Source organism: Helianthus annuus, chromosome 10 (genome assembly GCF_002127325.2).
Source record: "Helianthus annuus cultivar XRQ/B chromosome 10, HanXRQr2.0-SUNRISE, whole genome shotgun sequence".
Classification (NCBI taxonomy): Eukaryota; Viridiplantae; Streptophyta; class Magnoliopsida; order Asterales; family Asteraceae; genus Helianthus; species Helianthus annuus.
The window spans coordinates 70,522-142,610 of NC_035442.2; the positions used below are offsets into that span (position 1 = coordinate 70,522).

General features: G+C 38.3%; 3 protein-coding genes and 1 long non-coding RNA gene across 6 annotated transcripts; 1 reads left to right on the forward strand and 3 right to left on the reverse strand.

Annotated features, from left to right (window-relative positions):
- Nucleotides 1-7,397: 7,397 nt before the first annotated feature.
- LOC118479313 lies at nt 7,398-19,051 on the reverse strand. The gene is made up of 2 exons (XR_004870575.1): nt 18,886-19,051; nt 7,398-7,722 (listed from the first exon to the last, which is right to left on the reverse strand). It is a non-coding gene; the product is annotated as an uncharacterized LOC118479313 (long non-coding RNA).
- Nucleotides 19,052-19,531: 480 nt separating this feature from the next.
- Nucleotides 19,532-21,518, reverse strand: LOC110883760. The gene is made up of 4 exons (XM_035979111.1): nt 21,323-21,518; nt 20,733-20,939; nt 20,172-20,352; nt 19,532-19,840 (listed from the first exon to the last, which is right to left on the reverse strand). Exons 1-4 carry the CDS (start codon nt 21,488-21,490, stop codon nt 19,554-19,556), a joined length of 843 nt encoding a protein of 280 aa, XP_035835004.1. The 5' UTR covers nt 21,491-21,518; the 3' UTR covers nt 19,532-19,553.
- A 799-nt stretch (nt 21,519-22,317) lies between these two features.
- Nucleotides 22,318-34,496, forward strand: LOC110883759 (protein STRUBBELIG-RECEPTOR FAMILY 3). Of its 3 annotated transcripts, XM_022131400.2 has the most exons (17): nt 22,318-22,392; nt 23,933-23,989; nt 25,073-25,185; nt 25,345-25,480; nt 25,565-25,636; nt 25,726-25,791; nt 25,887-25,958; nt 26,643-26,714; nt 26,793-26,864; nt 27,183-27,248; nt 28,182-28,669; nt 30,076-30,542; nt 32,035-32,306; nt 33,439-33,577; nt 33,654-33,790; nt 33,860-34,016; nt 34,108-34,496. In XM_022131400.2, the coding sequence occupies exons 3-17, from the start codon at nt 25,089-25,091 to the stop codon at nt 34,201-34,203; spliced, it is 2,409 nt and encodes an 802-aa protein (XP_021987092.1). In that variant the 5' UTR covers nt 22,318-22,392; nt 23,933-23,989; nt 25,073-25,088; the 3' UTR covers nt 34,204-34,496. The 3 variants fall into 3 exon arrangements, with proteins under 3 accessions (XP_021987092.1, XP_021987091.1, XP_021987093.1); XM_022131399.2 differs by lacking the exons at nt 22,318-22,392; nt 23,933-23,989 and adding an exon at nt 24,671-24,959; XM_022131401.2 differs by lacking the exons at nt 22,318-22,392; nt 23,933-23,989 and adding an exon at nt 24,672-24,959 and having other exon boundaries at nt 25,898-25,958.
- An 11,375-nt stretch (nt 34,497-45,871) lies between these two features.
- Nucleotides 45,872-51,217, reverse strand: LOC110883758 (amino acid permease 6). Its single transcript, XM_022131398.2, has 4 exons — nt 50,898-51,217; nt 50,481-50,808; nt 49,995-50,358; nt 45,872-46,902 (listed from the first exon to the last, which is right to left on the reverse strand). Exons 1-4 carry the CDS (start codon nt 50,956-50,958, stop codon nt 46,252-46,254), a joined length of 1,404 nt encoding a protein of 467 aa, XP_021987090.1. The 5' UTR covers nt 50,959-51,217; the 3' UTR covers nt 45,872-46,251.
- Between the last annotated feature and the right edge of the window lie 20,872 nt (nt 51,218-72,089).

Below are 72,089 nucleotides of genomic sequence, written 5' to 3' on the forward strand. Positions count from 1 at the left end.
CCTTTAACGTCCCAAAGACTTTGTAACGGTATTATACCCTCACTAAAATAATATATATGAATTTCGCGAAGTTTCGATATGAGACGAGAAAGTTACGATCGAATTCGTAGAAGAAGGGTTAAAAGCGTCAACAGTGAAAGTTAAGGCTTTCCAAAATAATTAATAAATAAACCGGGGACTTAATAGCGCGGGTAATTAACACGAGGCCCCTATCGGTAAATAACCGAGGGCCAAACCGCAAAGTTACCCCTTCAAAACCGAAAGGTCAGGTGAATCATTACGAAAGATTTCGTTATTAATGGCCAGATTCAGTAATCATTACAAAAAGATTTAAAAATCCTGAAATCTTAACCTTAGGCGACCCGCGTGAAGTTTAAGCATTAGTTGAGGCGGGCCGCGAGCCTCTTAAATAACGCGTCTGTTATATGAACTTTAGGCGACCCGCGTAAAAGAAGCATGGAATGTCCATGCGGGCCGCGTAAAGTGCCCAGATGCAGAATTGTAGTAACTACTTGGCTTTTGGACCATTTGAACGATCAAACCTTAATCAAAGAGGCATGGGCACCCTACAATTGACCCATATCACTCAGGGGACATCTACCCATCATCATGATCAGTAGTAGCATGTTGTGTAATGATTTTAGGCCTTGTTCTTGGCTATAAATAGCACCATTGTGCTCATAACATTCACAACACCAAAACTCACTTATCTGATCATTCTAAGTGCTCCCAAGCATTCTCTTCTGCTCTATAATCAAGAACACACTTCTGTAAGTCGTTCACAATCAATTTGGTCTTGCATTTCCATAGTTATAGCTCATAGACGCAACCGTCGTAACTAACGGTTGTCATTGCAATATCTTGCAAATGGTTCAGTCTTATGACGAATCAAAAGTGGTTATGAGTTGGTATTTATGTGGGTATTAAACCTCTAAAATGGTTCCCCCTGATCACCACTCTAACTATGTCAAATGTCGAGTCAAACTTGCGGTTAAAAAGTCAACAGAAAGCTATTTTGGCGATTTATGCATAATCTGTAATATATATGATATGGAACCCGTTTTGATAATCATAAAACATGATAATAAGTATATAAACATGTTTGCGCTCGTTTGAATCGATCATTTACTATATAGAACCGGTTCGGAGCCGAATGTCGCAAAAGTTTGACTTTTGCTTTGACTTCAGTTCTGACCCGTTTTAGTGAGGTATAAATATACCCTAGGACTCTCTTAGGACCAGGTCACATGTTGGTATAAGCCTCTGTGGTCGGTTCATGAGTTATCCGAGTCTTTAGCGCATTTCCGTCATTCGCCTAAAAGTTGACCGTAACGGCCTTTTTAAAATTAAAACGAGTATTTCGGACACGTGAACGGACCAAAACCTTGCTGGTTAAATTATAAGCATGTCCTTAAAGTTTCACGTCAATCCGAGGCCTAGAATGAGAGTTATGCTAAAAGGCGCACTTTTAAGAAAGTTTGTGCCTTGTGCATTCAAATCAATTTTAATAAACATTTTCAAATGTGTCAGTTGAATGTATTTACCAGTGCAAACTGACGTATTTTCCCCAAAAAGATTAAGTGCAGGTACCTAAACGTAATTGGCTGGTATTAGCTCCCTAGCGTCGGGATAAGCCTCGCAAGCTTGATTGCAGTATCTAATGGAACAATACTTTATCTGTATTTACGATCCACTGTGGATATTCAACTTCTGTAATACATTTTGATATTACAATCAGAGGTTGAAATTATATATTTAAATTATGCTTCCGCTGTGCATTATATAATTGTGTGGTTTGACTATATTGTTGCCAACATCGTCACGGTAATCCCCCACCGGGCCCACCGGTGAGACACGTGGAAATCGGGGTGTGACATTAACCCACTAATCAAAACAATAAAAACTAAACATCTACGACGGAGGGGTGTACGTACGATGGAAAATGGCACACCCCTCAAACATGAAATAGTAATAAAAGTACGAGATGGGGAGCGGGACTAAAACCTCTCACCGGGTCCCGAAGGACCGGCGTCGTCCCTGTGATCAAATCTGGATCTACGCGCAAAATACGGCGGCGGCTGTGTGTATGGATGGTTGAGTGAGTTCGCGATGTGCTGCTGCGAACCAAACAACCAATCCATGCTACGTCGGGTCTGCTCGTACATTTCCTCCATAAAGTTGCCCTACCGATGTTGCTCTGCGCGTATGAGACCCACATCTCGCCTCACTTCTTCTTGGTCTATTGCCAGCCCATCCATGCGCCTTCAGAGATCCATCGGTGACGGCTCGTGAGGACCGTAGGCGCCATAACCCCCATGCTCATAACCTCCACCACCAAAGCCACCATACACGTTATCCCAATTCGGGCTATCAAACCCGTGAATCACCTGTCCAACCTGCATGTGGGGGTTCGCTCCTCCAGCGCCCCCATCCTGCCCCTGAACCGGGATATCGTGCATGTGCACATCGTGATCGCCACCATCACCATCATCACATCCTTCCTCAACTACAGGTAGCGGGTCCCAAATTCTTCCCATTCGGTCAACAAGCTTCGGAATCCCGTTCACTTTCCTGGTCAGATACATCGAGTTCAACTGTTGCAAATCGAGAAGGCCGTAGTCGCAGGCTTCGGTTAGGTGGTCTAACCGAACCCGATAAAATTTGGCAAGTCTAGTTGCAAAGGCTCCTCCACAAATCCGTGACATGGGTGTCGAACCAACGCCTCGAAATATCGATTCTGCAATGCTGACCGCTAGGTTGCAGTTTGAACCAGAAATGATGCAGTATAGGGGAAAGAGGTCATGGGTGGTGATGTTCCCTGTGCTATCACCCCGACCTCCGATCACGTGGAAAATGGCGCGCTCGATGACTCTATGGAGCGGGTCAAGTATCCATGTAGCCTTGGCTCTACGAGGGTCCCAAATCCGACTCGGCATAGTGATCTCCTCCCAAAAGGTTGCCTTGCTTGTGTCTGGCTCCCAATCTTGCAGGTTCCCATGAAACAGTTCCGAGTCTATTTCATCGTCTTCATACAACCCCAACACCGTCCCGAATTAACTCATTGATTGGTGATGCCATTTCCTCCCCCAACCGGTATTTAATACCAACATTTTTGTCATAGACATCCGAACATGGGAAGGTGAATCGGAAGGATGCGAAAAACTCGATAACCAGCTCCACGTATTGGGGTTCCGCGATCTCAAACAAACGGGACCACGGGGGAGTCATCAGATCATTGAACCTCTCGGACTGTCCGAGCAGGTCCAAATCCACCATCTACAGCCTCCTCATGGGCTCAATAAGGTGCCGACGGGCCCATAACCTCTCCACTTTCGGGATACAATACCCTTCCCTGGCATTGTTTGAGAACCTCAAGTAGGGGTGATCCATCTGCAAAACTGAGACAAGATTAATCAGCAGCCAAAACAAACAGACAAAAATTACGGGACTGGACAATATGGCACGGTCGTGCCACCATATGGCACTACCGTGCGAGACCTGCAAATCAGTGAGTTTATGAAGATTTCGGGGAAAATTATGAAGTCTGGGTTTTTATTCCCCAGGAGCACGACCGTGCCATCCCACGGCACTATCGTGCTCGGCCGTAAATGGCTCTGATTTGAACCACGATTTTTGTGAAGCATGATCGTGCCACCATATGGCACCCTCATGCCGGACCGATTTCCGGTGACTGATCTCAGCGATTTTCCGAGAAGCACAACCGTGCCACTATATGGCACCCTCGTGCCACTTGAAGTTCTTGGCAGAATTATGAAGATCCGACGAACAGTTTGAAGATCACGACCGTGCCACTATATGGCACCCTCGTGCTTGACGGAACCCAGGCCGGAAAAATCTCTCAAAACAGCCCCAAAACCCCGATTTTTTCAACTGTGTGCTTAGGGGTTTTGTAAATCGGACCATTGTGGTTCAAATCGACACAAAAAACACTAAAAACGGGCTTGAATCGGGTGATTTAGACCAAGCCCTAAAAACTTAAAGAACTACTATGAAGAACACTAAGAACATGACCTCAAAACACATAAAACTAGCTAGAAAAAGGAAGGATTCGTACCTGGAATGATGTTGGAATGAAAGAAAATTCTTGGAGGAAGCTAGGAGATGAGGGGAATCGTGAGTGCTTTTAATGGGCTCAATGAAAAAGATGAAGTTATGAAGAATATGGTTTTGAATGTTTATTAAAGTGGTTCTATTATTGATTCTGCAAAGGGACTGACACCAATTGTTGGGGAGTGCCAGAATTTTGACGATAGTGCTAATTTTCAGATTTTTTTTTCGGATGTAGAAAATATAATTTTATGTAGACAAACTCCTTGAACCCGGGGCACTCACGAAGCATCTCCTACCAAGAAAAAGAACCAAACTAAGATACCTGAGAGCCGGCAGCAAGCTCTAACATCCCTCGCGACCAGAACGAACCACAACCTGAAAATAAATAGACAACCACACACAAAAAATAATAACAAAAACAAATATAACAAAAACATGCTAAGTTTATTTACGAGTCTTCAGCTAGACTCACCACCCCGAATTCATTTGTTCTTGGGGTGGAGGGTAACAACCTCCTCACTCGGGTCAACGGGCCCTCCAACATAAGCCTTTAGCCTATGCCCGTTGACTTTGAACAACCGGCCATCCTCATGGCCTATCTCCACGGTCCCATAAGGAAACACTGACCGTACAGTGTAGGGACCCGACCACCGAGATTTTAGCTTGCCAGGAAACAACTTGAGACGTGAATTGTACAACAACACACGATCACCCACTCGGAATTCTTTCTTGTCCTTCAAGCGGGCATCATGGAGCGTCTTAGTACGTTCCTTGTACAGCTTGGAGCTTTCATACGCATCGTGTCTAAACTCCTCAATCTCGTGAATCTGCACAAACCTGTTCTCACCCGCAGCAGCCATGTCAAGATTAACTGTCTTCAAAGCCTAGTATGCTTTGTGCTCGAGTTCAACAGGCAAATGACAAGACTTCCCATAGACCAATTTAAACGGTGTGGTTCCTATAGGAGTCTTGTAGGCTGTCCGAAAAGCACACAGTGCATCATCCAATTTCTCGGACCAATCCTTACGGCTAGAATTAACCGTCTTCTCCAGAATCCGCTTGATACCCCGATTAGTAACCTCGACCTGCCCCCTCGTCTGCGGATGATACGGTGTAGAGAATCGATGTTGTACACCATATCGGGGACTGGTGGACCCCAAAAAAAGAAGAAAGATATTTTAAATACGGAGATAATACTTGTAGAAAAATTTGAAGGCAAGATTAAAAAAATTGAAATTTAACACCTAACAAGAATTTGGTAGGTATATATTAACCACATTCACATCACGTTCATCAAACTCACCCCTATCCTTAAAATTCATAAAGTTCTACTAAGAACTCACTACATCACATCCACCATTTCATTACCCCACCTCTATATTTTGAAAAATTGCTACACTAGCTTTATATTTGAAAAGCTATTATTCATGTTCCATCAAATTATTTCAAGTGTATAAAAATGAGATAATATAATAAAATAAGTGTTTGTGAGTAAGATAAAAATAAAAATGATGGATGAGATGTGAGGTTATTTAAAATTAGAGAGATATTATGACTTTTAGTTAAATTATAAGGTAGAAAATGATGAAGGGATGTGCATTCTCTAACAAGAACCAAACTCATATTAAACACTAAAGACCTCACAAGATTTGAACATTAAGCCTGATCCACGACATTTAAATGTTTTACAATGATTACTCAAACCTAGGGGTGGCAACAAAAACCCAACCATGATATTTTGGGTTATTTTGGGCCTCTTTAAAAAAGGAAATAAGTCATAGGCAGGGGATTTAGTCAAGATGGGTTAGGATGGGTTTTAAAATACCCATCTAAATTTTAACATGGGTCAGGATGGGTTTTTAACTATCTAACCCTAAATCATCTTTGCGTGATTCACAAGTCTTCTTTCTTTCCGGTTAGGGTTTAATCTTCTCACTCTTCCAATCCAGCCTTCTTTTCTTCTATTTCTCCGATCATTCATGACGCACACATACTATTTTTGTAAGTTATATTATTCATTTTAACATTTTAATCATGATTATTACCGTTTCTATTGTTCTGTATCACTGTATGTGTATGTTTTCTCTTAATTTCTGATGAATTCAGCCTGGTAAAATGTAAATGATGATAAACTGTCGCTGAATATGTGGTTTTAGTATTGGAAACCCTAGGTTTTTGTTACTGAAATTGCATTTGTTTTGATTCACTTATTGGTAAATCAAAGACATGAAGTGCTGCTTACTTAATCCTCGGGTTTGTGAATTAATTTTATGATGATGTTGTTAGGTTACCTTGCAATTATCTAAATTCGTATAGTAATTACTGTGAAATTGTGCAGCTAATCCGCTTCTGTTGTAAGTGATGATTAATATATCTTTGTAGTCTCCCTCTAAATCGAAAGTTTGTTTCATTTTGTTCTTGAATCGAATAAATTTAGCTTCTTTTTCAATAGTTGTTGGTTTGAATAAGTTTTGTTTTTTAGTTCCGCAAGCGATAAATACATCTGTTTTATTATAAATTTAGCTTCGTTTTCTTGTTGATTCGAATAAACCATACTCTGAATCGAAAGTTTGTTTCATTTTGTTCTTGATATGTATCTAAGAAAGTAAAATAAAGCATGGTGGATTTTTTTTTTAATTTTTTTTTTGAACTTTTTTATTTTTTTTTTATTTTTTTTAATTTTTTGATTTTTTTTTGTAAACTCTTTTTTATTTTTAAAATTTTTTTGATTTTTTTTATTTATTTATATTTTTAGCTTATCATGCCAAAATCCATCTTGTCAAAAACTCATCCTAACCCATTTCTTAATAAACTCATCCTAACCTATTACCCAAACCTGCCCAACCCACCCATATTGCCACCCCTACTCAAACCCCAATATAAAAAAAGAGTCTCAAATAAACAAGTAAATCCGGTATATTTGAATTTGAATCTACTACAGAATGATGACTTCACTTGAATCGATGATTCCAGTTTCTTTAAATAAAAATCAAACGTTTACTCTGCAAGCCTAAACACAAGCTTTCCACATTTTCATTTCAACTACATAATATAATTCGGTAAAACCAAGCACCGTGTAAGAAAACATATAGAGGAGAAATGGAAACTTTAGTTATAAATTGAGAGAGAATACTCCTCTTTCAGATTAGCCAGCAACCCTAAACTTTCAACACCAATAAAATTCAGTCAGGAGCTGCTCCAAATCATGCGAGACAAACAACAGACTGAGTGAAATATAACACCTAATCAAAACCCAACTCACCAAGACCTTGCTTGCATGCATTAGGCAGGCGTGACCCATCAATGACATTACAACCATTACTTGAAACCAAGAAAAGAATCTCTCTCAATCAACAGCAAACATCCCTATCATGTATTTGCTATTTTGAATGACAAGAAAAATTCTTCACATCAAGACATGCCCTAAATACACATACATACATTTTCAATAATATAAGTCAGTCTGCAGGTGCTCCATTACCGGGAAAAACAAGCACCGTGTAAAAAAAACATGTACAGAAAAGAAAACGTTGGTTATAAATTGATGTAATCTGGAGAGAAGATACTGTTTAGCAGCTCTTTCAGATTAGCCAGCACGTGCCGTGGCCCTAAACTTTCAACACCAATAAAATTCAAGAGCTGCTCCAAATCCTAAGCCCATGTCATAAACACAAACGAACAACAGACCGAAAACTGTTTATCATACGTGCTGGAAAAGAATTTATGAGGAGACAATTTTACTTGATAAGGGCTCCATCAAACAAACACTATATTCAAAGATTACCGTAACAGCATTAGTTAGGATTAATAAAAGAATACATATTTTCAACCCAACCCCATTTGGACAAGTTACCTAACCCGCCCTACTAGCCCATCTTGCCACCACTAGTGAGTAAATGTATTAGACCAGATCACACACGGAAATCTCTGGATAGGGCGGCTATAACTTTCTCAACAATTGTAATTGCCTTTTCATTACCACAAAACAAAAAATAACAATAAGTAAGGACTTCGAAACAAAACAAACCTTTACCTGCAAGAACTAGGAATTTTGAACAAATATGCCCGGTACAATGGCTTTTCCCCATCCATACATCTACATGTACAAGAGTTTTTCTACAGTCACTTTTAACCTAAAGTGTCCTTTTTTATTTTCATTTTTGCCACAGATTGTTAGTTTGCAAGGAAAACCCCAATTAGGATGTTCAAAAAAGTAGGTAGTTTAGCTGGCTTATGATAATTACAAACCTTGCTAACAAAACAAAAAACACACACACAAAAAAAAGTATTTTCTTTTGCAATTTCGTAACACGTGGTATTTTGCGACAAGAAGCCAAATACTAAGATTTTTAAAGTCGGCAGTTGGCTTTAGACAGCTGACTTATGATCGTCATATATTATTATACTAAAGAGAAACCACAATATGAAAAGTTGTGGACTTAAAAGCTTTGATCTCCTCATGCATCCTATAGAATCATGGGTGTAAACAAAAGGAAGCTTGGAGCTCAAAAGGAGTCCAGAGCTGTTTTTTCTTTTACCTTTCGTTTTAAAATAATGTAAATGTAAAATAACTATAATTGGTAAATAGTCAAGAAAGGGATAAGAAAAATCCATTCTATTTTGGAACTCATTTTGTGACAACTTGAATTTCCAAGATTCTTATTTCGCATTTATTACACGTTTATGTGTTGTTTGGTTGTTTAATTCAATATAACGTTTTGGTTCAATGAAGTGTATTGTGTGATCATGCTTGGTTATGTGTAAATTGTGAAATACTTGTCAAATGTATAACTTGGTGGTGAAACTGTGAAGTTAATTGAGATAGTGCACTCTTGTAAAATAGAATAATGGAGGGTGTAAAGAGTTATTAGTAAAACCTAAATCATACTTAACCCTAACCCCATTTCACTAATCATTTGGCACAAAAACCAAAGCACGTACATTCACTTCTCTAGCAATCATCATCACCATCATCATTGGCACAAGATAATCATCAATTTTGATTCATCTTTCTCTAGAACCATCCAAGGTAATTGTGTTATCATTTGTTTATTGATCATTTGATTGCTAGCAATGCTTAATTCTTGTAACTCATGTAAACCCTAGTTTCCACATGGTGCTTCTGTGTTTTGATTGATGTTGATTGTTGTGTTAAGAAGATGATTAGTCATAGAATCAAGTGTTTGATGATTTTGATGCGTGAGATGTAGGCATTGTGATTATTGTTTTGATCAGTGTAATGCAAACGTATTGAAGTTAGGGTTTCCTGTTCGTATGATAGAAAACGTAACTGATATAATCGTGATTTGATTTAGTCTGAGCTTTGTGAATGTGTTAGTCCGAGATTTAAATTCCACTCTTATGGTCCGAGTTTATTGAATGGATTGTGGTCTAAGTTTATTGAATGGATGGTGGTCCGAGTTTATTGAATTGAATGGTGGTCCGAGTTTGGTCATGAGAAGCCTAGTCCGAGTTTCATACATCATGTTTTAGGTCCGAACATCTTTACTATATGTCTATATGTCCGAGTTTCCTCATGCAAAATTGATGACCGAGTTTTGAGAGGGAACTCCTGTCCGATCTTTGTAACATATGTGGCCCGAGTTTGTTGTAATAAATGTTGGCCGACTTTTAGCAGATTTGTGTAATGTCCGAGTGTTAGACAAGATCCCCTTTTGGTCCGAGTTTGACAGGGGCAGCCCCCCCCCACTCTCTTGTCCGACCTTTAATGGTCCGAGCTTCATGACCACCTTATCTGGACCGAGTTTTGCTTGTGATGTGCTTGTCTGAATGTAGGGGGATGCTAGTCCGACTTTAGGTGGAAACATATATATCCAACTTTTAAATGCTAGGGAGGTCCTTGTCTGAGTTTGATACGTGATGTTTTGGGTGCTTACATATATTCCTGAGTTTAAGGTGATACATGATCTAAGCCTCCTGTTAATACTAAATCAAAACTCTGGATGAAGAACATGTTGACTGATACTTGTTACTTGGTCCTGCATGTTAAGATACTGCTTGTACTGTATGATACAATATCGTATATGATTGTTTGATCACCGAAGAGTTGCCAACCCTAATTGAGTTTATATACTTACGTCAAATATGTGCAATGTGTCCTAGGTCGTGTGTAACGGACTTAGACAATTGTTAAACCCTAGAGCATAGCATACCGAGCAAACCAAGGTGAGTTCACACCCTTACTAAGGCATGGGATTCCCAAGGGCTTGGGAATGGGATTGAAGGAATAAGAACTAATAGACTCGTACTGACACTAATACTAGACTACCATACCACTGTCCTCGGTTGTGTAGGACACATACTTATGCTATTCACTGTCCTCGGTTGTGCAGGACACATACTTACCCTCTACGTAGACTTATACTTACTACTATCCTCGGTTGTGAAGGATACCTATACTTATTACTATCCTCGGATGTGAAGGATACTTATACTCATTACTATCCTCGGATGTGAAGGATACTTATGCTTATTACTATCCTCGGTTGTGAAGGATACTTATGGTTACGAGTAGTCTAGTGGTTATACAACATGGGAAGCCCCCACCAATAGAACGTACTATCGGCCCAGTAGAGCCACCTGTTACAAACGAACTTACTATTACGCATTTACTTTCTGTGAACTCGCTCAACTAGTTGTTGACCCTCTGTTACATGCCTTGCAGGTCGTTAGGTATATGGAGCTTGCGCACGGAGGAGCTGGTCGTTGTGGGGCTTGGATCGTGATTATCTTGTTAAACACTTTTGATATTTGATACTTATTTACTATGGGATTTACAGTAATACGCTTCCGCTAAACAATGATAACATTCTTATGGTTTGGAACACCATTCATATGGAATTGGTTTGGTTTAAACGACAATTACTTTTATTATATGTATTGTTCTGTATGATTGGTGGCTTGATCCTGGTCAGTCACGCTCCCAAGCGGTGATACTCCGCGGGTGGATTTTGGGGGTGTGACAGATTGGTATCAGAGCCATTGGTTATAGAGAACTTGGTTTTAATATGGGAAAACGTTTTTATTAAAACCAGACTATAACCAGATCAGTGCTCTCAACGATCCACAACGACGCTTCGCTCCACGTGCAAGACTCGACATCCTAGGTAATAAGGTTTATGTTTATTGCCTACATGCTAGAATTTGCATAGAATTTTGCTCGTAGTATGCTTACCTTACTTTGCTCACTACATGTTGTTGCTTAAGAACACTTGTGTGCTTACACTCTTCTGTCATCGCACTATTCGCGAACCTTTCTCACTTATGTTGCCTTTGATGTGAAGATCAATGGCCGGACGAATCAACATGACTCAAGCCCAGCTAGAGGCTCATGTTCAGGCTCAAGTTGCTGCAGCACTTGCAGCTGCTCAAGCAGGTAGTATATCCTGCAGTATAGACACACACTAGGATCTTTAGATCCTACATAAATTCTCGTATTTAACTTTGTCCTATTCGTACACAATAGGTCAACACGCGCAGCAGCCTGTCTGCACTTTCAAGAATTTCATGGACTGTCGCCCTAGCACGTTCAGTGGCACTGAAGGAGCGGTTGGACTCCTCCACTGGTTTGAAAAGCTCGAGTCTGTGTTCGAGATGTGTGAATGCCCTGAGGCACGCAGGGTTAAGTTTGCCACTGGTACTTTGGAAGGGATCGCGTTAACTTGGTGGAACGCGCAAGTGCAGATCCTAGGGTTGGCAGCTGCTAACGCCACCCCTTGGAATGACTTCAAGGAACTGATCAAAAGGGAATACTGTACTCGGGAAGACATCCACAAGCTGGAGGATGAGTTTTATCATTTGAAGATGACTGGGTCAGAAATCGAGGCTTATACCAAGAGATCGAACGAGTTGGCTGTGCTGTGTCCAACCATGGTGGACCCTCCATACAAGCGTATTGAGTTGTATCTCAAGGGTTTGGCGCCAGAAATCCAGAGCCACGTAACATCGGCTAATCTCGACAACATTCAGGCTATTCAGCGCCTCGCTCACCGCATCACAGATCAGGCAGTGGATCAGAACAGACTGCCAAAGCGTATCAGTGCTACTGCTACCGCTACTGCTTCTACTACACTTGCTACTCCCAGTGAAAGTAAGAGAAAATGGGATGGGGATTCTAGCAAGGGGTCAGCTTCAGTGCAGTCACAAGCTCAGCAACGAAAGACAGACAGTTACCAGAGTCCCAGTCAGCACTCCTCAGGCAGCCACAGACAGGGAGGATATCGAGGAAACCTCCCGAAGTGTAACACCTGCAACAAGCACCACAGTGGCCAGTGTAATAAGGGTCGCTGTCAAAGATGCCTCAAGATAGGTCACGAGGCCAAAGATTGTAGAAGCCCTCGACCTGCGAACCAGAATCAGCAGCAACCTCAGGCACAGCAGAATCAGCAGCAGGGCAACAAAGGGTGTTTTCATTGCGGTGCAGAGGGTCACTTCAAACGGCATTGCCCTCAGCTGAACAGGAACCAGAACAACAACAACAACCATAACAACAATCAGGGAAATGGCAACAACAACAACAACGGGGGAAACAACAACAATGGCAATGATGCAAGGGGCCGTGTGTTTGTGTTGGGGCAGGGTGATGCCAGAAATGACCCCAACGTCGTTATGGGTAAGTTTCTTCTCGACGATATTTATGTTACTGTTTTATTTGATTCAGGTGCGGATACGAGTTATATGTCTTTGAAAATGAGCAAATTGTTAAAACGTACACCAACACCCCTAAACACTAAGCATGTGGTAGAGTTAGCAAACGGTAAAAGTGTAGAGGCCACACAGATAGTTAAGGGTTGTAGCATTGTCTTAGCTGGTCAAGTTTTCTCCATCGACCTTATTCCTATAGTTCTGGGTAGTTTCGACATCGTCATCGGCATGGATTGGTTATCTAAGCAGCAGGCGGAGATTCTATGTAAGGAGAAGATCATTCGTATTCCTCGTTCGGGAAAGGAACCTCTCGAAGTTCAAGGCGACAAGAGTGGTGCTGTGGTTGGCATCATCTCTTTCCTGAAGGCTCAGAAATGTTTGCGAAAGGGTCATACTGCTAGCTTGGCACTGGTTACTGATGCAGCTTCGAAAGAGAAAAGAATAGAGGATATTCCAGTTGTACGAGAATTTCCTCAAGTGTTTCCAGATGATTTACCTGGCCTACCGCCTCATCGTCAGGTCGAATTTCAAGTCGAGCTAGCTCCAGGAGCAACACCTATAGCTCGCGCACCGTATCGTTTAGCTCCAACCGAACTGGAAGAACTGTCAAAGCAACTACAAGAGCTCTTAGATAAAGGCTTCATTCGTCCAAGCTCTTCGCCTTGGGGAGCTCCAGTTCTATTCGTGAAAAAGAAGGATGGCACTTTCAGAATGTGCATTGATTATCGCGAACTGAACAAGGTCACAGTGAAGAACCGCTATCCTCTTCCTCGCATTGACGACTTATTCGACCAGTTGCAAGGGTCGAGTTACTACTCCAAGATTGATCTAAGGTCAGGTTACCATCAGCTGAGAGTCCGGGATGAGGACGTCTCCAAGACAGCATTCAGAACTCGCTACGGCCATTACGAGTTTCTGGTCATGCCATTCGGGCTTACGAACGCGCCTGCAGTCTTCATGGATCTTATGAACAGGGTGTGCAAACCTTATCTTGACAAGTTCGTCATTGTCTTCATCGACGACATTCTGATCTACTCCAAGAGTCAGGAGGAACACGAGCAGCACTTACGTCTTATCTTGGAACTCCTTCGAAAGGAGCAACTGTACGCAAAGTTTTCAAAATGCGACTTCTGGCTTCGTGAAGTCCACTTCTTAGGCCATGTGGTGAACAGGGATGGGATCCATGTCGATCCATCCAAGGTAGATTCGATCAGAAACTGGCCTGCACCACGTACACCAACCGAAATACGCCAATTCTTGGGTTTGGCGGGATACTACAGGCGGTTTATCAAAGACTTCTCCAAGATCGCGCAGCCGCTTACTATGCTGACGCAGAAAGGTGTCGTTTACAGATGGGGTAATACGCAGGAAACTGCTTTTCAGTACCTGAAGGATAGACTATGCAGCGCACCTATCCTCTCACTGCCCGAGGGCACGGATGACTTCGTGGTTTATTGTGACGCATCGATACAGGGGCTTGGTTGTGTATTGATGCAGCGGGATAAAGTTATTGCCTACGCCTCTCGTCAACTCAAGGTTCATGAACGGAACTACACGACGCACGATTTAGAGCTGGGAGCTGTTGTTTTTGCGCTTAAGATATGGCGACACTACCTGTACGGTACCAAGTGCACAATTTACACCGATCACAGGAGTCTCGAGCATATCTTCAAGCAGAAGGAATTGAATATGCGTCAACGACGATGGGTCGAACTGCTTAATGATTACGAATGCGCCATCAAGTACCATCCAGGCAAGGCCAATGTTGTGGCTGACGCTCTCAGTCGAAAAGACACTCTACCTAGACGCGTACGAGCTTTACAGCTCACCATCCAGTCTAGTCTTCCTGCACAGATACGAGATGCTCAGGTGGAAGCATTGAAGCCCGAAAACGTCACAGCCGAAGCCTTACGCGGCTCAAGGCAACGCATGGAACAAAAGGAAGACGGCGCCTACTATGTAACAGGGCGTATTTGGGTCCCACTTTATGGCGGTCTACGAGAGCTTGTGATGGACGAAGCGCACAAGTCTCGCTACTCGGTACACCCAGGGGCGGATAAAATGTACCACGATATCAAAACAACATACTGGTGGCCAAGTATGAAAGCCCACATCGCCACCTATGTTGGCAAGTGCTTGACCTGTGCGAGAGTCAAGGTTGAATATCAGAAACCCGCAGGTCTACTGCAACAACCCAGGATACCACAGTGGAAATGGGAAGAAATTTCCATGGATTTCGTTACGGGCTTACCTAGATCTCAGCGTGGGAACGATACAATATGGGTAATCGTGGATCGACTCACCAAGTCTGCACACTTCCTAGCTATAAAGGAAACGGATAAGTTCTCCACTCTCGCAGACATTTATCTTAAAGAAGTTGTTTCGAGGCACGGGGTGCCCACCTCCATCATTTCGGATCGGGATGCACGATTCACGTCAGAGCTATGGCAAGCGATGCACAAAGCGTTTGGCTCTCGTTTAGACATGAGCACAGCATATCACCCTCAGACGGATGGGCAGTCTGAGCGCACGATTCAAACTCTAGAAGACATGCTTCGAGCGTGTGTTATCGATTTCGGCAACGGCTGGGAAAAGCACCTCCCTTTAGTGGAGTTTTCATACAATAACAGCTACCACACCAGCATTCAAGCCGCTCCATTTGAGGCATTGTACGGACGTAAATGCCGGTCACCTCTCTGTTGGGCAGAGGTGGGGGATAGTCAGATTACGGGTCCAGAGATTGTAGTGGACGCCACAGAAAAGATTGCACAGATACGACAACGCATGGCGGCAGCACGCGACCGTCAGAAAGCCTACGCGGATAAGCGTAAGAGGCCATTGGAATTTCAGGTCGGGGACCGGGTTTTACTTAAAGTCTCACCCTGGAAGGGTGTGGTTCGTTTTGGCAAACGAGGCAAACTCAATCCGCGGTATGTCGGACCATTCGAGATTATAGAAAGAATAGGCCCAGTAGCCTACAGATTGAACCTACCAGCTGAACTCGGTGCAGTTCACAATGTATTTCACGTGTCGAATCTGAAGAAGTGCCTGTCAGATGAGACCCTCATAGTTCCTTTTAAGGAACTCACTATCGATGAGCGGTTGCAGTCCGTCGAGGAGCCAGTTGAAATCACGGACCGGGATGTGAAGGTCCTCAAACACAAGAGAATCCCTCTTGTTCGAGTTCGTTGGAACTCCCGACGTGGCCCAGAGTACACCTGGGAACGCGAAGACCAAATGAAAGAAAAGTACCCCCAGTTATTCGGAACCAATGCATCCACTACTGAGGCTGAAGCTACTACTGCGGAATTTCGGGACGAAATTCCAAATCAACGGGGGGATGATGTGACACCCCAGGAAAACCAGTGAACAATACAGCTTACCTAGCTTCCTCAGTGAGTGCGTACCAAATTTCGGGACGAAATTTCTTTTAAGTTAGGGATAATGTGACAACTTGAATTTCCAAGATTCTTATTTCGCATTTATTACACGTTTATGTGTTGTTTGGTTGTTTAATTCAATATAACGTTTTGGTTCAATGAAGTGTATTGTGTGATCATGCTTGGTTATGTGTAAATTGTGAAATACTTGTCAAATGTATAACTTGGTGGTGAAACTGTGAAGTTAATTGAGATAGTGCACTCTTGTAAAATAGAATAATGGAGGGTGTAAAGAGTTATTAGTAAAACCTAAATCATACTTAACCCTAACCCCATTTCACTAATCATTTGGCACAAAAACCAAAGCACGTACATTCACTTCTCTAGCAATCATCATCACCATCATCATTGGCACAAGATAATCATCAATTTTGATTCATCTTTCTCTAGAACCATCCAAGGTAATTGTGTTATCATTTGTTTATTGATCATTTGATTGCTAGCAATGCTTAATTCTTGTAACTCATGTAAACCCTAGTTTCCACATGGTGCTTCTGTGTTTTGATTGATGTTGATTGTTGTGTTAAGAAGATGATTAGTCATAGAATCAAGTGTTTGATGATTTTGATGCGTGAGATGTAGGCATTGTGATTATTGTTTTGATCAGTGTAATGCAAACGTATTGAAGTTAGGGTTTCCTGTTCGTATGATAGAAAACGTAACTGATATAATCGTGATTTGATTTAGTCTGAGCTTTGTGAATGTGTTAGTCCGAGATTTAAATTCCACTCTTATGGTCCGAGTTTATTGAATGGATTGTGGTCTGAGTTTATTGAATGGATGGTGGTCCGAGTTTATTGAATTGAATGGTGGTCCGAGTTTGGTCATGAGAAGCCTAGTCCGAGTTTCATACATCATGTTTTAGGTCCGAACATCTTTACTATATGTCTATATGTCCGAGTTTCCTCATGCAAAATTGATGACCGAGTTTTGAGAGGGAACTCCTGTCCGATCTTTGTAACATATGTGGCCCGAGTTTGTTGTAATAAATGTTGGCCGACTTTTAGCAGATTTGTGTAATGTCCGAGTGTTAGACAAGATCCCCTTTTGGTCCGAGTTTGACAGGGGCAGCCCCCCCCCCCCCCCACTCTCTTGTCCGACCTTTAATGGTCCGAGCTTCATGACCACCTTATCTGGACCGAGTTTTGCTTGTGATGTGCTTGTCTGAATGTAGGGGGATGCTAGTCCGACTTTAGGTGGTAACATATATATCCAACTTTTAAATGCTAGGGAGGTCCTTGTCTGAGTTTGATACGTGATGTTTTGGGTGCTTACATATATTCCTGAGTTTAAGGTGATACATGATCTAAGCCTCCTGTTAATACTAAATCAAAACTCTGGATGAAGAACATGTTGACTGATACTTGTTACTTGGTCCTGCATGTTAAGATACTGCTTGTACTGTATGATACAATATCGTATATGATTGTTTGATCACCGAAGAGTTGCCAACCCTAATTGAGTTTATATACTTACGTCAAATATGTGCAATGTGTCCTAGGTCGTGTGTAACGGACTTAGACAATTGTTAAACCCTAGAGCATAGCATACCGAGCAAACCAAGGTGAGTTCACACCCTTACTAAGGCATGGGATTCCCAAGGGCTTGGGAATGGGATTGAAGGAATAAGAACTAATAGACTCGTACTGACACTAATACTAGACTACCATACCACTGTCCTCGGTTGTGCAGGACACATACTTATGCTATTCACTGTCCTCGGTTGTGCAGGACACATACTTACCCTCTACGTAGACTTATACTTACTACTATCCTCGGTTGTGAAGGATACCTATACTTATTACTATCCTCGGATGTGAAGGATACTTATACTCATTACTATCCTCGGGTGTGAAGGATACTTATGCTTATTACTATCCTCGGTTGTGAAGGATACTTATGGTTACGAGTAGTCTAGTGGTTATACAACATGGGAAGCCCCCACCAATAGAACGTACTATCAGCCCAGTAGAGCCACCTGTTACAAACGAACTTACTATTACGCATTTACTTTCTGTGAACTCGCTCAACTAGTTGTTGACCCTCTGTTACATGCCTTGCAGGTCGTTAGGTATATGGAGCTTGCACACGGAGGAGCTGGTCGTTGTGGGGCTTGGATCGTGATTATCTTGTTAAACACTTTTGATATTTGATACTTATTTACTATGGGATTTACAGTAATACGCTTCCGCTAAACAATGATAACATTCTTATGGTTTGGAACACCATTCATATGGAATTGGTTTGGTTTAAACGACAATTACTTTTATTATATGTATTGTTCTGTATGATTGGTGGCTTGATCCTGGTCAGTCACGCTCCCAAGCGGTGATACTCCGCGGGTGGATTTTGGGGGTGTGACACATTTCAATCCATAAGTATGAAGTAGAGGTGGCAAAACTGGGCAGCTAAGGGGTAGGTAACAAGTAGTTTTTGGTACATGTCAGGTCAGATTGAATTTGGCTCAAAACACTTTATGTCCGCGATTTTGACCATTTATAAATAGTTAGGGTCATGTAATAATATTTCACTGACAATACAATTTAAGATAAAATGATTTACAAGGTTTTATGCCTTAAATTGCAATTGTGCCTTTCTGCCTCTTTCCTTTTAAGCGATTTTTATTTACTTTATTATGCCTGGCCCATTCATAAGTAAATGGATCAAAAATGTCACCTCTATGTTTGTGCTCGAGAGTAGACATACATACCTTATTTAGTAGAAAAGCGGCATAAGCTGATCTTGTTGTGTCTTGTCCTTCCAAGAACAGGGGAAATTCCATTGGCTTTGAGCTCAAGGAAGGTAATGAGATTGATGTAAGATCAGATGATGTGGGCTCCACTGAGGGAGCATAAACATATATATGTACGAGAACCTCCTAATCGTAACGGGTAACGCAAAGGAATTTCTAAATAAAAAGCGATTAATGAAACAACCTACAAAACACATGAACTTAAGCTCATTTAGATTAAAGCAATCTCTGATTTCAATTCTTGCTAGTTCACTTGTAGTTAGGCATGCAAATGTAATGCGATAATTCTCATTATTTTGTCGAGAAAAATGTCTCTTCTGTGGTATGTGACATACTTTCATACCTTTAGCATTGTATGTAAATAACCTTTTAAAGTAGGTAAAACTGGTGATGTGGTGCAACCATCACCATGTTAGCAAAAAATTGTCGCCATGGAACCATTTTAACTGCCATAACAAAGTACTTGCATACAATGGAAAAAAAAACAACAACACTCTCTTGCCATTGTATGCAACCTCTTATAAAAGGACAACAACGTTTTAACCAGCTATAAAAGGTTACTTGCATACAATAATAAAAAAGCTACAAGTATGTTAACAGAGAATGGAAAAAATGCAATTGTTTTTTTACCAGTACTCATTTCTATCAGGTAAAAGATACACCACACTAGTAAAAGGTCGAACGTACAATGACAAAAACATGTTTTGATGTAATTTGAAAACAAGAAAAAATGGTATGTGGAGGTTAAGAAACATACATACATGTGCAACATAACCAAGAGCAGTTGCTGAGCTCTGGACTTCCTTCTTATCAGTGAAAAAACTCATTTTCTTAAAAGGGAGTACAGTCAGATGAAGACCTGATATAGTCAGAGATCCTGAGGCATCAAGTGGTTTCACTCCAGAAGGATTCCCTGCATGCCATAAACATGTAGAAATTTACTCAATTGTGAGAAGAAACTTAGAGCTTAATTTTACCACTAAACACAAAAATAAAATCGAGAGGGCTTTTATCACAAACAATGGGGAAAAAGAAGGGCCTACTATGTTTATTTAAAAAACACTACACACACATATACATATGTATGTAGATTTCAGATGCGTCACAGTCAGCAAACAATTAACACCAAATATAATAAAAAGGTGAATGAATCACCCCTTAAAAAAGATATTATTAACTTTGATTTTTTTTCTCCAAGAAAAATATGAATACCTTAGGCGGGCCTCACTAATGAAAAGAATTACCTGATTTACTGTTGTTGGAATATGAATCAAGTTCTTGGTCGAATGTATGTCCAGTGGCAACTTTCACAGGATAGAGTAATGAAATTTGGAACACCAAGAATTGCTGTCTCATCCTCAGCAACTTCTGCACATTCTTTAAATGACCATACCCTCTTTCTCCAGCCAAAGAATTATTTTCTTCCTACAAAGTTAAAGAAAATAGTCAGGGAAATCCAACAGATATATAATAATTTCTAAAGGACAAGCCATTTTATAACGGGAAGTTTGGGATTGCTCATTAGTCATTAAAACTGCTTATAGCGTTATGTTGGTTGAAGCCAAGCCGATTATGATTATCTAAGGGTGAAAGAACTATTTTTACTATTTAGGGTTGCTTATTCAAACTGATTATCTGATTCTAACTCTATTAACTCCATAATTAAACAGAATTTTCAACACTCATCATACAAATAAATATCTGATTATTGCTTTGTGTAACAGTAGAAGCAAATCCAAACAAAGGCTCTCTAATAAGCATAAGCAGTTCTCTATGCAATTGTGGGAATATAAAGGCTTAATTACCTGCAAGCTCCTACTAGCAACAGAAAGAGAAGTTCCGGCCATAAGCAAAGATCTAATCTGGGAGTTTAGTTGATCCTCCTGCTTTTTAGCCTTTTCTTGTACGACTTTTAAATTCATTGACGTGTTTCCCATTACCAATTTCCGTGCTTCCAATTTTTCACGCATCTCATCTAATTGATTAGACCAACTTAATGACTCTGCTTCAAACTGCAACATAAATCAATGAATCTTCATTTTATATGCAAAATCTAAAGGACAGTAGATGTGATACAATATAAATATATTAATTAATTAAACTAATAAAAATACATCATTGGGCTGGCAAAAGAGGCCTTAACAGGTAATTACCGTGAATACAACTACTTTACAATTGTATGTTTTATAATGTAGCAAGAAGGAGCCTAATTTTAATTATTTATTATCTTTAGAAAGGAAAAAATTACAGAAACAGGTATTAACGTGAGGTCATTTCATGGTAAATTCAACTATGTCCCAAAAAATAAAAAAGAGTTGTAGGTTTTCAAAATTCAACTAGACAAATTACACAACATCCGAAGCAATAATTAAAGTTTAAGCTAAAAACCAGGTACCTGTAAATAGTCGTTAAGTTTCTCCTGCATCAAAGACTTGTTATAATTGGCTTCATTAACCGTAGACGACAAACTGGAAAGGCGAGCAACCTCATGCTGAAAATCCTCCCAATTCACAACCTTCTCGTGACTCTGTTGTTCTTCTACAACCTTCTTCTTCGATTCCATAACCAGAGCCGGCTCAACGTATTTGGAGGCCCTAAGCGAACCAAAAAAGTCAGGGCCCTTTCAGAAAAATATAAACTCTCATCCTTTACCCAGGCTTGGGACTAGACCTGGCAACGTATTTGGGGTTAAAGAAGAACATTGATGAAGAAGAGAGGAAGAAACATGGTAAAATTACAAACCAACCCTTAAGTGATTAGATTTAACTAAAAATTTTAACTTGGTTAATGCTAAAGGACGAAAAATGTAATGAGTTTTTTGAATAAAGGATTGTGGTTGTAATTATTGAACTTAAAGGCTATCAATTGCAATCTGATACAAACATAAAGTATGAAAAGTGTAATTTACCCTAATCTTAATCATTAAAAACAAGATCAAGACTCCATAATTCTTTCTACACTCATGTTAAGAAAGAGAAATTTAATTAAACTTGGCTTGCTGTTAAGAAAGAGAAATTTAATTAAACTTAAAAAGAAGCCGAAACTAATTCAATGTTTGTGTGACTCACTCATGTCATAATCTTTCCTATTCTCAACTTGTGCTCTTTTTAAATGCTCTTGGATCATAAATCACAAACTCCCCACGCGGCAGCTTCCCGCGCGTGAGCACACCATTTTCACTTTTCTTCAAAGAAACATGTCTGTCTAGCTAGCAGATATGTATGACCTCCACTCACAATCAATCACAGAGAAGAGAGAGAGAGAGAGAGCATCCCCCTTCATTTCTTTTCACACAAAAAAAAATTAATAATCTTTTTCTTCTGCAACTTTCCAAAAACTTTTTCCTCTTCTTCAAGATCCTGAAACTCTTCATTCAACACTCAAATAACCTTTTCCTCTTCTTCTTTCTTAACCGACAAATCGATATTGATTCATATTCATCACTCTTCACGAAGACCTTTTGCGGTAATGCACTTGTTTTTATAATTAGGATTTGTGTTTAATTGCAGTTAGATCTGTGTATTTGTTGTTAATTACTTGAGATTGTCTGTTTGGATCTGGTTTTTAGTTACTAATTGGTTTTTGGAGCACAACAAGTAGAGGGGAGGAGAGGAGACCTAGCTTGATTTGAACACTGAACTGATCTGGTTAACAGGCATAGTTTCGTGATATAATATATCGCGTGAATTTAGGACCAACTGCTTCTAAAACTGAATTGTTTACCAAATACTTGTCTCACATCACATCTCGTGTTTTTTCTTGCCATTCATTATGGATACCTAGACGAAGACAGACCCGTGGCTGCATAAAAACCTTTGCAATCATCTTATTATTGTATTTTGAGCTTTTAATTGCTATATATTAAGATCATTCAAAAGTGTAGTCATTCTTTGCTCTGTTTCTTATTGTATGAATGATGAGATCTTGAATCTCTGCTTGCTTGCTTGCTTGTAGTTTCCCCGACTTACCTTATCTTTATCTTTGATTATCAACCTGTTAAGTTTGGAACATTTAATGATTGTTAACACATAACTCATTTAATGCACATTAACATTAGGTTTTTGTCTAAAAAAGAAAATAATAATTAATTTAATCTCTTAACATTGGGTTAACATGTTAACACATAACTCATTTAATGCACTTTAACACAAGGAGAGCGTGGTTTCCAATGTTAGTTAACATGCCATGTCATTGTTAACACTCTAGATGTTAGACTACACCACATGGCCTTAGTCACAGAAAGGTTTACAAAACTGTTTGTTACAAACTGTTCTATTTTACTCAACATATCACTAACTTTTTTGTTTAATCAGTTGTTTGGTTAATTAGACCATTCGGTGTGGAGGACGCGTTAGAAAAGTGGCGTGGTGCAAAAAAGGGAGGAGTGGGACGGGGCGTGAAAGGGTGGCTTTGTTCGACACGTGGCACACACTTTTTATTATTTTATATTTGAAATTATATAAAATCTATTAAATTTAAATAAAAAACATTAATATTAATTGCATCCATTCACACGCATCCACGTCGTCTCCCACCATGCCCTCCACGCCTGTGAAATTCTTGCCGCTCCTTCAACAGCGCCGGCCTTCACCTCGTATCCGGGATGGTGTGCCCGGTGTGGAATGGCTGCACGCCACTTTTCCACGCCCACACCGTATAGTCTTAGTTGGCTAACTCTTTTGTGTAGTTATTTTCTTCCAAAGATAAGTTGCATACAATCTAATTCAATCTGAAAATTGATGGAAACCAAATCTGTTTTTTGAGATATACATTTGTGGTTATTTTCAGATAGGAATTAAATGTAATCTAGTATTCTTGTATATTGGATAGTAGATTACTCCTCCCTTGTTATTAGGTTATTATGAAGCCTTCTTGATGTTCTTTCTCCTTTTTTTTTCCACGTACTGTTTATTTAACTTGTAACTTTGGCTGCGTTATTTTGTTGCATGTTTTTTTTTTTTAAATTTCCCACCTCACATTATGACTTGTTTATTTTTTTTACCAGAATCAAGGGAGCGGATTTGGTCAATCAAACTATGGTGGGGCTGCTTTTTATATGCCAGTAAGATTCTTCATTTGAGTATCATTTCCATTTCTTGTCTTTAGTGTTTTAATCTTTTTCTAACTAAGTAATTACGCAATGGTACATAATCACATAGTGTATACAAAATCATGTTACATTATTATTGTTCTGAATATAAGGCATATATGTAATTACATAATGCTATGTAATAACATAATCATATAATGGTATGTAATCACGGAATTCTTTTACTTTTTTCATATTAAAAAAAAACTATACGAATACCATATCAAATTGAAGAAAAAAATGTTCGCTTTTATGGTGTATTTTTTTTTTTAAATAGTAACGTATGAAAAATTTATAACCGTTTAATAATCGTGAGGGTTGAGGTTAGTTTAAAAATCAATAATTGTGCCTATATTTTTATTTTTGTTGGTCATTTCACAAATTTGTTTTTGTTATGTGATCGTAAGGTTTTAGAGCAATTAATCTTAATCATTGAAAACAAGATCAAGACTCCACAATTCTTCCTACACTCTGCTAAATATTTTTCAGGTGCATATGCATATTGGCTTGCTGTTAAAAAAAAAAAGAGAAATTTAATTAGACATCTCAACTTAAAAACAAGCCCAAAACTAATTATTTTGGTACCCTATTCTCAACTTGTGCTATTTTTAAATGCTAGACATATAATTGGATCATAAATCACAAAACCCCCACGCGCCGGCTTCCCGTGCGTGAGAACACCATTTTCACTTTTCTTCTAAGAAACATGTCTAGCTAGCAGATATGTATGACTTCCACACACACCCACTCACGATCACAGAGCATCCATTCATTTCTTTTTAGACAAAAAATTAATAATCTTTTTCTGCAACTTTCCAAAAACTTTTTCCTGTTCTTCACCTCTTCTTCAAGATCATCAACCTTTTCAAGACTTCACAACATTAATCCCCTCAAACTCTTCATTAACATCTCCAACACTCAAATCTAGACCACACCCACATGAGTATGTTCCTTAATTTCACCACACAATGCCATTGGTTCCCAATATCTGTTAAATCATTTAATTCCACATGGGTTTTTAATATTTTCATGTTTGTCTGTTTAATCTTGTTGCAGGTTGAGTTAAGGATCAATGGGTGTTAAGAGATCTGCTATTTACTTGTTGGTGTTGTTTGGGTTTATATTGATCTTTTTTGCTTCAGTTTCTGTTGCTACTAATCCTGCAGATGGTGAGTTGTATTCTTCCTATTAATATTATTATTATTATTATTATTATTATTGTGTATGAGAGAGGATGAACTAGATCTGGCTAATACATAAAGTTTGTAAATAATTTACATTTAATTTTGTTGTTACTGTTGCTGATAGGATTTTGTTTAATTATTCAGTTAGTGCAATTAATAATTTGTATGCTGCACTGGGATATCCTCCTCTTCCGGGATGGACGGCTAGCGCGGGTGATCCGTGTGCCGAGGCGTGGCAAGGCGTTGTGTGTGATGCTACTATGACAAACATTATACAAATGTATGGAAATTGGAAGTGCTTTTGTTTTTGGTTTGGTTTGTGGTAGTTGTGTAAAGTGGTTGTTAGTTTGTGACATTTTTGTAGAACTGTCATTGGTGCTAATTTGGGAGGTGAATTAGGTGATACTCTTGGATCATTTTCTTCTCTCCAAAGCATGTAAGTAAATCCATTGCATTGCATTGCATACGGGTTCATATCATAATTAGCGCGGTAAAAACTTTAGTAAATGATGATATGTTTTGTAGAGATTTGAGCAATAATGCCATTGGGGGTAGCATTCCAACATCTTTTCCTGTTACAATCACAAATATGTAAGATTTATTTAGACATATGTTGTCTACTACTACATTGGTTTGTTAACTGTGGTTGCAGATGCTAAACATATGATAATCTTTACCTTTGGCAGTTTTCTTGCAGATAATAACTTTACTGGAAGCTTGCCAGACACTTTATCATCTTTAACACAATTATCTGCATTGTAAGTTTTATACATTATTATTTGTTAGCTTAGATTAGATTAAAGGTGTTAGGTGGCTAGTTTGCAGGTCGTACACGACACGAACTCAAAAATCGTGTCACATGAACCTGAACAAAAACAGGAATATTCGTGGGTTGACACGAACACGGATGGTTTAACCCGATTATTTTTGGTTTTTAGCATATTAATAATACTAAAGATTATAAAGTTATAACAAAAAAAATACAATGTATAATGTAAAACAATAATGTTTAAGATATAGAAGTTGATGTCCACTTCTCTTTTGATTTTTTAAATTTGGCATAAATTACCAAACCATTTATGATTGTAACATTCAAATACATTTTTAAAAAATATAACCGGGGCAACCCGCAAATCATGTCAATCCAAACCCAACCCATTTAACTAAAAGCGTTTGTGGGTTCAACCTGAAACTGACCCGAACCCTTTTAGACTAAACCCAAGCCCGTGAATTTTATGTTAGATTTGTGTCTTGTCATAAATTCATTTCAACCATTTACTTATTAATCTTGTCATTTTGATCTCAAACGGGTCAGATAAATATGATGGTTAAAATGGAAATGAATTAACTGGGCCGGATCAGTTTGCATTTTGAAAGTCACCCCAAGTTTGTTTAAAGATTTAGATTAATGTCATTAATATGTTTCATTTCTTGCAATTCAGGTCTCTAAATGATAACAACTTGTCTGGCGAAATACCCGATTCGTTTGAAGGCCTAACTGCTTTGGTCAATTTGTAGGTTTCATAACCTGAAAAGAATCACACTCTCTTAGGTCACAGTTTGCAGATATTTTTAATTTTTTTCTTTTGCAGAGATTTATCCAGTAACAGTTTGAGTGGAGAATTACCTTCCTCCTTAGGAAGTTTGTCTTCTTTAACTACCTTGTGAGTAATTATCCTATCACAAACAAGCATTCATGACATCTGTATATCTGGTCAAAATAGCTTCAGGTCAAAACAAACAATTCTTTTTACGGGTCGGGTTGAGTTGACCTGAAATGCTTTTTTCTCAATAAGTAAAAACTCATTATAAATAATTAGCATGCCAAATATGTTTGTAGTAATTTATATTATCTCGGTTATCATTTAACATTTTTCAATGCGTTTGGCCTGTTACAACAGATATAATATAGCTTGATTCAACAAGTAAACGGGTTGATAATGCCACCTCTTTAACATTGATTTTTCAATGTGTGTGTGCAGTCATTTGCAGAACAATCAGCTTTCAGGAACTCTTGATGTTCTACAAGATCTTCCATTGCGTGATCTGTAAGCTTCTCACTCACCTTGCATGTGATGTGAACTTCAACTTTTCATTTACTCCAAATACTAATTTTAGAGAAAATACTTCCAAAAAACAAAATCGGCCTACTTGTTCCATCTGTCTCTCCAATGACATTCTTTACACTATAGAAACAAATGATAATATCTATATACGGGAGGGATCTATGCTAACCCTATATATTGCTAAAACAAGCAAAACAAAATTAATCTTTATTTTTCCAGTATTAAAAAATTGTAAGTATAAATTTAACGTTTACTGCTTCTCACTCATATTTTCTGGAACTCAAAAAAAGATATGAAAAATTAGCTTGTTTGTTCGTTATCTACACATGTGTAAGTCATGTGTAGGTTATATTACCTACACATGTGTTGGTAAACAGTGCAAAATCATAAAAAAAATTATGAATAAATTTGTTTGACGATTTTCTATGTACGTAACCTATATATGTGTATGTAAGAAGTACAAAATTTAATGAACCATTGATTGATTTAGATCTGTTCTTTTTGTTTTTGCAATAATTTAGTGTTCTGTAATAATCTCTACCCTATATGTGTGTGCATAAAACGAAAGAGACTGTTTAATACGAAACCAATTTTAAGTAGAGAATTAGGAGAATCACATTAACAGTTATACATATTGCTTTAAATATGATGCATAAGGTAGTTATGTAACAACTTGCATTTCTTGCCGTTCTTTACTTAAAATAAATTTGTTATGTATTTAATGCGCCCGACGTATCCCATAGTTATTTTTGCAATATAGCATTTTAGAATCATTGATGACATGGATTACTATCCACATGATTTCCTCTATTGTCTCCTTATTGAAGGCCATTATGTAACCATAGTCCAACTCTGCATTCAATATAAGATGAGTTCACTATTTTACAACTCACTTTGCATCTTGTATCTTAACAGAAATATAGAAAATAACCTCTTCAATGGACCCATACCCGACAAACTACTATCCATTCCTGACTTCAAGAAAGACGGGAATCCATTCAATACCACCACTACCAGTGCTCCCCCGCTATCCCCATACCCAAACACACCCCCAACTTCTGGAACACCTTTCTTTCCATCACCTAAACAAACACCCGGTAAACAACCACCGGGTAAACAAGGACCACCACAAGCCAGTGGTCCCTCATCCACACAGGATCACACCTCCACCACCACCACAAAATCTTGGTCTGCTAAAAAGATTGTTTGGGTATCCATTGCATCCGTGTTTGGGCTTATAGTTCTTGTGTTAGCGTGTTTACTATTTTCGCCAAGACGATACCGAAGAAAACGGATCCCAGGTTTGATACCCAAGCGGCATGAGATAGCTCCGGACACGGGTAACAGAGTAAACCATATAGACAATGCACCTTCTACTCAACCAACCAATCAAGTTGATAAAGGTTTTCTTATTATTTATTTTTTTATTCTCTTAACTTTTTTATTGTCTTTTTAGAGGTGTAAATGGGCTCGAGCTCAACTTGGGTTGTTAGGCTAAATGGGCTTGCTATTTATATAACTTTTATCTAGTATATATGTACATAGTAATTATTATTATATATAACTTGATAATAAAAATAATAAATAATGTATATTATGATGAATTTAAAATATATAGGGAAGGGTTAAAATGAGAACTAGGTTGAGTTGTGAGAACTTGAGAACTTTTTGAATTAAACGTTTTTTGAAAAAAAAAATTGACGACAATTTTTTATGTGACATTTAAAAAAAATGTATAGTATACGACTTCTTACGTCGGTGTAAAACATATTTACACCGCGGTAATGTTCTGGAACTGATGACGTCAGCATCCATTTACACCGGTCTAAATCAAACTTGCATGTCGAATAAATGCTGGCTCGTCAATTTTTTATTTGTTTGTTTTTTCACTGATATGTTAGTTAGAGGTTAATCTATGTGTGTGCAAAATTTGGTTGAAAAACTCACACGGGAAGTAGGAGTTCTCGCGGTTCTCACAATTCGGAGGAGTTCTCATCTGAACATAATCCTAAACATATATATATATATATATATATATATATATATATATATATATATATATATATATATATATATATAGGGGGCTGCTAGAATGAAAACCACCCCGAGTTGTAAGAACCGCGAGAACTACACCCCACGGAGCGCCGTTCGCCGCGATTTTTTTTTTACAAGTAGATGTGTGCATTATAAACACGGCCGTAAAAAATCACGGCGAACGGCGCTCCGTGGGGTGTAGTTTTTTACACCTCAAGTTTGGTGTTTTTTAATTTTTTTTCTTTTTTCTTTTTTTTTTCATCAAACTTGAGGTGTAAAAAACTACACCCCACGGAGCGCCGTTCGCCGTGATTTTTTACGGCCGTGTTTATAATGCACACATCTACTTGTAAAAAAAAATCGCGGCGAACGGCGCTCCGTGGGGTGTAGTTCTCACGGTTCTTACAACTCGATGTGGTTTTCATTCTAGCGGCTCCCTATATATATATATATATATATATATATATATAAATCAAATGATTAAATAAATAAAAAGCAATAAACGAGTTGTAGCTCGAAAAAACTATTCATGAGCCGAGCTCGAGCTATAGAAATAAAGCTCTAAACGAGTCAAGCTCAAGGTCGGCTTGGCTCGTTTACACCCCTATTATTTTCTGTACACTGAATCTTTAATTCTTGGAGCTCGAGCTTGAAAAACTACCCATGAGCCGAACTCGAGCTTTAGAAGTAGAGATTGAAACAAGGCGAGAGCTCTGGCTCTGCTCGTTTACACCGCTATTTTTATCTACACTGAATCTTTACTTTCTTGGAGCAGTTCCAAAGGTGCCGCCAAAGGAGGAGAAACAACGATTGCTTTCAGCGCCACCACCACCACCACCGCAACCAAGACCGCCGCCAGGTCCGCGTGTAAATCCACAAACTGATAAGGAGACGAATGTACAAAGACTGGCTGCCATATCAAAGCAGGACAGTATGGAGATAGACATGAGCCGATTCGATATAGATTCATTGCGGCCACCGCCACCGCCGCCACCACCTCCACCGCCACCGCCAGTTGCTATACCAAAACAAATTAACCTGCCTTATGAAAAAGTTATTGTGGAGCCCATTGTGCCTGTTGAAGCAGCAGGACCTTCTACAAAACCTGTTTTGCCTCGTACACACGTCAGATCTTATACGATTGCGTCTCTTCAACAGTATACGAACAGTTTTTCTCAAGATCATCTTATTGGTAATGGAATGCTGGGGAGTGTTTACAGGGCACAGCTTCCAGATGGAAAGGTATGATTTCAATTCGGTTGAGTAATGGGTCAAAATAGTACACAAAAATATGTGGGTTGAAACGGGCCGGGTTGGGTTGGTTGACCTTTGAACACTTTTTTGTCTAAATCTTCTATTTTTCTACCAATAGTATGTGTGTAACATACAACAATCGTACCCAGTAAATTAGTAAAGCACACGGATGGTCCCTGTGGTTTACCAAAATTCTGGATTTGGTCCCTAGTTTTTCAAAAGTACATAGATGGTCCCTGTGGTTTGCAGTACTTTGTAACGCATTTAGTCCCTAGTTTTTCCCAAAACTTCATGGATGCTCCCTATGGTTTGCTCTTTGTAATGCATTTAGTCCCTAAATTGGACATGCCAAAACCTTTAGATTTATTGGCTGGGGACTAAATGCGTTACAAAGAGCAAACCACAGGGACCATCCGTGTACTTTTGGAAAGATAGGGACCAAATCCAAAATTTTGGCAAACCACAAGGACCATCCGTGTACTTCACTCCAGTAAATTCTACAAATAACGAAACTATTGGTATGTTTGAGTTATAAATTATTTAGGAGGTAATATACTAATATGTTTAAAAAAAATTAAAAATATGTTAACCCGTTTGACTAGTTTCCCTTTTATGCTGATTTTGTTGAAGATCTTATTGATAATTTAGTGTGTTAATTATCATTAAAATAATTGTATAGTTTTTTTAATAAAACAGTTTTAGGAGGTTTTCTGCATGATAAATTAAACTTAGAGCGGTTTGACATTTTGACTTTCTTTTTCTTTTGCCCTTTTTTTTTCATTGTAGTAGTTTGACCCGTTAGAGCATTCACATCCAAAGAACCAAATTGTGAGTGTGGTGTTTTTAAAATATAAAAAGTATAAAAAATGGTTGTGAGTGGAGGAGAGAGAAAATGTTACTGTTCATCTGTATATTTGGGGCGACACTGTTCACCCACTATAATTTTTAATATATATTGATAGTGGTTGTGAGTGAAGGAGAGAGAAAAATGTAATGATAAAGGTATAAAAATATTATTTAATTGAAAAGGAGAGAGAAAAAGTATTTGTTTTTAGTGGAAATATATTGATATATGAGTTGTTTTTTAGTGGAATGTATGTATAATTTTAGGGTGCTGGATGTGAATGCTCTTAGAGATAAAAGTTATCCTGAAACATTTTTGTGTTAGTGTTATAGATCTTTATTAATATTTTGCGTCAAATATGTGTACAAAAATCGTATTATTTCACTAATTGTATAATTCTTTTGAATAAAATGATTTAGGAAATTTCTGCATTAAAAATTAAAAAATTACTTTCAACCAGTTTTTGAATAAAATAATTTTTGGAGGTTTTATTCAATTATGCGTAATATTTACATTTTGAGTGGATTACGATCCGTTTGACTCATTGACCTTTTTCTAACTTGCTGACCTTTTATTTGACCCGTTTGACCTGTTATTTGAAGCTGCAAAACTCATGTATTCTGTGTTTCTATATAGTTGCTTGCTGTGAAGAAATTGGACAAAAGGGTAATTAGTCAACTAAAGGAGGAAGAGTTCATTGAGCTTGTTAATAATCTCGATAAAATTCGACACGCGAATGTTGTTGAGCTCATGGGCTACTGTTCCGAGCACAGTCAAAGATTACTAATTTTCGAGTATTGCAGTAGTGGGACCCTTCAGGATGCACTACACGCGGACGATGATTATAAAAAGAAATTTTCATGGAATGCACGCATACGAATGGCACTTGGAGCCGCAAGAGCCTTAGAGTAAGTCAAATATTAATATTGTAACCAGATGTAGCAAATTCGGACACAACACGAAAATAATCAGGTTTTGGGTTGTTGTATGCAACCTGTTTATAAACGGGTCGTGTTCGGGTTGTCATGTTTTTACCTGCTTAATTAGGCAAGTTGACCCGCTAACCCATTTATTATAACCCACCAACCCTTTCAACACGTTTACAACCCGTTTGAGTTGTTTAGATGAATGGGTTAGCTAAACCTAAACGATGTAAAGATGTTGTATATTGATGTGTATAATAATGGAGATTACAAGGATATAAATAGAATACATAATTATACACTAATACCCTCTAAGTGTGAGGTTCATTGCGGAACACTTAAAAAGTGGGGAACAGCAGGGAACCGACTCTAACGAACTCCGATTGGACTCATTCCAGCGGCGTTGGAACCGGCTCGTCGAACCCTAACTAGGATCTCTTAACCCTGAACCCTAGATCATAACCCCTAAACCCTAAATATATTAGGGTTTGGCTTTTAGGGTTTAGCTTTAGGGTTTAGCCTTAGGGTTTAGCTTTAGGGTTTAGATTTAGGGTTTAGGGTTTAGCTTTAGGGTTTAGGGTTTAGCTTTAGGGTTTAGTTTTAGGGTTTAGCTTTAGGTTTAGCCTTTAGGGTTTAGCTTTTAGGGTTTATAGTTTAGATTTTACGGTTTAGCTTAGGTTTTAGCCTTATTTTTTTAGCTTTAGGGTTTCAAGTTTGGGAGTTAGGATTTAGGGTTTAGGGTTAAAAGATCTTAGTTAGGGTTCGACGAGACGGTTCCAACGCCGCTGGAATGAGTCCAATCGGAGTTCATTTGGGTCGGTTCCCCGCTGTTCCCCACTTTTTTAGTGTTCCTCAATGAACCTTCCCCTACCCTCTAATGTATAAATATGTCTAATACTGTCTAATAGGGTTAAACGGGTCGTGTACGGTTTACTTTTTGTTAATTGTTTCCGGATAAGGGTTGATATCTTTGACAACATGAATAAATAATACATGGGTCGTGTTTGGGTTCAAACATTGATACGTTTAAAATTAAAAAATATGTACATATTGTTTTTAAATTCATTTGATATATTAGCACCCTTTTTATTTTTCTTTTTTCTCGCTTGTGAATTAGATATCTACATGAGTTCTGCGACCCACCGATAATTCACAGAAACTTCAAATCTGCAAATGTTCTTCTCGACGATGATCTTTCTGTGCGTGTATCTGATTGCGGTTTGGCTCCGTTAATAACCCGTGGCTCAGTGAGTCAGGTAAGTCGTCTCATTTATGGGTCCTGCCTATCTGATGTGGCAATAACTATCTAAAAATCTTAACTTTACCACACAGTTGTCAGGACACCTTCTATCAACCTTCGGTTATGGAGCCCCTGAATTCGAGTCAGGAATCTATACCTCTATGAGTGATGTGTACAGTTTTGGAGTAGTGATGCTAGAATTGTTAACGGGCCGGATGTCTTACGACAGGTAAATCGTAAACAACATAATAAATATATAAATTATTTTAATTACTTTTTTTTTGTTAATTACTTGTAGTACAAGGCACCGTGGGGAGCAGCTACTTGTGCGGTGGGCCGTACCTCAACTTCATGATATCGATGCATTGTCAAGGATGGTTGATCCGTCTCTCAATGGAGAATACCCCGTCAAATCGTTATCAAATTTTGCAGATATTATATTGCGTTGTGTTCAGGTTTGTTCGACGATTATTGTAATGATATTGTTTTTCTAATCATATTTAGCCCATTATTAATGTATAAAATATATATATTTTGTTTTTGCAGGGGGAACCAGAGTTTAGGCCACCGATGTCAGAAGTGGTGCAGGATTTGATTCAAATGATAAGGAGAGAGGCTTCTGTTAGATCAGATAGGGGTTGATTCATTGATTGATAATGATGCTAGGAATAGTTTTCTGGTGAAGAGTCGATGATCATCGTCAAAAGTCAAAGTCAAATGTGCCAAGATTTTGTTGAAATCTTGTGGAAATAAAAGTGAAATCTTGAATGCACATGACTGTTTACTGTTGTACGTAGGTATGGTCCTACCAATTCTTAAGGTTAAAATGGTAAATTCCTAACTCCCATTATTTATGTAATTGTTGGTTCTTCATATGATGACAATGTATTGCTTTTGATTATTCTAATAAAATTTTTGTTGGATTTTCCTTTTTACCAAATCATATATAACTAAGTTCATGTTTTATGCACATATCTAACTCGAACTTGACTCGATGAGTGCAACTCCATGAGTTGGCTTGAGTTAAATTCTAGCTTGGATAGATAACTTGATAATAGCTAATATAATGGAATTTTCATTCATCTCTGATTGTTATTATTTGTAAAGAGTTTCATGCATATAGATTAGTCAAGTACTCGAGCTGCATTAACAGATTGTGACATTCAAGTTGTGCAAACATAGGTAGTTACCTATCCCTGCTTTCCAAATTCACCAAGTTTGAAGCCTAACACAATGCTATCAACTCGTTCAAATTAGACATGTTTGACATTTTAACGCAAAACCGTATAAAATTTTTCTGAAAACTGTTTTTACCAAATTATAACTTTGGATTCATCTCGAAATTTTACGAATTCAATGATATATAATGTCGAAAACCTTTTTCGGGTCTTATATGATTCTGTTGTCCGAGATGGTCAAAGATAGTCCGAGATGAACAACTTCTGATCCAAGATGAATTCTTCTGATCCGAGATGGTTATAGATGGTTCGAGATTAACCACTGTTGATCCGAGATGAATTGTTTTGATCCGAGATGAACAGCCTTTCAATCCGAGATGAACACTGTTATTCGAGATCCTCAGGAGATGATCCGAGATCCTTCAGTTTCAATACGAGATGCAAGTTTTCTGGTCCGAGATGCAAAGCCTTTTGATCTGAGATGATCAGAGATGCAAGATTTCTATCCGAGATGGATCGAAATGCTTGTTATTTATCCGAGATCAGTAGTAGGACGCTAAACCAGTCGTCAAAACTTCGAAACCAGCCTCCAAAAAAGTCCAAAAGCCATTTTTTTTGCAGAAAACGATTCTGAACCAAGCCAATCAAGAGCCTAACGCTCTGATACCAATTGTAGGTCCCCTAATCCGTATGGATCGTCACAGAATCGTCGATCCAACCTAGAGTGCGGAATCCTCTAGATCAGATTTTAACATAAACGAGTAGAAACAGAAATCACTGTAAACCCGATCTTTATTGATTATCTTCAAACGATTACAATCAATCTAGATCTCCAAATTCGTCCAAGCCTCTTGCTATTACGAATTATCTCTCTAAAATGCTTAAGGTGATTAAGGTGATTAACCTAAACCCTAATGCTAAGCTTTGTTTATATAGGACAACTTTGCACATGGGTTAGGTCATGGGCTAGGCCCATTTCGCCTACCATTCCCCTAATAAGGGTTTGGTTTGGCCCAATCACTCTTAATTAACTAATACAAAGCTAAACCCGCTAACTGTTTATCGTTTTACTAATTACAAGATATCCAAAGACCAAATCTAAAAGTTGTTTTCACAAATATGCACTAACAACATAAAAGAAAAATCATTAAACTAAAGATTACACTAAGATTTAAACTACTTAACTAATGGATAGTCCATGGAATGCCTCCATGGTGCGCCATGTTTATAAGGGTGCTTGGCTAGACCCAAAGTCGGTCAAATGTTACCTGAGCGGGATGACTCGCATCCCGAGTTGCATCATTCAAGAACGTAGTCTAAGCTCAAGTCTATTGTCTTGATGTAGTTGACCGTATCATCCTCTGCTCGTTGTCGTACTTCAAACTTGATCTCCTTGTCACCAACCCTCAATGTTAATCATCGCTCATATCCACCATAGCCCGTGCGACGACAAGGAAGGGTCTTCTTAATATGAGTGAGATTTTGATGTCTTCTTCCATGTCTAAGATTACAAAGTCAGTTGGGAAACAAATTTATCGACCTTTACAAATAGATTTTCTACGACACCTTGAGGGTATTTTACAAACCTATCCGTAAGTTGTATGCTCATCCTTGTAGGGTGTGGCTTGCCTAACCCAAGTCGATTGAACATAGAGGCCGGCATTAGATTAATGCTAGCCCCCAAGTCGGCTAGTGTATTGCTTATTGGTGATCCTCCAATAGAGCAAGGAATGGTGAAGCTTCCTGGATCAATCTTCTTTGTGGGGAGCTTGTTGAGGAGTGCAGCCGAACATTCTTCACTTAAGTTGACTTGTTGAATGGATTCAATCTTCCTTTTGTGAGTGAGGAAATCTCTCATAAACTTGGAGTATTTTGGCATTTGAGTGAGGACTTCCGCAAAAGGGAGATTGATGTGAAGTTGTTTAAGCAAACTTACGAACTTAGTGAATTCCTTATCAGTTTTATTGCCGTAGGAAACGACTGGGGTAAGGGACCGGGGTGGTTTGGCTATTTCGTTATTTTGGAGTTGAGTATTTTCTTGGTTATTGGTAATGGGCATTTTTATAGGGAGTGAATCGGGTTGTTGCAGTGTTGGTTCATCTTCGGGTCCCACCTTTCAGTTTCTTAAGTTGATTACGTTTACTTAGGCTTTTGGGTTTGTTTCGGTGTTACTAGGTAAGGCTCCTTGTGGTCTCTCGGCGAAATTTTGGGCAAGTTGGCTTACTTGTTTTTCTATATTTTTCATGCTAGCCCGTTGGTTTCTAATTTCGGCTACAGTTTGTTGGAACCTTTCCGAGTACTTTTTATCGGATTCGGAGAAAAGGAGAGTGATGAGGTCCTCAAGCCTTTCTCTTCCTCCTTGTTGTGCTTGGAAGTCTTGTTGCTCATTCGGGGTTGTTGTTGAAAGTTAAATCGTTAATTTTGAGTTTGTTGGTTATTCCCCCCCCCCCCCCCCCGATTCCCTCCAACTAAAGTTAGGATGATTTCGCCACTCAGGAGTGAAAGAGTTACTTGGAGCTCCCGGTGCTCGCGGCCAGTTATTTAGGTAATTTACCACTTCTGTTTGGTTTTCTAAGTCTTTCATACAACTCCAGTTTTCATGTGGGTCGTCGCATCCTTCGAAATCCATAACCGCAGCCGTCTTGTGTAATTCAAGTTTCTTTATTTTTGAAGTTAAGGCTTCAATTTGGGCTTGAAAAAAAGTGTTTTCATCCACTTTGTGGGTGCCCATGCTATAGATTTTGAGCCCCTAGGAGTGTGCCACTAAAAACTATTTTGAGCAATTTCTTCAATTTGATTATAAATCTCCTCGGGATGCCGATTCCCAAGGAGTCCCCCGGATCCGGAATCAAGGATTTGCCTTGTGTGTGATAAGAGTCCATTGTAGAAAGTGGACACTTGTTGTCAACGTTCAAGACCGTGATGTGGGCATTTCCTTATTAGCTCCTTGAACCTTTCCCATGTCTTGTACAATGATTCCCCGTTGTCTTGAGAGTAGGAGTTAGTCTCGGTCATGAGATTTGCGGTTTTAGCGGGAGGGAAATATTTGTAGAGAAATTCTTGGGCAAGTTCATCCCAAGTGTGCACAGACCCACTTTAGATGGTGTTTAGCCAAGTTTTCGCTTGGTTTTTGAGGGAAAAAGGGAACATACGGAGCCAGATAGCATTGTTGGAGGCTCCGTTGATTCGAAAGGTGTCACATATTTCCAAAAAGTTGGTAACATGTAAATGGGTATCTTCATCAGATAGGCCATGAAAAGTGGCGGAATTTTGAAGCATTTTGTGAGATCTGTGCCTCCACGGCCATCAAACAAATACCAAATCAATGAAATATTGTATTTCATACTTGGGATTTGTATAAATATGTATCATTTGCACGTATCAATTCTTGTTCGATTTCGAGCTCTAAATCGCTTCCTGGACAGTTATACGCGAGTTGATGCGTAAACGTAATCAGTTTAACGCGAAAAACACTCTGGAACAGTGACATGGTCTTAACATACCTTAAATAACCTTACATAACTTATAAATAAGTTTTGGAGGGTTTGGTGTGTCGAAATCAAGTTTATTCGCTTACAGGGACTAATTTCGACAAACTGCGAAAGTATGCCGATTTGTACTGTAAAGATCATTCCGGAACTTGATCATAAGTTAAACATGCCATAAATATCCTTTACATAGCTTAGAAATAGGCTTAGAGGTGTTCGGTGCACAAAAATAAGCTTATTTGATCAACATGGACTAAAAGCGTCAAAAAGTACATAAGTTTGCATTTTCGCGCATATCTTAAGTTCTGAATATATCCGGACATCAAAAAATTTATGCAATCATTAAAATATTTTATTTTAGTGATTGGCATGATAAAATTCCACTCGTCGCGTAATTTGGATCGTTTTTCGCGTCCGTTCGAGTTTCGTCGTAATTAACCAAACAACGCAACCGTACGACCAAACGAACCGACATCTGACATATTTTCAAGCATGTTTCATGTCCCCTATGCTTAGGCATCATTGTAGAGCCTTGAAAATGGCTTAACGAGCCTTAAATGCATCGAAAATGGGCTTAAACACTTGCAGGGACCATTTCTGCAATTTATGAAACAGTTGCTGTAACTCCAGGCGGTCGCGGGCCGCGTAGGCTCAACCTAGCTCATACATGGGGCGCGAGCGACCCCCAGATCGGCAAAATCTGATTTCCAGCTTGATCCAGCTATTTCCCTTGATTGCAAATGGTTTTTATCAAGTCTATGGGCTGTTTTGGGGCACCCATGGTATTCTAAAGCTATGGGCACACTTGTAAGGCCAAGATCGGAGCTCGTTTATCGATGAACGATCCTAACAGTGGCCTGAAAACTATATAAACCCCCATGATTTTCATTTGCAACTCACCATGATCTGATCTTTTGCTCTAAGTTGAAGCTTTATGCTTCATACTTGAGTATTTAGATCAAGATCCTCCTAGCTTGGACCCGTTGTAAGTATTCTTTCATGCTTTTATGCGTTTTTAAGCATGTTTAACTCGTCACTTTAGGTTTAGTGCTTATTTAGGGTCGTAAGATAAGCGGTCTAAACCAACGGCTTAGACTTTCGAACCCGATCCGTTTGGTCAATCATTAGGATCCGATCAAGCATATTTTGTGACCATAGTTGTATAGGGAATAACCTTCCGAGGTTATACCTTATGGTCACTTCGTGTAGTTTGTTGTATGATAGGTAATTTATATGTCTTAGGGAAATGACCAAAATGCCCTTTTTCATTTTAAGCATATGCAACCTAAATTTTGACATCTAAACTGATTAGGTAACATTATTAGATGTGTTAAGGCATATAATACTTGTCATAGGACTAGTTAGGCGGTCTCTACGCATTTTACGCGAACAACGCGTTAAAGTAGCGTAAGATACCTAAACGGGTCATAATGGGTCACAAACACTTAGGATAGGTTTCGATTTATAATGTAGGCTTTGTTAAACCATATTACATGAGTTCCTATACTCATTTGGTTTACGAAACCTCATTCTATCCGTTCTTCCGATTTAGGTCTGGTTTATTAACATAGTTACCTTTATTAGGTGTCGTTTGATTCCGTGATCCTTCTAGCTTTGCTTGGTTGTTATTCAATACTTCTAAGCATCCTCAAGTGAGTATATAGTTCCCCTCTTTTACTGTTTTCGAACATTTTGGGGTGAAACACATGTGCATACTTGTTACTTTCGTGCTTTTCATGCTTTTATATACTTGCTATGTTCATTAGTACACATATAGTACATGATTTCATTATGGTTTGCTATGTATGTTCATGTAGCATGCTAGCACAATGATTTTCATATATTACATTTTTGTTGCACATGTTCACTCAGCATATGGACACATTGTTTTACATTTCTACTTTGTATGTTCATTTAGCATATTTAGTACATTATTTTCATAAAACATGCTTATATTTGGTATGACATTTGGTTTGTTTAACGGGTCAGAAATACATTCATTAACACCGATCATGCCGTTCGTTAGTAGGTAGTGGTACCACAGGAATTGACAACTCCCATTTCTAAACTCCTAGGTTTGTTTGGATTGGAAGGAATAACCGAATTCGATAGTCAGAATTTAGATGAACCTTTAATTTGTTTAAGGTTTTGTCACCACAGTTGCAAGGCTTGAATGTATGCGTTTTAACAATACCGCATAGATGTTTGTATCAGTAAAGCATGCAGTTATTTTACAAAACATAACTTTTAATTTATTCAAATACTTTGTTTTGTGCATTTTTACATATGGTTTAAGTAGTCACTTTTTACTTGCCATACATGACCTTTGTTTACACATTACATGATTTACATTTGACAATAGACATGGTTTACACAAACATTTGACAATTGGTTTAAACAAGACATTTTTGGTGGTTTGTTTGGGTAAGTGATTTAAGTAACGAGGCGTGTGTAATATGATAGAAGCATGGTGGATACGCCGCTGGTACTACCTATATATAAGTGCTTTTATGGTATTACATATCGTAGCGTTAGTTAAACCATTTCAATTTTGACATATTACATTTTACACAAATAACATATTTTTACAAAACATTGTTTTACAAACAACATATTTTATACAAACTCATTTTTATTTGGTTATTCATTTCATTATGCATTGTTCTTTTATATCATCTGATTTCTTATCACTTTTGTATGATTTATAAAAGAAAACATTTTACAAGGTTCATGACTAACTTTTGTTAAACATTTTTCTTTAAATTTACAAGTCATGAATCCTTAATCAATAAAACCTATGTATCTCACAGACATTTTTATGCTGACGTACCTATTTTCACATGTGTTTTCAGGAGATGATGCATAGGATTGATCAAGATACACTTAGGAGGACTTGGGCCTTAGTAACAATAAAAGATGCAAGACTAGTTCATTATGTTGCATTTATTTGTTTTTAAGACATTGTAATTTCTTTTAATTCAATAAAACAAAACTTCAATTTCCATGTGTTATGAAACAATGATTATGTTACAACACTCCCCGACGATTCCGCCGCGATTTGTTGTTTTACGCGGTCGGGGTGTGACACATTTGGATTAAGTGTGGTCGAAGCTCAATGTTATTAGCATCAACATTAGGAGGGTTAATAGCGGTTTCAAGATTACAGACTGTAGGCCATAGGTAATCCATGAGAGTGCGTTGATCCGCCGTAGGGAGGTTTTGGGTTGAGTCTTTTTGTCGGTTTTTAGCTTGAAGTCTTTTTCTCAAAAAGCACTCGGGTTCAAGTGACCCTTTTATGTCTTTGTCGGAGTTGGAGGTTATGCACCAGACTATATCTCCTGCGAATTATACAGAGTTGCGTGATTTTCTACGAACAAAAACAAAAAATATGCCTGATCCGAAGAGTAGCACAGCCCCGTGTTGTCCAGAAAAGTTTCTGTTTTCAGATTCCTAGATACTAGAAGTTTGCAACGGCCCCGTGCTCCTGTAACACGGCCCCATGTCTCTGTTCCAATAACATGAAAACAACTTTTCCCAGATAATGTAGGTGTGACAAGGCCCCGTGTTATTCTTGCAGGGAGTAGAAAAATGGGAGAAAAAGAAGAGAAACTTAAATAGAAGATATAAATGATTAGGCCGTTAATTTTGGGAATTTTACATATTTCCCCCTCCTAAGAAGACTTATTACATATTTACCTAATCTTTAGATTCAATTACATATTCCCCCTTTTCAGAGAAATTACCTATGTACCCTTGTGTTATTCTTACAATCCCAACATCAAACGATCTTTCTTCTTCCCCTGGTAAATATCACGATGACAAAACCCTACACATCCAAACCACGCCCTTCTTCGAAGTTTCAAAGGATCGTTTCTTCTTCCATGTTATTAGCAATTTCAAACTATTAATTAGGTATGCTGATTCTTCCGTGGCAATCAAACAAAATTGTTCCTTCTTCCATGGTAATCATTCAACCAAAAAATCGTTCCTTCATCGATTTAAATTCGCTACACATGTGTTTCACATCTGATTTTAGTTTTGAATAATATCATTCACAAGCTTTTTGAATGTGAATTCTGTTAATAATCATGATATATTTTGAAGGAAGTGAAGAGAAATGCCCAAGAACTGTTTGTGGGTATGCTGCAAAAGATTTATCTTTTCATGGGCTTGCACAATTTCGACAGGATCGAATAAAGAAACCTGAACTGAAAGCATAATATGTTAAAACTCCTGGTGTCCGTTGCAGTTCATTTGTTTTCTCAAACATATCTATCTATATAGATAATATTTATGATTAATAAGTAAACAGTTATAAGGTTGAAAATTCAACCCATAATGGTAAATTTATATTTTATGTTGTTGCTTCTTCTAATACTGTTTGTCTACTTCGTCCAATATGTATAATATGTTCTTTGCAGATTATCACATGTCCTTTGATTCCATATTGGTTGTGTATGATATGTTGGTTTAGGTAGGGGAAATATGTAATTGAATTTTGATGAAAAGGGGTAAAATAGTAATTCAATTAGAGTGATTTAAATGAAAAGGAGAAATATGTAATATATATGATTTAGGAAAGATATGTAATTGAACTTTATGATTGGGTAAATATATAATAAGCCCTCTTAGGAGGGGGAAATATGTAAAAAACCCGTTAATTTTAAGCTTTCTTAAAATCCTTGTGTCCCCGGCAGCGGCGCAAAAAACTTGACGTGTGTGCCGGTGTGTATATATTTAGATATATTTTAAGTATTTTTTTACTCGCGAATCAAGCTTTAAATTTATAAAACATGATACAATACTATCACTCTACACACCTTAGGGCAAGTGCACCCATCGTGGATGTAGTATAGTGATGGTAAGATACCGAGGTCGTCCAAGGACACAAGAGCTTTTAGTACCGGCTTATCGTTAACGTCTAATCTAACCAAATTTTAATAAAAGTTTTTGAAAGTTTTAAAAAGATAAACTAGAAAATAAAAATATAAATATAAGGAAAACAAAAAGACAAGAAGGAATCACTTGGTTCCAACTCCTCTTTTATGTATCCTTTGATGATTCCGCACTTTGGGCTTTTTAAGAGATTATCTTAGTTATAGTGGTAGGCCCCCTACCATGCAGCGTTACCCTCAACATATTGGTCTGAGTCAGCAGGGATATAGTCCCGCAAGGTCGGATTATTGAAAGATAATTAAGTAAGTTATTAATGTGAATAGTGATAGGCCCCCTTCCAGGCAGCGTTACCTTCAACCTGTTGGTCTGAGTCAGCGGGGATATCGTCCTGCAAGTTCTGGTTAATGTTTTAATAGTATTTTATAGATAAGGGTTACAAGTGGTTCTTACTTCCCCCGATTTGATGCTATCTGCCTCAAGGGAGGTCCTACTAAGCTTGAATTAGGTCCCCGCAGAATCTATACACTGAACGAGGCAAGAACTTTACCCAAACACCCTTCTAACCCCCTTCCAGGCAGTTAACGCGCTTTATATAGACCGTAAAGACATGAATGAGTGAATCAACAAAACCTGAAGAAACGATTAAGTAAAGTTCATCGTCAATATAAAAAACTAGATATTAAAGTCATTAATACATACCCAAATAAAAAGTTGCCAAAGATTGGAAATCAAAAGTAATACATAAAAGATTTGTCTTCACTAAGTGATGTAAGAGATTTAGCTAAGCACTCTTACGATCGATCTTGGATCCCGAGACTACTACACACTCTAAAAGATGAAAGATGGATGATGGTGGTGGGTGTTGGTGTTGTAGTGGTGGTGGACTGATGGCAAGTGTGAAAGAAGTGGTTTGCCAAGGGATGGATTGCAAGTGAGCCAAGCACCTCTATTTATAGTTGGAAATAGAAGACTCACACGGCCCTGTGCCTGGTGGGCACGGCCCCGTATCTTCCATTCCTCTGTCTTCATTTAATGATCTGTCAACTCTTCTGCACAAACGACCCCGTGTGTCAACGGCACGGCCTTGTGTCTTCTGTACATGTTGTATAAACCCAAATTTGTGAATCTGAGAGTTCACCACGACCCGTGCTGAGGTGACACAGCCCCGTGTCCCTTGTCGTTTTCTGTTTGTCTTCTTCTGCAGGGAATCTTGGCTGGGGCACGGCTCATGCCTTGCAGGCATGACCCCGTGCCTAAGCTTCTGTTTTGTTCTTTTTGTTGTTTTGGATGTGGATGGGGGTTTGCCGAGTCGTGTCAATCCTTCTTCTTTGTATACGTATTGGTTTCTGTTGTTAATTTGTTCTTTTTGTTCGTTTAAGCTCTTTTGATCCTGTAAATTAAAAGTAAACAAATAAACATGCTTTTTCCAACATTAGCACCAAAAAAGGGTTGATTTTATGCCTTGTTTAATGTAATTTATACGTTGCATTTTACGCACATCAGCCCTATCCCATATGCTCGTTTTTGGTTAACAATCTTCATAGTTCGTGACAACGAATCCACGACTGAATCACCATGCTTCATCTGTAGAGTTTCAAACTCTCTCCTTAACCCTTGCAATTTAACCGTCTTCTCTTTGGTATCTCCTTCATACTCAGTCTGTAACAGACTCCACGCCTGCCTCGCCGTGGTAGCAGCCGCAATTCTCGAAAACACATCATCATGGACAACTTGCTGGATAAGAGATAAGGTCCTTGCATCCTTTTTCTTATTCTCCCTCAAGCGCGTTCAATCACCGCCTCCTTCGTTGAACCCATTAGTAACAAATTCCCATAGATCCTGTGACATCAGCAACGTTCTCATTCGAATCTACAAAAAAATCTTAGCCTTCTCCTTTGAAAATTGGAAGGGAAGGAAGAGGTTGGGTTGTCTGGTTGTGAGCCAACTTGCAGATTGGATTGCTACTAAAGAAAACAGAACTGAACACAGCTCTGATACCAAATGTCGGTTTCAGAGGCTCCACACTCTCACGATATATCTCTCTATATGTTTAATAGGGAACTGGAACTTTGACATAAAAACTCACTAACTTCATTCATCACTCAAAGTTTAAATAAGGAAAACAAAAGGTACTGTGACTCCACGACACAAACACGTAAAAGAAAACTGACATATATTGACCCACTACTTTAGACCCCACTACATTACTTGACCCACATGAAATAAAAAAGGAAATAAAGGAAAAAAGTTATGTGCAGATAGGCACCATGCATGAAATTTGAATTATCTCAATAGTGTTGTAACTAGGGAAATGGATTTTGGGGCTGATGTTGGAATGAGTTTAGATTGTGGTAGTAGGGTAGTTGAAGAAGGGGGTGGTGGCAAGATTAGCTCGGTTGGTGGCAAGATTGGGTCGGTGTTGTTCAACTTGGAGTCGGAGATGGACGATACGGTAACTGTGGTGATGGAGGCATTGGCCGTTGTTGGAGGTGACGGTGGAGTTGGTAGTGGGCAATGGTGATTGGTTATAACGTTGTTGAGGTTGGTGATAGCAGTTGTTAAGGCGACTTGTTGGGTGGCGATGGTGTCTTGGACGGTCAGTAACAGGTCGGTTCATCAGAAAGTGAAGTACGGGATAACATAGTGGAAGGATGAGAACGTGAAAGAAAGCATCAAATGTTGGTGACTGATTCGAGATGGTGAATCCCCCAATAAAGCTGTTGAGTGTGTTAGAATTCAAGAATTAGATAAAGAAGAAGAAACAATTTTTTTGCTACAATTTTTGTGGTTCCTTTCTTACTTTGAACGAACCTTAAACACAAAATGAAATGCAAAACTGTAATCTAAACATGGGATCATGGGTCTCATGGAATGAAAGGCTACATGCAGATATTAATGCAAAAGTGTAGAAGTAGAAAACTAAATAATTTCATACAAACATGTATAAAATAAATGTGTGTTCGTTTCCTTTGACTGATCTTCACTGGTCTGGTCTGGTGAAGCATGGTCAGAATAGTTACCATGATACGTGGAAACTATACTACTACTTTGATTTTGTTATTCTTTGAAATCGATCATCTTCAACAAGTTGTAATGCATTGACTTGGGAAAAAAAGGCTCTGATGAAACTAGTCCATCTCAAAGGGTTTATATTTCTTGACATCTGTTAGCAATCCCTGAACAGATCCAATTGCTGCAACCAATGAAATGACCAAGCAAACCCAACTCAGAATTTTCAACCACACCCATGTGACGGAAAACCTTTGAATCTTGGCCCGAGCAATGTATATCTCTATTGGGAAGTACACAGTCAACGGATAGAAAGAACCTGCCCCTATCAACCCTAAGAAGCTATTGAAGAATGGAAATATCATGGCTATGACTGCGGTCAATATCACATAAGTTGTTCTCCATACCAACCTAAACATGTTAATGTAGTATTCTCCATAAAAAGGAACATTAAGAATGTGTTCTGTGGTTATGAACTTGCTATTGGGCCATCTTCGTTTACATTTCATCTCAAAGAAGCTGAACAAAGGTTGGCAGAAGACTTGGTATGCACCAATAAGGTGGATAGCAATGCAGACGTTGGCAAAGTCAATAAGCCAAAAGGGTTCATAGAAACCAAATCCAGTGAGGAAGTTTCCTGGTGCATCATTTCCAAATGCAGCATAGCCAAGGCACCCGCAAAGCACATAAAAGACGGTGGTTGTTGAGACTCCTGCCAGCGATGCCTTCTTCATCACCTTGTTTTCTGGCGGATATGATTTTAAGGTGTCCTTCAATTTCAATTACAACTCCACGTTAAACATGCATGTACTAAAGACTCAAAAATCAAATACTCTTTTAAAAGTTCAACTCCTCTATCAAAGTCAACTACCCACACCCTTCAGCCTTATCATACAAAATTAGTATAACATGATAGTAATGATTAATTGCACGAAAGGAGGAGGAAATTCCATGAAAAAGGAATGGCAGAAAACAAAAGTAAGTGGGGAAAGAGAGAATATACTTATGCCAACCCCATTCCTTATAAAAAGTGAAAAATATATTGCCTTTCTTTTAGAAATAGGTAGGTCCAAACAAATGGCCCTTATACCATGTGCAATGTTAGCAGATGTCTTTGTCTTTGTGGCACCTCTTCTCACAACTGACCTTTTGTATGGCTTCGTTTGTTGATCGTTTTGACTTCACGTTTGTGACCACAAACAACCAAAGATCAATGATGGGTTCTTCTCATTATTTTCACTTTTTAAATTTTTGTAGCAAAACAATTCATATATAATTTTTCCATGAACTTTTATAACTTTCATAATAGCAATAAATATATGTCTGCAACAATATGTTTTTATTATGTTTTTCTTATAAATTTTAAAAACAAGTTAACCTGTAATACAAAAATATATTTTATTATGTTTTTTTATTTTACCACGTAATATTTAAACGCCACAAATTTAATTATATGATTTTATAAATATATGCATTATTATAATAATAATTAACTTGGTTATGAGAAACAAATATAAAAGATGATGATTATGTGAAAGAGAGAAAACGCTTGTAAAAGATTAAGGATGAAATTGGTAGAGTACTCGTACCTGTATTGATATCGAAAATACCATAATTGAATTTGAACAAAACTCGGTAACAGATACCATACTAAATATGTTGGTACGGTACGTATGTGGTACCGGTATTTCGTGGTACCACTTTGTTTTTATTTTAGTTTTTAAGCACTCATAAAATAGATAAAATCGGCACGAGTATGTACCAATATAGTACGAATACCAAATAGGTAAAATTGGTACATGTATCAATATAATGGATACCAAATAAGTAAAATCAATACGATTACCATAAATAACATAATATGAAATAAAATATAATATAAAAAATAATTTTTAAGGTATATATAAAATTTGGCACTTGTACCCATTTTACCCGTATCAATACTGAAGATACTTAATACCCAAATCAATAAAACTGGGTAACCATACACGTACTGAATACCAAAAATCGCTATGAATACAGATAGATACATGTATTTGGGAAAAAAAATTCTCAAATGATGATGCATTATATAGAAAATCAGTGTAATAAAAGATGGATCCTTTGCTAATAGAAGTTATTAATGGTTATGTATCCTCTTATAGAAAAAGTTTACGCCAACTCATTCATTAAATCCTATCGTTTACAATAACCAATCTGTCTTTAATTAACACTTATTTGAAAATTACTTATTCTGGCATGAAGTTACCTATAACTTTAGCATATACCTAAATACCTCCTCAGATCATCTCATAAGTAACCACAATTTTAGTTAAAAAATAGAAACAAATCTAATAGTTTTTTTAACAGCAAATTTCTCTTAATCTTTGTCGTTTGTGAACTTAAACACAAGATTTTACTCTCCTAAAGTGTTTAGAGGTTTGGACTATGAAACCACCACCTCTTTGCCACAAAGCAACAATTTAGAAATGGAAATTGATAGTTACCCAAAATGTATTGAAATTTATCAACATTTTTAAACCGCTTTTAATAAAATTATAAGAATATTATATATACATATAGAAAAGTTCAAATGTGAAGAAAATAATATGTAAGAATAGAAAGACTAACTTTAAACCAATAGAAAGAATTCATTTGATATGTGTAATGACGTATGATTAAATTTACAAAATTGATTAATTAATTTTATTCCTTTAAATTAGCTAACTAAGTTAAACTAATAACTACTTTTTAAAATATATATATTTTTTTTTAAAACAAATCTAATTTTTGTTGAAAACAAAATTTTATATGTGTAGGGTAAATATATAATAAATTTTGATATGTGTATGATACATGTATAATAAATATCAATACTTGTAAGATAAATTTTGATGTGTATAGGATAGTTTTGAACCATGTAAGATAAAGTGTCTTTGTCTAATTAATTAAATAACGAATAATTAATGTGCGAAGTTATAAACTATTTAGAAATTTACCATTAGGCCCTTTGTTTTTTCTCTTCTTAACTAAAGTTTCTTCTCAAATATTTGTGAACAACCCTCTTGATTGTAAACACTAGTAAATTAATCCTAACCCTTGATTAACAATACACAAGTGTAAATTATTGGCCAGGATTTGTTCACTCGGTTAACAAATACACTAGTGTTCACTCTATACCCCACCCTATATATATATATATATATTGAGAGAGAGAGAGAGGGTAAGGTTATTGTAAAAAAAATATGTTTTTTGTGAGAATGGTAAGAAAGAATCTACACCATTAGATCTTTGATCTAATGGTTGAAACTAATAGGTATCAAATTGTAAAATGTGTTTTATTATTTTGAACTGATTTGAAAATTGTAGGGGTAATAGAGTCTTTATATCCATTTGAAAAAAAGGAAACCGTATCTTCAAATGCACACTTGTTATCAGAAACCTCTACAAATTCACGATTTCACTCCTCAAAAATCGGATTTCATGGAAGAAGATCATCATCGAAAAACATCATTGTGTTATAAACGTAATACACAGTCCTTGTTGGTCGTGTATCGTCCTTTAATTTCTAGGGTTCCATAACATTCATCGGCGTTCTTTTGTTTTTAGGGAAAAGATCAAAATCGACATAGACATTGATGATGATAATAATAATAATAATAATAATAATAATAATAATAATAATAATAATAATAATAATAATAATAATAATAATAATAATAATAATAATAATATACATATACAAATAGACATTGATTTAGTTTTTAACGATTTAAAACGGCTATTTGGCCAATTTTTTTTTATTTTTTATTTTATGAAGGAAGCAATAAAGAATGTTTATCCAATAACTACTTATTTATGTTGATAAAGGAAATGGGTGTACCTGAATCTCAACGAGCACAGTGGAATAAGCATAAGCGAAAGCAATGTCACCGATAGCTTGAAAGGTCCTCCATACTTTCTCTTGTCCAGAGACGTCCACTCCTACTTGCACTCCTGTTAGACTCGTTCTTACAACACCACCACCACCTGCTACAACTTTAGCTATGGATAAGCCCAGGCCAATGGAAGAGTACGCGAAAGACATGACAGCAGCCAGCATGGAGAGCCATGAGAGCTTGTCAAAATTCGGAATCTGACTTAATATTATCTGAATTCCCGCAAATATTATCATGTACGGATAGCTTGACGATTTACAACTTGCTGCGTGCCCTTCCGAATGGAAGCAGTTGGATTTCTTAACGGCCCTTCATTCATGCCAGCCATTCATTGATTAATTATAATTATATATATGTATATACAGTTAGTTAATAATAATAAACATTATATATATGAAGCAAGCAAGCAAGCAAGCAAGCATTGTACTTACACCATACTGATAGAAGCAGTGATTGTATATCCGATTGTGATGCCCACAAGATTTACATACTGAGCTATTCCACATAATTGCACCTTGTTCCCTCCTAGATTAGCTCGAACAACATCCATGTAAGTGTAGTTACGCTTGCCGGACACAGGGTCAGGTGATCGATAGGCATCGGCAAGGAGGGTGGAGGTGAAGTATGTAATGAAGGAGAAGGCCATGAGAGCCGCCGGTCCAGCAACCCACCCTAGTTGTGCAATAGCCCATGCCAGAGACAGCACTCCAGATCCTATCACGGCCGTAATGATGTGTGCGCTTGCCGTTACCAAAGTCCCTGCAGGCAGGCACTTACTTTATTTATTTCATGGACGACACAACCCAAAAACTATATAAAAACAAAACAAAAGCCAGCCAAGTGTTTACCGGTTCGTTTTTCGCGACCATCGTCATCGATATTTTTGCCAACCTGTAGGTGTGCATCCATGTCTGGTCTGGTGTGTGTTGTTGGGGAAGGGAGTAGTAGGGGATTTTATGGGCAAAAAAAGTGGGAGGTATGATTTTAGGATAACAAATAATAAAATTAAAGAAGAAAAGTCGGTGGAACAGTAGTCAAATGTCAACTCCCCATTTTCAATGGTAGGAATTGCTTCCTCTTTCAACTTAGTCGTCTTCCCTGCCCTGCTGCCCTACTACAACAATTTTTTTCTGCAACGCACTTTTTTATTGTTATTATTATATTAGCGGCAATCTTAATTGTCTTTTCTCTGCAACGCACTTTGTTACTCATATTAGTTAAGTAAAAATATTTCGTCTACATTCTTTTGATTAATCCAGATGGCGTAGGCATGTTTGGGACATTCCATACGCTAACTGTCTGTCTGTCGTATGTATCTCGAATAACTTCTACAATGTCCAGACCTTTGCTCTTGTTTAGAATTGATAACAAGTCTCCATGATCAAACACAAATAATAATCAAACGAAACTCTCTATATCAGAGAATGTGTTCATCGGTGTTACAATTGTGTTCATCAATCTCTATTCGCTTTGCCCTTGACCATAACCACCTAACAAACACAAAGGGATGCAACACTTCACAAAATTCCAAAATAATAACAAAACCGAAATGTAAGACAATATACTTGGAAAAATAACTAAGCCGAAACAATAATAGATTACGCGTGTAGAAAATAGAATAATATATATTATATTATGTGAAAGTGTAAAATACAATATCCCTTAATGTACAATACGTACGATAGGATGAAATCGCATGTTATAAAAAGCATGTTGGAAATCGTATGTTAGTATTTTTGATGAAATCGCATGTTGGTTTTTTTGTAGCAATTTCGTATGTTGGTATTTTTGATGAAATCGCATGTTGGTTTTTTTGTAGCAATTTCGCATGTTGGTAAATATGATGAAATCACATGTTGGTTTTTTTGTAGCAATTTCGCGTGTTGGTAAATATGATGAAATCGCATGTTGGTATAAAAAGCAATTTTGCATGTTAGTTTTCAGCACAAATCGCATGTTCAAAAGTGAATTTGCACCAGATCGGACGGCTGAGATGGTCGCGTACATTGTTAGGACCGGTTTTGACTCCGTAACGATTGCGAACCGAACGTGTGACGTGCGGAATCCGTACACGAACGTGACCGCACCACGAGACGTAATATGATTGTGATTCTATTAGAAATATGAAATCGTACAACACCTTGAATCACGTACAACGAGCTTTCTCTCTATAGACTCTCTCTCTAGATCTCAAGCTCTTCAAATCTCCAAAAGTCTCTAAAACTAACCCTAACTCTTCTATTTATAGGCCAAGGCTTATAAGGAAGTTCACCTTATTTACAAATATGCCACCTTTCCTTTCTTATCTAAATATAACAATATAAGGCTAGTTAGAACAGTTTCTCGGTTTCTTGCTACGGATCGTATTGACGGAGGCGATAGACATAAGTGCACCAACAGACTCCCCCTTGGATATTGCCGCAGTCAATCCGTAGTCAAACTCGTAGCGACTTGTCTTTCTCTCTCTTTTTGAATCACGTACAATGAACTTTCTCTCTCTAGACTCTCTCTCTAGCCTTTAGCTCTCAAACTCTTTAAATGAGAAAAAGTCCTAAATCTAACACATAAACCTCTTATTTATAGGCCTTGAAATTAATGAGACTTCTCATTAATTACCAAAATGCCACCTTGCTATTTCTAACTAGATATTACATTATAAGCTTGAATTAAACTGTTTCTGCTACGACTCGTATTGACGGAGGCGATAGACATTACTGCACCAACATACATATTGTACGATAAGAACTATTGTACGTTAACCTAACCCTTATATTATAATATAATTATTTAGCATGTTATAACAAAATATACAAAGAAAGAAAAATGATCAATTTCTCTAAACACATGGAGGCAATGATGTAATAAATATAATAATTTAAAAAGCAACATATTAATTGTTATGAGTGGTTTTCTGTTCATATATCATGAATAATATTTTGACTATGTTTCTTTTATTGTGATCAGGATACCGGATCAGGATATTGGTAACATCCTGATACAGTATCCTGGTAATGACTAATTAGTTCACGTGCAGATTAATGAAGCTGGCTTAATACGTTCGAGTGGACCTCTTCTCCCAAAGTGTAATATTCGAAAGGTAATAATATTAATAATATAATAATTAGAAGTCTTTATGTTAAAGAAATTTAAAATGTTAAAAATGTTATGCATGCTTCTTCTTCTAAGTAAATGAAAAAAATAAGATATACATATAAAAATAAATAAGAATAATTGAGACTTTGCAAATCCTACAAGTCCGACTTCCGAATTTCGGCACACTTTTACATTATCTCTATGGCTATTCTTTTTCTTTAAAGTTTAAATTTAAATTCTATCATTCAAAAGAACCTGCCGATGATTTGGGATGCGATATCAACACCACCGTTCTTCTATTTAGCCCTCTCATAACCACTTTTGCCGATCACTACTAGATCTGCCTATGAACATGTTCACTATTTGATTTTGTTTCCGTATCAGGTGTAACTATTTGATACAGTATCCGCATTGGTTTTGGGTTGTTATTTGTCTTAGTGCTAGGCTTAGTTTTAGATTAGATGTAGATTGTGTGTTTAGATTATATTTGCCAACACATGTTTTAAGTGTCTGTCTTAGTATTTGTTTTGCCTCGGTTTTGTTTCCTTTTCCTGTTCCATATGAGTAGAGAAGGTTTTCATAAATTCTCAAGTATTTGTTTTCATATTCTTGTTATCTAAATCATTTGTTTCTTAAATATAAATTTTCAATCATAGAAAATTTGTTATTTTTATCAAGTAAGGATTTGTTAGTAAATTTAATAAGTTATTAGATTCGATTAAATCCAAATGTTTAAATAAGCTAAATAGTGTTGCTACTTCTTTAAAAATTGTAGAGTTATTAAATGTATCTCGAATGTGTCAAATAGTTATTCCATCATCATTACGGTCTCGTTATCGAATTCATGAAATGACTTGGAAAATGGTGGATAACACGACTAAAGTGAGCACGACTTTGACGAAGTCGATTACGCACCATGAGAACCTTGCTACCAAACGTGCTTCAAGAGGTGTTTCACATCAGTAATATGTATCCTTGCGGAATCGTCGCAACTACTTTAGATATTACATTGTTTTTTTAGAACTATTGCTAACAATGATTTGTTTATCGCCACACTAGCTTTCTTTACAATTTTAATAGGTCATTGAGATGCATGATAAGAGGACCGTTAGGACACTTATGTAAGGTAATTGACAATTATGGTCGCGAACATAATTGTGAATTTCAGGTACATATGTGTGCTTTTGGACTTCTATTGTGTAGATTAGTATGTACCCAAATTTATTCTCATCTTAATTTTCCGTACTTAAGGTTAGTGACTCTGATTGAGTTTAAATTTCTGATTGTTTAGTATCCATTTATTTGAAACTCCGTACCTTAGTATGTGTGATGTCTAAATGTTTGCAATGTGTAAAGTCTATTCCGTGTCCGTTATGTGTGAAATCGTTCATATTCGTACTGCACAATTTTGAGGACAAATTTTTTTTAGAGGGGTAGAACTGTAATATTCGAAAGGTAATAATATTAGTAATATAATAATTAGAAGTCTTTATGTTAAATAAATTTAAAATGTTAAAAATGTTATGCATGCTTCTTCTTCTACGTAAATGAAAAAGAAATAAGATATACATATAAAAATAAATAAGCATAATTGAGACTTTGCAAATCCTTCAAGTCCGACTTCCGAATTTCGGCACACTTTTACATTATCTCTATGGCTATTCTTTTTCTTTAAAGTTTAAATTTAAATTCTATCATTCAAAAGAACGTGCCGATGGTTTGGGATGCGATATCGACACCACTGTTCTTCTATTTAGCCCTCTCATAATCACTTTTGTACCTGATAATTTTGTTCCGTTTAAGCTTATTCCATTTCCGCACACCGTCATAGTACCGTTGATAGCCGCCGAACCAGTGTTGGTACGGTCGTGACCATCTCGTGTGATTCGCATTCCGTTCGAGTCATTCCGACTCACGACCAGATATCGGTAATTAACTTATTATTTTCCTTCGAGTATTGCCTTGATTTAAAATCTGATATGGAAGTTGTTCTTTTGATCCGGTAACGAAGTAGCCGAAGGCAAACCGTGCATCACCATTGCTGCTCACCTCAGTTCAGTTCCGTCTGTTGCTACTCGTTAGTCTCGTTTCCATTCCGTTTGGCGATTAAGGTACCTAATCGATCTATCGTACGATTCGAATTTAGATGTTTCAATTTGGGCTTGAATGCATACTGGCGACTAAAGTTTAAAAATTATTTGAATAGCAAATGATGGCGATTAAATAACCATACTGATAATTCGACAACCAACCTCTGCGATATTGGTTTATGATGCTTCTGTTTTCTTTGAATATTATAGTTTTAAGAAATCACATATTCTAAACTAGATTTTGTCATAACAAATACTTCATCCTATAATTGATTTTAAGATTTTAAAAGCAAGTCGAAGCAATTATATTTATATTTATAAAGCTATGGATACTAGTAAGTGATATGTGTGTTAAGTTATGTCTTCAACTTATGTGTTTTAGTTATTTACAATCATGGCCCAATTTCTTATTAGAATTAAATTGATTGAATATGAAATATATTTAAATTATTTAATAGATGGTACTAATGAATCCTGAATATTGGTATTTCGTGGATAAGCAAAGTTATATATTAATCATATCAAAATTAGCACAATTGTTGTGGTTGGGAAAGTATGGGTTAAATATCCAACCCATGTCTTTTTGTTTTAAATAATAATAGGTTGAATATTTTCTTAAACGATCCACAATTTCTTTTTCTAAACAATAAAATGTTAATAAAATCAAATAAAAACCTTGGTCGCTGGGGACTTCTTAATAAACGAAACAAATAATGTTCATAAAACTGATTTGGGTTATAACGGGTCTATAGGTTGGTGATTGTTTGTGGACGTTTTGATTGTTCATTTTGGTTGCTTGCTAAAATAAGGTACGCATTTTGTTTTCTTTTCATCATAGTATACTTTTATTTTTCGTTACTCGTTGGTACGGATTCATGTCCTTGTCATCATAGTATTTTATTCAATCCGTTACTTTGCAGTACAGATATTTCGTTAGATGTTTCAGTTTGTATTGTTATATGATTAGTATTTGTTGTAGCATGCAATAAACCTTAGATTTTGTGCTCATTATTGCATGTTCCCTTTAGACTTATGGCAAGATACTTTTATTTCTGATACGCTTTGTACTCTGTCACCCGAGCAATTATAAGACTTGTCGTTGGGGCGTCAACGGCAAGGCACTCATCGTGACGGTGCGTAACTAAAGTTCACGGCGTTTCTAGTTTGTGCTTGTGTAGCACATGGCCCCTAGAGGAGAATAGATCGATCTTAGCTCTGACTCCTGACTCCTAACTCCTGTTGAGATGGAATAATGTTTGTACACCTACACGCACCATCTCGGCGCATGGACTATAGCCATGCATGCCTCTGTTTAGGCTCGTGGGTGCTTCTATATTACGTGACTTGTTTTATTGTTATATGTTGTTATATGTTGTCACGTATGTCTTGTCTCTGTTATGATATGTTTGATATGTTATATGCATCAGATTATGTTCAGTATCTGTTATCTGTTCAGTATAAGTTTTGGGATTCAAGTTACAAAAGTATTTGTTTTAGTGCCATCTTTTGGATTTGTTAGTGTCGGTATCGACCCGTTTTGCTTCCGTATGCGTGCCTTACTTTTACTGTTGATTTCTCCGTTACTGAGCAACTTTTTGGCTCCGCTGTAGTTTCTTTCTTGTGTTTGTCTTATTTGTTTGACAAGTAATTTGGGAAACATGGGAATAAGTGAAGAGTGTCGTTGTAACACCTCGAAATTTTGTGTCCAATGATGTGTTAACACGTGTCATTTGACTACACGTGGCATTGATATTAAATAAAGGACTAATTTTGACAAACCTTGAAAGTATGTAAATTCGAGGGTTATAAATGTCAACAAGGGTAAATATGCTGTATAGTAACCCTAAATAATGCTTGAACCTTCAAACGAATAAATCATAGATCGAACGAAAGCGAGACGCGAAAGAAAGTGAGAGATTACAAGCTACAGGGGTTAACTGTGTCAACATGTTTAAATTATACCTCTGAGTGACCCTTTAACGTTCCCAAGGCTTTGTAACGGTATCATACACTCACTAGAATGTAATATATAAATTTCGCGAAGTTTCGTTATGAAACGAGAAAGTTACGATCGAATTCGTAGGAGAAGGGTTAAAAGCGTCAATAATGTAATTTAAGGCCTTCTGAATAATAAATAAATTAACCAGGGGCTTAACAATACGGGTAAATAACGCGAGGTCCCTAATCGTAATTAATCGAGGGCCTTATCGCAAAGTTACCCCTTCAAACCCGAAAGGTCAGGTAATTAATTACCAAGATTTTTAATCATTACAAAAAGATTTGAAAAAGATTTATTTTTAACCCCTTACGGACCGTAAAGGGTATGCCTTACGGACCGTAAGGAGGGGGAATGATTGCTGATGATCTGCCTATGGCTTACGGACCGCAAGGCTGAAGCCATACGGTCCGTAAGAGGTGCCCAGCGACAGAAATGTGGCTGTTGGCTGATTTAAGCGGCCAAACATGAAGTAATGGGTTTTTCAGAAGTATGGTTGCCCCCTACTCGACCCATAACCCTCTAGGACACATGCCATTCATCCCTTATCAGTTGTAGAGTGTTGTGTAATGATCTAAGGGCTTGACTTTGGCTATAAATAGCATGCTCATGCTCATAACTTTCATCACAACTCAAACACTCTCATCTGATCATTCCAAAAGCTTTCAAGCATTCTTCTTTGTTCTACAATCAAGTCTCAACTTCTGTAAGTTGCTTAGCTCCTTTATAGTTCAATTTATACTTAGTAAATAGCTAGAAACCAAACCGTCGTAAATACGGTTTGACTTTAAAATAAATCCGAGATGGTTCAGTCTTATGACGAATCAAAGGTAGTTATGAGTTGGTATTAATGTGGGTAATAAACCTCTAAGAGGGTTCCCTCTGATCACCACTCTAACTAGCTCAAATGTCGAGTCAAACGAACGGTTAAAAAGTCAACAGAAAACTATTTTTGCGAATTATGCATAATCTGTAATGTATATGCTATGGAACCTGTTTAGACACTCATAAAACATGATATTAAGTATATAAACTTGTTTGCGCTCGTTTGAATCGACCATTTGCTATATTGAACCGGTTCGGAGCCGAATGTCGCAAAAGTTTGACTTTTGCTTTGACTTCAGTTCTGACCCGTTTTAGTGAGGTATAGATATGCCTTAGGACTCTCTTAGGACCAGGTTACATGATGGTATAGACCTCTGTGATCGGGTCATGAATTGTCCGAGTCCTTTACGCATTTCCGTTAATTGCCTAAAAATTGACCGTAACGGCCTTTTTAAAATAAAACGAGTATTTCGGACACGTGAACGGACCAGAACCTTGCTTATAAAATTATAAGCATGTCCCTAAAGTTTCACGTCAATCCGAGGTCTAGAATGAGAGTTATGCTAAATAGCGCATTTATAAGAAACTTTTGTAATAAACGGCGCAATTAGCATAACCCCTATCTAAACCAAGTTTCCGTCACCAAAACTTTTACCCACTGTTATAAAATAATATTTATGGAATTTTAAAGATTTTTAATAATTTTTACCTTGCTCATAACCTGCGGTTATGGCTACGGTTCGGTAAATACCGAATATGCCCTTTTCGGCCAAAACTTGAGTTCTACAAGGTCTTTTGACCCGATTCCAGTTGCTACTGATTTTAAATAATAAATAAAGTATTTTAGACTTTATAACTGTTCGGGAAACTCAGATTTCCTGTAGAACTCGAAAAGCTCTTTAAAAGTCTTTAAAATGACCGAAAGACCCCTTCGGGGCGTAATATTAACTTAAACTCGTTACGGGCATCACGGAAGGTATCCTACTGATACCACAACCTCTTTAAGGCATATTGACTTAGGAAATAAGCATAAGACTCTCATGGTTAACCGTTTCGCCTATTGCGCACACGGTTCGGCTTATGAAACTAGTTTTCATAAATTAGCCGATACGGGACAAATTATATTATTTGAACCCCAAAATCCAGAGTGTGAACCTTAAACCTATATAAAACAAGTCTCTGAACTTGTTGGGTCATAATCGCACTCCGTTCTCGGTTTTCGCCTTTTCACGCGATTAAACCATATCTATATATCGGAACCAACCGGTCTAAGCTACGGCTAATATAAAGACCCGTTAGGATTCTAAGAGGTTAATTAAAACCTTCGTTCCAGATTAGGAGCCCCAGTAAAAGCTATCGGTGATTTAATCAAATTAAGGAAATATACTTGCAAAGGTAAATACTTTAACTTATTTCCCCTATACGGGCTTGGGTTACGGTATGTTAATACCGCTTGATTGAGCATTATATTTTCCATCGCTTAGGTGGTTAAATTAAATAATATGATCGGCTCATTTAAACAGTTTTGTTTCTTAAAAGCCTTTGGGGGGTTAATGACCGTTGTCCCGGATATCCTTGGCATCATTTTACGAAATGGCCACGACCATCGACATCCCGGTGTAGGCGTACACCCGGTATATATATTGTCGACATTTAATTAAAAGACGTAGCCGTTGGTTTCTATACTACGGTTTTACGCAATGTGGTGTGTCTATTAATCTTTAACCCGGCATGACCCGGGCTACTGAACGCATAAAAGAACATGTAATACGTTCACAAGATTTTTATGATTTTCCCAAGTTATAAAAGAGTTTGTGCCTTGTGCATTCAAATCAATTTTAATAAACATTTTCAAATGTGTCAGTTGAACGTATTTACCAGTGTAAACTGACGTATTTCCCCCAAAAAGATTAAGTGCAGGTACTATACGAAATGGGCTGGTATTGGCTTCCTAAGCATCATGAATAGTCTCGCAAACTCGATGCTGTATCTGAATGAACACTATTTTATTATCTTGATCCGCTGTGGATATATTCGACTTCTGTAATACATTTGATATTACAACCAGAGGTTGAAGTAAATATTTATCTTTAAGCTTCCGCTGTGCATTTATATAATTGTGTGGTTTGACTATATTGTTGCCAACATCATCACGATAATCCCCCACCGGGCCCACCGGTGATACACGTGGAAATCGGGGTGTGACAGGTTGGTATCAGAGCCAACATTGAGTGAATTAAACACTATCCTATTGTGTTTAATCTCAGTGACACAATTGCACATACTTGAGTCTAGACAATAACTTAGGACAAATTCGGATTAATACTCCTTTTTTGTCTTTATTTTCATTACGATTTTTAATAAGTTTTGAAGCAGGAAAATGCCACCTGTTATCTTTCGAGGACGAGGAAGGGGCAGAAGAGGCCGAGGAGAGATCGTTACTCATAACGATCATGAAGCTGGACCGTCGGGTACACGACCTCCTTCGATGACAAGGAGCGAAGAACCCCAACGACGAAGAGACCTTTATGAACCAGCAAGGCATTCGACCTCGCACAGTTCGACGCCATCTTATCGTCACTCCTTCGGACCAGATTCCGAAAATGATCCGAACAACCCCCAGCCATCCTACATACCTCTACAGCGCTCGGTGTCTCACCGTGCTTTTGGTGATCCTACCCCATACTTCCGAGGTCAGTTCAATCCGGCTGACTACATACAGGAACCCGCTGGATTTGTTCCGCTTGGTCCTCAAGACCACTTTTCTGAAGATCACATGGACGAAGACACGGATCCTACAGAACCAGCTCGTGGTACGCCCACGCACCCGATAGAGATCTTCGATGGATCTTCATATCCTGGTCCACAGTACCAAGGCCCAGACAGCTTCATAGCCTTGTTTGATCAACATGAGTGGTATTATACACCATCTCAACAAGCATCGCAGCAGCAGCAGCAACATCCGCGAGATCCCTCCGAGGATCCCCACTTTGAGGCAGTGACGCCACCGCCTCCCCCAGCTACTCAGCCAGTAATGCCAGATCCGCCAAGGCGTAGAAGATCCGGCGCAAGGATGTCTACCCGTGGAGGGGAATTTCACTTTAGCACCCCTCGACACTCAAGTGGTAGCCACTATCCATCCGTACCGGAGGAAGGGCCTTCAAGCCCAGTTCAAGAGGCGAACTCCGCACCAATTGCGCCATCTTCGCCACCATTTGGGGACGACCGCCCATTACCTCCGTACGCAACGAACTATAACCCGTTTGAGCCAACGTCGCAAGCTCATTACAACTACAATTATGAGCGCGACCCATATGTGGTAGCGGCAAGATATAACGCCCGCTATCCAGACGGAAACCGAGGAATACCGGATTACTCAGCTCATGGGTATCCAGCTCCACCATGACCTCCAGTTCCGCAACCAGCACCTCAACCACGTTTCTCTCCTCCTGAGCAGGAAGAGATACTCCAACGATTGGATCGTGTGGAGAGAGAGTTTGAGGAAGAGAAAAAGAGCCACCGAGGATTTCTCAAAGGCTTAGCAAACCTACTAAAGGGCAAAAAGAAGAAGCGTGACCATTAGCCCTTATGGTTATATTAATGTAATTTCTATTTTTGAAATAAGTCCCTGCGTGGACACTTATCGTATTTTAGTCCTTACCTGGGCTTATCCGTTAAATCCTACAAGGACACATGTCGTATACTAGTCCCTGTATGGACCTATCTTTTATTTAAACCTTTATAAAGGTATGTACTGTTAAAAACCCGTTTAGGGCAATATGTGATAATGTTTGAAATTTATGGAAGGTATGTTATGAGTTTTTTTAATATGTATAAAATAAATCAAAACCATTCCTTTTCAATTGATCTGCCTAAATAAAGAATCTTAAGGGTGAAACCTAGCCTGGTGTCTTTTAAGATCCGGTCAAGATGGTAAGACCTAATTAAAAGATTCAGATTCCCTGTTAACCTCTGTAAGCATGTTAACGCTCATGGCAGATGTGGTTCGTTAAAATCACACGCGTCATTCTTATATGATAAATCCTTCTAAGGATTTTAAAGACCCAACTAAATGATTTATAAATCATGGGCTAGATCACCAATGAAGGTGATCAAAATATAAAATATCCATTAGTGATGTAGTGCCTACGGGCCAATTTTATTAAAACATCCATTAGTGATGTAGTGCCTACGGGCCAACCTTATTAAAACATCCATTAGTGATGTAGTGCCTACGGGCCAACCTTATTAAAACATCCATTAGTGGTGTAAGTGCCTATGGGCTGTAATGATTGTCTTATAAAGACAAAAGACAGTGGTGGTCTATGACTCCCTGCCAGAAAGAGGTATGAGAACTACGGTTCAAATCTCTATGCCTTTGATTCTCTGAAATCTCGGCTAATATTATAAAACATCCTCGTGATTAAGCTTTATGCCGCCAATATTATTGTTATAGCTACAATAGGATATATTCAAATCCTAAAACTAAGTGAGTAATAAGTTAACCAGATATGGTCTCTGTTACCATGGTTAACGGATTGTCATAAAAGACAAATCCATAATAAGCTTCTAAATAAAATTTTGTTATTTTCTGTAACAGATTCAAGTTACAAATGGCGGATCCCAACGGAGTAAACAGCCATACAAGCGAAGATGATTACGATAATGCGCAGGTGCATCTGACCGGCGCACAGCTAAAGGCTCTGATTGACAATGCTGTTCAGGCAGCTCTTGATCGTCAATACACCGAGTCTCATAGCAGATCTGTAACAAAACCACTCTCCAAACCAAAGACACACTCCAAACCACCCTCTCAACCCAAGAAAGATGACGACAATCACTCGTCAGCTGAAAATAGTATTCGTCGTGAACGAGAATACACTGATGCATCTGGTGCCAAGGGTTGCACCTACAAATACTTTGTATCTTGTAAGCCCCGGGAATTTACATGGGAGAAAGGTGCTGTTGATTGTATCACCTGGCTAGATGAGATGGACACAATTGTGGACATCAGCGGGTGTGCAGAGAAGGATGTGGTGAAGTTTGTGTCCCAGTCATTTAAGGGCGAGGCCCTGGCATGGTGGAGGGCATTGGTGCAGGCGTCAGGTAAGTCTGCTTTATACAAAATGACATGGGAGGAATTTATTGCTCTCATAAAGGAAAACTACTGCCCTCAACATGAGGTTGAGAAGATCGAGGCTGACTTTGTGTCACTAGTGATGACGAACCTGGACTGCCAGGCCTATCTGACGAGCTTCAATACGATGTCTCGCCTGGTCCCATACCTTGTGACACCGGAGTCCAGAAGAATCGCCCGTTTCATTGGGGGATTGGAGCCTGCGATAAAGGCCAGTGTGAAGGCCTCTCGGCCGACGACCTTCAGGTCAGTTACTGACCTCTCCTTGTCTCTAACATTAGATGCGGTCCGTCTGAGGGCCCTAAAGAGCAAGGAGGCTGAGAAAAGGAAACGTGAGGATGATACCTCACGAAGGTCTGGAAAGAAGCACCGTGGAAGCGGTGACGGCAAGAGGGGGGCTGAGACAAAGAAAGATGGGCAAGCTGGTGAAAGACCTTATTGCAAAATCTGCAAGAAACCCCACTATGGGAAATGTAGATTTGCATCGAATTCACAGTCTCAGCCAAAGACTTTTTCCTGTGGACTATGCAAGTCCAAGGATCATAAGACCGTGGAGTGCAAGAAGATCAAGGATGCAACCTGCTACGGTTGCAATGAAAAGGGGCATATCAAGAGCAACTGCCCTAAGAACGCCAGGAAGGCGGAAGAGACAAAGAAGACTAATGCTAGAGTCTTCCGCATGGATGCGAAGGAGGCTGTGCTGAACGACAATGTGCTTACAGGTACTTTTCTCGTAAATAATATATTTGCAAGAGTACTTTTCGATTCAGGCGCCGATAAATCCTTCGTAGACCAAAAATTTTGCAAATTATTGAATATGCCTGTCAAAACCCTAGATGTGAAATACGAGGTAGAGTTAGCAGACGGCTCGATAGAAACCGTCTCCACTGTTCTAGAAGGATGTGAAATGTCCATTAAGAACCATTCTTTTCCTCTATCTCTACTTCCCTTCAAACTAGCGGGTTTCGATATAGTTCTAGGCATGGACTGGTTATCCTGTAATCAGGCCCAAATCATTTGCGGCAAGAGGCATATAGTGCTAAAGACCCCGAGTGGTGAATCGCTTACCATTCGAGGAGACACGCAGTATGGACTGCCCGAAGATGTTTCTATGCTCAAAGCTTCTAGGTGTTTGAACAGAGGCTGTGTCATTTACATGGCTCAGGTTATAATTGAAGAACCTAAGCCGAAGATCGAGGATCTTCCTGTCATTTCTGAATATTCCGAGGTTTTTCCTGAAGAACTACCTGGTTTGCCACCAGATAGACAAGTGGAATTCAGAATAGATATCATTCCTGGAGCAGCTCCTATAGCGAGAGCACCTTACAGACTAGCTCCGACGGAAATGAAGGAATTGAGGACCCAGTTGGATGAACTGTTGCCGAAAGGTTTTATCAGACCTAGTTCATCTCCCTGGGGAGCACCGGTCCTATTTGTAAAGAAGAAGGACGGGTCGATGCGTTTGTGCATCGATTATCGAGAGCTAAACAAAGTTACCATAAAGAATAGATATCCTTTGCCAAGGATCGACGATCTATTTGACCAGCTGCAAGGAGCAAGCTATTTCTCGAAGATCGACTTGAGGTCGGGCTATCATCAGCTAAGGGTCAGAGATGAAGATGTACATAAGACAGCATTTAGGACTCGCTATGGTCACTACGAGTTCCTAGTGATGCCTTTTGGGCTCACAAATGCACCGGCTGCGTTCATGGATCTCATGAATCACGTCTGCAAGCCGTACTTGGACAAATTTGTCATCGTCTTCATCGACGATATCCTTATATATTCTAAAAGCCAAGCTGACCACGAGAAGCATCTCCGTTGCATACTCGAATTACTACAGCGTGAGAAACTCTACGCCAAATTCTCGAAATGTGAATTCTGGCTACGAGAGGTTCAGTTTTTGGGTCACGTTGTGAGTGAGCGTGGTATCCAGGTGGATCCCGCTAAGGTAGAGGCGGTCATGAACTGGCAAGAGCCGAAGACGCCTACCGAAATTCGTAGTTTCCTGGGATTGGCAGGATACTACAGGAGATTTATTGAGAATTTTTCGAGGATTGCTGCGCCCTTAACTTCCCTGACCAAGAAGAAAGAAAAGTTCATTTGGGGCCCAAAGCAGCAAGAGTCCTTCGAAATACTGAAGCAAAAGCTAAGCAACGCTCCTGTGTTGACATTACCGGAAGGTACTGATGAGTTCGTAGTTTACTGCGACGCATCACACACAGGCATGGGGTGTGTGCTTATGCAGAAAGGCAAGGTGATTGCCTATGCTTCAAGGCAATTAAAGGTGCATGAAAAGAATTACACCACCCACGACTTGGAGTTGGGTGCCGTTGTATTTGCACTGAAGTTATGGAGGCATTACCTTTATGGCATTAAATTTGTGATTTATTCTGATCATAAAAGCCTCCAGCACTTGTTCAACCAAAAGGAGTTGAACATGAGGCAGCGCCGTTGGATGGAAACCTTGAATGACTATGATTGTGAGATCAGGTACCATCCCGGAAACCTTGAATGACTATGATTGTGAGATCAGGTACCATCCCGGCAAGGCGAATGTAGTCGCTGATGCCCTGAGCAGAAAAGAAAGGGTAAAACCTATTCGAATCAATGCCAAGAGCATTGAGGTCAAGAACAACTTAATTGAAAGGATATTAGCTGCGCAGCGAGAGGCTGTGTTGGAAGTTAATTATCCTAATGAAAAGCTAGGAGTAACTGAGGAGCAGTTGACTCTTAGCAAGGATGGAATCTTGAGGCTGAACGGACGTATATGGGTTCTGATTTATGGAGGACTACGAGATGTTATCCTCCAGGAAGCCCATAGTTCCAAATACTCAGTCCATCCTGGTGCAGACAAAATGTACCAAGACTTAAAGGCAAACTGTTGGTGGATAGGCTTGAAAAAGTCTGTAGCCGCCCACGTAGCAAAGTGCTTGACTTGTGCTCAAGTCAAGGCCGAACACCAAAAGCCATCTGGCTTGCTACAACAGCCTGAGCTTCCCGAGTGGAAGTGGGAATGTGTAACTATGGATTTTATTACCAAGTTACCAAAAACCAGGAAAGGAAACGACATGATATGGGTCATAGTCGATAGGCTGACTAAATCAGCTCATTTCTTACCCATCAAGGAGACGTATAGCTCCGATATGTTAGCCCAACTTTATGTAGATAAGATTGCAGCCTTACACGGCATACCTGTGACTATTATCTCCGACAGAGATACCAGGTACACGTCTCATTTCTGGAAGAGTTTCCAGCAATCTTTGGGCACGCGTCTAAACTTCAGTACGGCTTACCATCCACAGACGGACGGTCAAAGTGAGCGTACCATCCAAACGCTAGAAGACATGCTTCGAGCATGTGCAATCGATTTAGGTGGTAACTGGGATAAGAACCTACCCCTAATCGAATTCTCCTACAATAATAGCTACCATACCAGCATAAAGGCTGCGCCTTTCGAGGCATTATACGGTAGGAAATGTAGATCGCCTGTTTGTTGGGCGGAAGTAGGAGAGTTCCAATTATTGGGACCAGAGATAGTTTTCCAGACAACGGACAAGATTGTCCAGATTCGGGAACGTCTCAAGGCTGCCCGTGACAGGCAGAAAAGCTACGCCGATCCAAAACGTAAGGATCTTCACTTCGAAGTAGGTGAAAAGGTGTTGCTTAAAGTATCGCCCTGGAAGGGGGTGATGCGTTTCGGCAAGAAGGGCAAACTGAGTCCGAGGTACATAGGACCTTTTGAGGTCATTGAACGTGTCGGATCAGTTGCCTATAAATTGAACTTGCCTGAAGAGCTCAGTGGAATCCATAATGTGTTCCACATCTGCAATCTCAAGAAGTGTTTCGCCGATGAATCATTGGTGATCCCACATACAGATGTGCATATAGATGAGAGCTTAAAGTTTGTAGAAAAACCCTTGTCGATTGAAGATCGACAGGTAAAGAAGCTTCGAAGAAAGCACGTACCGATTGTAAAGGTCAAATGGGATGCTCGTAGAGGTCCTGAATATACGTGGGAAGTCGAAGCTACAATGAAAGAAAAGTACCCCTATTTATTTGAGTAAATCTCGGGTCGAGATATATTTTAAGGGGGTGAGGATGTAACACCTCGAAATTTTGTGTCCAATGATGTGTTAACACGTGTCATTTGACTACACGTGGCATTGATATTAAATAAAGGACTAATTTTGACAAACCTTGAAAGTATGTAAATTCGAGGGGTATAAATGTCAACAAGGGTAAATATGCTGTATAGTAACCCTAAATAAGGCTTGAACCTTCAAACGAATAAATCATAGATCGAACGAAAGCGAGACGCGAAAGAAAGTGAGAGATTACAAGCTACAGGGGTTAACTGTGTCAACATGTTTAAATTATACCTCTGAGTGACCCTTTAACGTTCCCAAGGCTTTGTAACGGTATCATACACTCACTAGAATGTAATATATAAATTTCGCGAAGTTTCGTTATGAAACGAGAAAGTTACGATCGAATTCGTAGGAGAAGAGTTAAAAGCGTCAATAATGTAATTTAAGGCCTTCTGAATAATAAATAAATTAACCAGGGGCTTAACAATACGGGTAAATAACGCGAGGTCCCTAATCGTAATTAATCGAGGGCCTTATCGCAAAGTTACCCCTTCAAACCCGAAAGGTCAGGTAATTAATTACCAAGATTTTTAATCATTACAAAAAGATTTGAAAAAGATTTATTTTTAACCCCTTACGGACCGTAAAGGGTATGCCTTACGGACCGTAAGGAGGGGGAATGATTGCTGATGATCCGCCTATGGCTTACGGACCGCAAGGCCGAAGCCATACGGTCCACAAGAGGTGCCCAGCGACAGAAATGTGGCTGTTTGCTGATTTAAGCGGCCAAACATGAAGTAATGGGTTTTTCAGAAGTATGGTTGCCCCCTACTCGACCCATAACCCTCTAGGACACATGCCATTCATCCCTTATCAGTTATAGAGTGTTGTGTAATGATCTAAGGGCTTGACTTTGGCTATAAATAGCATGCTCATGCTCATAACTTTCATCACAACTCAAACACTCTCATCTGATCATTCCAAAAGCTTTCAAGCATTCTTCTTTGTTCTACAATCAAGTCTCAACTTCTGTAAGTTGCTTAGCTCCTTTATAGTTCAATTTATACTTAGTAAATAGCTAGAAACCAAACCGTCGTAAATACGGTTTGACTTTAAAATAAATCCGAGATGGTTCAGTCTTATGACGAATCAAAGGTAGTTATGAGTTGGTATTAATGTGGGTAATAAACCTCTAAGAGGGTTCCCTCTGATCACCACTCTAACTAGCTCAAATGTCGAGTCAAACGAACGGTTAAAAAGTGAACAGAAAACTATTTTTGCGAATTATGCATAATCTGTAATGTATATGCTATGGAACCTGTTTAGACACTCATAAAACATGATATTAAGTATATAAACTTGTTTGCGCTCGTTTGAATCGACCATTTGCTATATTGAACCGGTTCGGAGCCGAATGTCGCAAAAGTTTGACTTTTGCTTTGACTTCAGTTCTGACCCGTTTTAGTGAGGTATAGATATGCCTTAGGACTCTCTTAGGACCAGGTTACATGATGGTATAGACCTCTGTGATCGGGTCATGAATTGTCCGAGTCCTTTACGCATTTCCGTTAATTGCCTAAAAATTGACCGTAACGGCCTTTTTAAAATAAAACGAGTATTTCGGACACGTGAACGGACCAGAACCTTGCTTATAAAATTATAAGCATGTCCCTAAAGTTTCACGTCAATCCGAGGTCTAGAATGAGAGTTATGCTAAATAGCGCATTTATAAGAAACTTTTGTAATAAACGGCGCAATTAGCATAACCCCTATCTAAACCAAGTTTCCGTCACCAAAACTTTTACCCACCGTTATAAAATAATATTTCTGGAATTTTAAAGATTTTTAATAATTTTTACCTTGCTCATAACCTGCGGTTATGGCTACGGTTCGGTAAATACCGAATATGCCCTTTTCGGCCAAAACTTGAGTTCTACAAGGTCTTTTGACCCGATTCCAGTTGCTACTGATTTTAAATAATAAATAAAGTATTTTAGACTTTATAACTGTTCGGGAAACTCAGATTTCCTGTAGAACTCGAAAAGCTCTTTAAAAGTCTTTAAAATGACCGAAAGACCCCTTCGGGGCGTAATATTAACTTAAACTCGTTACGGGCATCACGGAAGGTATCCTACTGATACCACAACCTCTTTAAGGCATATTGACTTAGGAAATAAGCGTAAGCCTCTCATGGTTAACCGTTTCGCCTATTGCGCACACGGTTCGGCTTATGAAACTAGTTTTCATAAATTAGCCGATACGAGACAAATTATATTATTTGAACCCCAAAATCCAGAGTGTGAACCTTAAACCTATATAACACAAGTCTCTGAACTTGTTGGGTCATAATCGCACTCCGTTCTCGGTTTTCGCCTATTCACGCGATTAAACCGTATCTATATATCGGAACCAACCGGTCTAAGCTACGGCTAATATAAAGACCCGTTAGGATTCTAAGAGGTTAATTAAAACCTTCGTTCCAGATTAGGAGCCCCAGTAAAAGCAATCGGTGATTTAATCAAATTAAGGAAATATACCTGCAAAGGTAAATACTTTATCTTATTTCCCCTATACGGGCTTGGGTTACGGTATGTTAATACCGCTTGATTGAGCATTATATTTTCCATCGCTTAGGTGGTTAAATTAAATAATATGATCGGCTCATTTAAACAGTTTTGTTTCTTAAAAGCCTTTGGGGGGTTAATGACCGTTGTCCCGGATATCCTTGGCATCATTTTACGAAATGGCCACGACCATCGACATCCCGGTGTAGGCGTACACCCGGTATATATATTGTCGACATTTAATTAAAAGACGTAGCCGTTGGTTTCTATACTACGGTTTTACGCAATGTGGTGTGTCTATTAATCTTTAACCCGGCATGACCCAGGCTACTGAACGCATAAAAGAACATGTAATACGTTCACAAGATTTTTATGATTTTCCCAAATTATAAAAGAGTTTGTGCCTTGTGCATTCAAATCAATTTTAATAAACATTTTCAAATGTGTCAGTTGAACGTATTTACCAGTGTAAACTGACGTATTTTCCCCAAAAAGATTAAGTGCAGGTACTATACGAAATGGGCTGGTATTGGCTTCCTAAGCATCATGAATAGTCTCGCAAACTCGATGCTGTATCTGAATGAACACTATTTTATTATCTTGATCCGCTGTGGATATATTCGACTTCTGTAATACATTTGATATTACAACCAGAGGTTGAAGTAAATATTTATCTTTAAGCTTCCGCTGTGCATTTATATAATTGTGTGGTTTAACTATATTGTTGCCAACATCGTCACGATAATCCCCCACCGGGCCCACCGGTGATACACGTGGAAATCGGGGTGTGACAGTCGTGAAGATAAAGATTTATTTTTTTTATTTCGGTAATGTAATGAAAATATAATTTGGATCTTTTGTTTTCAATGTTATGGATTGGTTTTAGTTTTGATATCTGTATGAGTGACACGTCAGCCTGTTCATGTTGGGGTGTTACACAAAGACTCGGGCTAATCAGTTGAAATAGGGACGTTGAAGGCGGAAGAAGTGGACTACAACATTCACAAAGGGAATATTCGGCGTATCCCGGTTTTATAGGCTAGTTTGTTAGTTTTGTTTACTATAAATAGGATTGATTGGATCAGATAGAATACACACAATTTTTCGTACACTCTTGCTCTCTACTAGCTACAATCACTCACAAAACACTTACACTTGTACTCGAATCGCATTGTAACACCTAGTTGATCCGCATCATATCCTGCACTGTATCCTGATATTTGAAGTAATAAGAAGAACAAGGTAGCTGCGATTGTCAGCTCCCGAAGTTTTGTGCCGGCGATCTAGATTGATCAAGGGCTTTCCTCGTACATCTCATGTCACCCCTTTACCTTTTTGCTCATTGTTTGATTATAGATATAGCTCGATATCCTGAGCTATATCCTGCAAACTATTTTTGTTAACAACTTAACCAGCATATTTTCAACGAATACTCTTAGCACACTACCTCACTTTACTAATTTGATCACTAAATTGCTTAGGTAATTTTTGACCAAAACACTAATAGCATAAACAAATTATTGAAAAATACGCATATACATACATACATACATACATACATACATACATACATACATACATACATACATACATACATACATACATACATACATACATACATACATACATACATACATACATACATACATACATACATACATACATACATACATACATACATACATACATACATACATACATACATACATACATACATACATACATACATACATACATACATACATACATACATACACATATATAGACACATACATGCGAGATACATACATATATACTATAACAACCATAAAAAATGCCCTAAAAACACTTCGCAATCGAAAAAACGAACTCACGTAACGTTATTTAGTTTAAAAAAGGAAAAAAAATTAGGTCTGTCGTGGGCCGCGACAGACTTAAGGAAACCTTTCGCGGGCCGCGAAAGGCTATAACTTTTCGGTCACGTCTGAGGACACGTGTCATCCACGTGGCGGACCTACACCGGTGACTAGTCAAACCTAAGCCCTAGCTAGAGGGTCTCGCGGGCAACGAGTGGATTAGCTTGGGGTTTCGCGGGCCAAGACGGGGTCTTAAATTCTTATAAATAGAGCTTTCAGTTTGCAGTTTCAAGCCGTTCAATTCTCTTCTTTCACTCATTCTGAACGAAAATATATACCCCAATACCCCTAAATTTACAAAGCTCTGCCCCGTTGTAAGTGTTTTAACCCCTGATCACTGATTCGATTC

Coding starts and splice junctions, on each gene's coding strand:
- LOC110883759 (XM_022131400.2), top strand. CDS start 25,089: ATGGGTGTTAAGAGATCTGCTATTTACTTGTTGGTGTTGTTTGGGTTT. Junction 25,792..25,886: donor CCTGTTACAATCACAAATAT/GTAAGATTTATT, acceptor TACCTTTGGCAG/TTTTCTTGCAGATAATAACT. Junction 25,959..26,642: donor TTAACACAATTATCTGCATT/GTAAGTTTTATA, acceptor CTTGCAATTCAG/GTCTCTAAATGATAACAACT.
- LOC110883758 (XM_022131398.2), bottom strand. CDS start 50,958: ATGGATGCACACCTACAGGTTGGCAAAAATATCGATGACGATGGTCGC. Junction 50,809..50,897: donor TGGTCGCGAAAAACGAACCG/GTAAACACTTGG, acceptor GCCTGCCTGCAG/GGACTTTGGTAACGGCAAGC. Junction 50,359..50,480: donor ACTGCTTCTATCAGTATGGT/GTAAGTACAATG, acceptor GCATGAATGAAG/GGCCGTTAAGAAATCCAACT.
- LOC110883760 (XM_035979111.1), bottom strand. CDS start 21,490: ATGGAATCGAAGAAGAAGGTTGTAGAAGAACAACAGAGTCACGAGAAG. Junction 20,353..20,732: donor TTGCTAGTAGGAGCTTGCAG/GTAATTAAGCCT, acceptor TTAACTTTGTAG/GAAGAAAATAATTCTTTGGC. Junction 19,841..20,171: donor TTCCAACAACAGTAAATCAG/GTAATTCTTTTC, acceptor TATGGCATGCAG/GGAATCCTTCTGGAGTGAAA.